Raw genomic sequence first — 60765 nt, forward strand, 5'->3', positions numbered from 1 at the left:
GGATCCTGGGTTTTGTCCACAGCCCCAAAGACAGACCAGTCTGGGGGTCATCATTTGGGAGCAAATGAGCCAACTCTGAGTGCAGAATCAGCCGTCAATGACCTGAAGCCACAGAGGGAGGGAAACAATGACACTGGACTCCAAGTAGCAGTGTACAATCGTACGGATTTTATGGTAGCCTTTCCAAGCAGCGTGGAGCGTACCGACCGTTGTTCTCACACATTATCTCATGTAAAACTCACGAGACCTCCTGAGAACAACGGCATTCCCATTGCCACTTTGGAACCAGGTTAGGGTGAAGGCCAGACTGTCACCTGGGCCATCTGAGCTCCCACATCACTCCCTTGGGTCCCCACACTTGCTGCTCTCCTCCTCCACTGGGTCAGGACCCTAGTTCTCAGTGCGGTGACTGTCCAACCTGTCCTTCCTGTGCATCCGTCCCCCGATGCTGCTCCGCCCAGCAGTCCAGCTCATTGAAACTGCACTGGCATCCTTGTCTGCTACGTGTCAAGGACCGAGTGGGAAGGTGAGTGGAAGCCACAGAGGGGCGCTGAGGTGTCCACTTCCTCAAGGAGTCAGTGGTCCCCACAGAGAAGTGGGAAACTGGTTCCAGGAGACGGACAGGGATGTGTCTGGGAAGAAACCATCCATGGATCTGTCCTTGACCCTTGATGAACAGGCAGAGTTTGAACAGAGGTGGAGGAGGGATGGAGTGAGAGGCGAGCATCCGGAGGAAGGAACAGTGAGTGACGCAGGGGGGTGGCACTGGCTCTGCGTGTTCCTGACCTATCTGTTCCTTTTCTGTTGATTGGTGGTGGGAGTGGTTGGGGCTTATGCTCTGCCCCCTCATGAACACAAACTGCAAAATGCATGAGCAACATCACGGGGCCGACAGGTTCCTTGAATTACAGATATTTGGAGACCTTCTTTCCTCATGCTCTCGGCCCCTCCTCACCAGCCTAGCGTCTTCTGATCTTGGTTATAGAGCCCAGATGCGCTGCAACATCCCGCCCCCTCCACCTCCAGGTTTGGCTAGCTGTGGTTCTCCTGTGCTTCCTTCCAACCGGACTCATCCCTCCTCCTATGATTGTCAGCTAGATAGTCAGGGCGCAGTGGGGTCCGACAGGTTAACCGAGCAAACTTGTTTGGATGGAGATGGATAGTCCACCATGAGTTATTGTTTTGGTGTCTTAATAGTGCTGTGTGCTGAGGTGGATTTGAAGGGAGCAGTAGGGCACAAAGCAGTGACCGTGAGTAAACACAGCAAAGCCAGACACGCCTGGCATTGGCCTCATACGGAACAGAGTGTCCAGCCTGGTTCTTTCACTTATTAAAGCCGGGACTGTGGGGAACTATTTCCTGCTTCAGGGAATCTTTGGGCACAAAGTGCGCCCCCACAGCTCCATGAACAAGTCCCTTCCACATGGATCAGCTGTCGTCCAACTGTGTCAGCAGAGTCATGACGTCTTATTTCTGGATGTTTCCACTCTGTGACCTAAACCAGCATGTGAAGTGGGCTTGAATCTTCAGGAACATCTCAGGGTCTCCATGTCTGCGAGGCGGCTGTTGGCCCAGGATGACAGGTTAAATATAACCTCGGATGATGTCCTAAGAGCCTGGTGAAGAGGTAGCGTCTGCCAGCATGGCAGCCGTCGGCACCTCATCCGCCCGCCGTCCTGTCTGCCTTGCAGCCCTACAGTTGTGGCCAGAGGCCCAGTTGGCCTGAGCTCCTGCTGCTGTGGAGTGAGAAGGATGGGGGGCCTCTGAGTGGCCTTCTGGCTCTGGAACAGGGGGATTCTCCTGCACACAAGCCGGAGGGCAGACATCTGATCCCCGCAGCTCACATCTTCCATCATTCGGGCCCACAGGCCTGCTCCTCGTGGATGCGTTGTTGAAGTGCCACCCAGTTCCAAGCAGCTGTGTGGCCCGACCTGCCCTGAGGGTTGGCGACACCAACCAGCTCCAGGGGCAGCTCCAGGGCTTGGACATAAAGTGAGTGGCAGAGCAGGAACCTAACCAGGTCCCCAGGCTCCTGGCCAGTGCTTGGCCAGGGGCTCGGTGGGGGCACTGCATTGCTGGCCAGTGTCTCAGGGTATCTCTGGGCTGAGGCTGCACACCTGGGGGCCCTGACTTCAGGTCTGGATTTCTAGTCACTGCCAGGCCTTCTGTGATGAGAGGGCACAAGACAGGCACAGGGGCAGCTTAACCTCCCCTGGAAGATAGTCTTGAACAAGCTCAGCTGATCGGAAAGAGACCCCTGTATGGCATTCAGGGCCAATATCAGTAAAATAACACCCACCATCAACCCTGGGAAAAACAAGTGAAATACGCTTTTTTTCCTGAATCCTGAATGCTTTCTTTCTGAAAGTGATGCTTCTGGCTATTGTCTTTCATGGAGCCACCTGCTCACCACTCGGACCCACTGGACCCCTCCATCCTTCCCGCATTTGCTCACGTCTTGCAAAGCCAGGGGGTCCACGGCCCTGTGTTGGATGATCAAGTTGATGAAACGAACTCTACACGCTTTCTTCTGGTCATGGCCATTCACTGTGTCCTCTTGGTGTTCCTTCCGCTTTGCCACCTGACTTCATTCCACTCAGTAGACTGGCATTTACTGAAGGGCCCATGGGCAGGCACTTACCCAGCACGTGGCTTTGGAGATCAGGTCTTTTTGTGTTGTCTTAGTCCTGGTTCTACAGGCAGAGTCTAATTTCCCCGCAGGCACACCTTTCCATTTCTCTCCATCCCCCAAAGTACACAGCCATTAGGGGTCTTGTTAAAAATTCGTGTTAGAGAGTTCCTGTTGTGGCTCAGAGGAAACGAATCTGACTAGCATCCATAAGGACACAGGTTTGATCCCTGGCCTTTCTCAGTGGGTTAAGGATCCAGTGTTGCCGTGACCTGTGCTATATTAGGTTGCAGATGTGCTCGGATCTGGCATTGCTGTGGCTGTGGTGTAGACCAGCAGCTCTAGCTTCAATACGACCCCTAGCCTGGGAACTTCCATATGCCATGATTGCAGCCCTAAAAAAATAAAAAATTAAATAAAAATTTAAAAAAATTTCATGTTAGTATTTTCAAGATAATAACAAAAACAATTGCTGAACTAAAATAAAACCCCAGCAGTGATGCAGAAGTTATGAGAAGTTTGACCTAAAGACAATAAGCTTGATTTCTAGGGGGCCAGGGGCATAGCAGTCCCAGCTGCCACTGCGCACCACAGAGTCACTACCCTTGAGGATTTCAACAGTCTCTCTAGATACATAGTATTATTATCCCTGTTTAAAGATGAGGAACCTGAGTCCTGCTCAGTGTAACAAATGTACCAAGCTGCGGTGTGAGTTAGTGTGAGTTACAGTTATGGCGTAAGTTCTAGGTTCTGGAGCTGTGATCTTTCTTTTTTAAGCCATGTTGCTCATTCAGCTCATTCACCGTGGTCCTTTCCATGTCAGATTTAATGTAAATGATCAATGTACAGCTGTTTCTGGAACCTGCATTGTGATAGGACATGAACAAGCACAGGAAGGGTTAGATACATCTTGTTCTCGTGGGTAGGATATGCACTCATGGAACATGATTAAGTGCCAAATAAGAGGTCCAGAGGATGGTCTGTGTTGTCTGGAGTAGTTTTGTTGAACATTTGAGTTTCTTTCTAAAGCTAGTGGCACAGCTACAAACTGGTGCCAGAAACATGTTTGAGACCTGGATTTTCGTTCCCTCTGTCTTGCTGGCCATGTCGACCTCCTGATCCTACAGTGATTTATCTCAGAAATATGAACATTATAACTTGTCCACCCCAGCTTGGCCTGATTATTTTAATTTTAGCTAATAGAAGCATTTGTTCTTGAGGGAGCTCATCCAAATGGCTTCAGCTTCGGAAATGAGGGGTGTTCCGTCTAGACTGATCTGGGGTAATGAGAACACAGCATCCCAGGAGATTTGCAGCTTTCCCCTTAACTCGAACAGAAAGGCAGGAGAGTTTTCACGATTAGGGCACCCTCTTTTAGTGAATGAAATATCCCCTCCAAGACCTCTACACATCAAAACCTTGGGAGCCGGAGATCACACACACCTGCATGTACTAATGAGATTCATTCTTTCCAGGAGACCAGGGAGGTTTGCAAAGGGACATTATTGTGGCTATTCTCTCCTGTGACAAAGGAGTCTCCATTGTCACCATGCTTTCCTTCTCCCTGTGTCTTATCATTAAAACAGAGTGGCAGGGGGTAGGGGGCCTGGGGAGAGGAACACTTCCACTGACTGCTTCCTGGAACTCTAGGAGGCTCAGCTGTTCTCTGGATGAAATGAATTCTGCATGTGGCACTAGCTGGATGAATATTCTTCGCCACTGGGAGAAACTGCCAATCCAGGTGGATTTTGAATCCTGCATCCAGCTCGGTGGTGGCTGTTTTGGTAGCATGTCTTTCTTTAGTCTAAAGAAAATGTGGTTCTTGGAAAATCACAGAGCACGTTCCCTGTCATTGGTGGGAGGAGGTGGATCTGAAATACATTCCATCAGGGATGTTCCCAAAACTCCCGTGTTCTCCCCCTTTAGGATAAAAGTAGTGGATGGGAGCATGGGACTTGGATGGCACGTCTGCCGGCTTAGTATGAGAATTGAGAATTCAACCTTTCTAATGAGTTACTGGTACAACATAAGCCACGGAAAACAAGCTGAGCTTCTCAAGGCAGGAGAAGATGGCTTCTGCCTGCTGTGAGGCTGAGACATGGACCGTCCATCTACCTAGCGCTGTTAGAGGGTGTCTCGCCAAAGCCAGCTATCCCATTTTTATATTTCTGATAGCATGTACCAAGTTAATATAGAAAGTTTCTTACGCTTTTGTGTATGGAATGCCTATCATTTTCAAAGATTTTCTTTTTGGGGAGATAGGATTGTCAAGGAGAAAATGGACAAATGCTGTTACTCAAACTTCATGTCAAATGCATTCAGGGGGAGTTCCTGTCGTGGCGAAGCGGGAAACGAATCTGACTAGGAACCATGAGGTTGCAGGTTCGATCCTGGGCCTCGATCAGTGGGTTGGGGATCCAGCGTGGCCATGAGCTGTGGTGTGGGTCACAGATGTGGCTTGGATCTGGCGTTGCTGTGGCTCTGGCGTAGGTCGGCAGCAACTGCTCTGAATGGACCCCTAGCCAGGGAGCCTCCATATGATGTGGTGTGGCCATAGAAAGACAAAAAAAAAAAAAAAAATGCATTCAGGGAACGATTAGTCTTGGGGTCCTTGTTATTTTTTCCTATTTGTTTATTTTTTGTAATATACATATTTTAAAAGTAATACATGCTTATGCCAAAAAGTGTGGAATGTCCTAAAATGTATAAAGAATATAAGAAAAAAATTATCCTATCAAAGGGCAACCATAATGAGTGTTTTGGCTCATTCATCTTTCCTCTTTTGGAGAGATATTACTAAGGTGTGTATGTGTCTGTGTGCGTGTGTGTGGTGTATAATCATTTTTGCTAAAATTGCATTAGCTGTTTGATTTCAATCCTGCCTTTTTAACTCAGTATGGTAGAATAAACCCTCCCTACCTTATTAAAAATTTTTTTGCCAACATATTTGGTTTTTTTTTCTGGTTTAAAAATATTGCTTTCCCTACCACATTTTTTTTTTTTTGAGAGAGAGATTAAAAAACAAATCTACCTTGATGAGGCTTTTGTTTGAATATAAAGTCCCGTTTTTTTAAGCCTTTTTTTTTTTTTTTTTTTTTTTTTTTTACTGGAGGGAGAGACATTTCATTTGTTTGTTGACAAGTTACGAAATGTTTCATCCCATTGTGACTTTCATTGGGGGGTGGGTGCAAGGTTAGGAAACTGACACTGGTTGTTTCATTTGATGGCGCTTGTGCGTAAGATCAGGTTGTCCACATTCTTTCCAACAAATGCACGACTCTTCCCCAAATCTAACCTCTACTTGGACTTCTCAGTGAAATCCTCGTCAGCTTATTTGTTATTCTTCATCACACTGTTTTTTTTTTTTTTAATGATTTTTCTCTTTATCACATCCACATGACAGGCTCCACCCAGAGCCCCTGGTGGGAGGGACGCCTGCTTCTCTCTCTCTCATGTGAGGCTCGACTGTTCTTTTCCCTCTCCTCTCCCTTAAACACCTTGGCTGGAACAAAATGTTTCCAAGCAGGTGTGTCCTAACCCAGAAGCCTGGGTTTAAGGATGCTTTCATAAGAACAAATGAGCAATGAACATATTCAATCCCATGCAATTAGATCTCAAAATAGCAACTCTGGATTTTTAAAAAGGAAAGATACCATTCTCAGTGGAAAGGACATGATTCCAAAAACACATGTAGGATAACATTTCCACATCAGTTAAAAATAAATAAAGTTACGATTAAAGAAGTATCGGCAAAGAGAAAAAGAAAGGGGGCAATTTGAGCCGGAGTTAATTCACATGGAAAATATAAATGAGGAAGTTCCCATTGTAGCTCAAAACTAACGAGCCCAGCTAGTATCCATGAGGATGCAGGTTGGATCCCTGGCCTTGCTCAGAGTGTTAAGGATCTGGTGTTGCCATGAGCTGTGGCGTAGGTCACAGACGCAGCTTGGATCCTGCGTTACTGTGGCTCTGGTATAGGCTGGCAGCTACAGTTCTGATTGGACCCCTGGTCTGGGCGCCTCCATACGCCTCGGGCTCAACAACCCCGCCACCCCCTAAAAAAGAAAAAAATAAATGACCAAAGAGAAAAAAACAGTGGAAATGACCAGAGAAGAATTTTCTCCTTTCTAGAAACACCTTCACAGTAAATGTCAAGGAATGGGAAAGAAAACAAAATAAGCCACAGAATTAATAAGATTTATCTCTTTATTGTAAAATAATGCATGCATTGAAATAGAGATTTAGCAGTCACTGTGAACACAGCCTGGTTTTCTCAGGACAGCCTGTTTTTTTTTTTTTTTTTTTTTTTTTTTGCTTTTTAGGGCCACACCCGCAGCACTTGGAAGTTCCTAGGCAAGGGGTCAAATTGGAGCTGGAGCTGCTGGCCTACACCACACCACAGCAATGTGGGATCCACGCCGCATCTGCAACCTACAACACAGCTCACTGCCACACCAGGCCCTTAACCCACGGAGAGAGGCCAGGGATCAAACCTGCATCCTCATGGTTCCTAGTCGGGTTTGTTAACCACCGAACCACGAAGGGAACTCCCAGGACAGTCTGCTCTTGCCTTGAATCTTTCAAACTTATCTATAGAGTTACCTTTCATTCTCAAACGTGTAGCAGTTCGGACCTTAAGTTATACGATCTCTCTGTAATGGCAAAACTCAAATATTTGTGATGTGGAAAGTAATTGGCAAAGACACTGGAGTCCTTCAAGGTTTTTGGAATACGAGGTGAAAATGACAAAACAAATTTCAATACATTTCCATCAACAACTCAGATCTACTGTGACATTGGCGAGCCGACTGAAGGAGGATTTCAGAAGAATGTGTAGCATGAAGTGTGGAAGAGGGAGGTTATCTTCCTGGCTACAGTAATGATGTAATGATTACGTTTGTAGGGTGGAAAGTGAGACCTCCCACATCCCTAGACTCCGAGTCTTCTGGAAGGAGGAGGTAATGACTGCGACGGAGGAGATGGCAGCCCACCTTGTTCTGGGGTTTCAGTGACCCCGTAATGAGGGGGACACCATCCCCTACTGGTTCTGGAGGGAAAGAGTGAACACAGACTGGCCCACATTCAAAGAATAGAAGCAAGACTATCCTGGGAAAATCTTGGGAAATGAAACCTGCATATCAACATAGAATTGTGGCCAATGGGGACCAGCAGCCTCAGCTTTGGAAAAACAGCTGGGGTGGGGGGCCTACTTTTAGTGGAGATGAGTAGCTCATTGTGTTTAATAGAAAAAGGCCGAAATGAGGAGACGTAGTTCCTTAGGGGACTATTTTGAGGTGATGGAATTGATCATCTGGGCAAATGGGTTTTTGCTTAGAGTTTGGCACCTGAACTCTTTAAATCTGACACTGAGAAGTTAAATAGACTCTACAGAGGTTTTCCCCTTCCTATTATCCACTATTAATAGGATAATATTACTCATGATTATCCTATTATTTGAAAAAAAAGTAGCACCCCTATCCTCCAGAGAAGTCATTGAAACAAAGTGAATATTCAAGGACAAAGGGCTGACATTCAAAGGGCTACATTCAAAGGGCTACATTCAAAAGTATCAATTGCCAGCTATTGCCTAAGTGATGGGCGAATCAGTTACCACCGGCGGAGGAAGAGTTACCTTCCCATTGGCAGAAAGGTAGGTTCTAGGATTCAAATCTAATCCAACTGGGAAAGACTTAATGGCAAGTGACCCAGTGATGTTTGCATTCATTCCAAGGAGAGAGTGTGTCCTGGAGGAGAAATCAGGACACCCCAAAACTGCAACTTGTAGGGGATCCTATTCCTCCTTATGAGTCATCCAGGAAGTAAGCGGGATTTAACCGGAAAAGTCTGACCTAGGTTTGATGTCCAGTTTCTGTTTACTAAGGCGAGGTCTTCGGTCTGTTGGCCTGTTTCTTAATCTGCATGGGAAGGTGGTGGGGGGTGAAGGGCAGCCAGGGGAGGATTTGCAAAATCTGAGGAGTTCCGATGAGCTGTTGTATTCAAAGTACTTCAAGTTCCTTGCTTAGGTTCTTTGGACCCACTGCAGGTGGTACTCTGCTCTCACTACTGAGCCTCTAGCCTCCTCACTTCCCTGGGGGGGCAAGATGGCTGCAGACTGGAGAGAACTCTGAGAGAGCGGTTGGCCCAATTTTCCTGGTTGGTAACATCTTCCAAAACTATAGTTCAGTATTACAATCAGGACACCAACATTGACCCAGGCAAGATATAGGACAACTCCACCACCACAAGAATCCCTTATGTGGCACCTTTACAACCAGACTTGCTTCCCTCCCAGCCTCACCCTCTCTCTCCCGTCCCTGACAACTACTAATCTATTCTCTACCCATGACTTTTGCCATGTCAAGAATATTATACAAGTGGGAAGCGTAAAATACATAACCTTTTGGGAATGGCTTTCTTTTCACCCAGCACGACTCCCTGGAGATTTATCCAGGTCGTGGCACATATCAATAGTGTCTTCCTTTTTATTGCCGGTAGTACCATCCCCTGCTGTGGGTGTGCTGCATTGTGTTTAAACGTTTACCCATTGAAGGACATCTGGGTTAGTTCCAGATTTTTGCTATTATGAATAAAGCTTCTATGAACACTGGTGTGCAGGTTTTGAAGGAACATAATTTTTGTTTCTCTGGGATAAATGCCCAGCAGTGGAAGTGCAAATGCTGAATGTATGGTAGTTATATGTTTAGTTTTTTTAGGAAACTGCCAGATCATTTCCAAAGTGGTTGGAGAATTTCATATTGCCATAAGCAATACATGATGGTTTAAACTTCTCCACATCCTTGCCATGATTTGGTCCTGGCCACTATTTCTTTTAACTATTCTGATGAGTGTGCAGTGATATTTCATTGTGGTTTTATTTTGTATTCTCCTAATGGATATGGATGCTAACCATCTTTTCATGTGCTATTTGCCATCTGTATATCCTCACCAGTGAAATGTCTGTTCACGTCTTTTGTATATTGTGTAATTGAATTGTTTGTTTCTTTTTTCACTGTTGAGTTTTGAGAACTGTTTATATATTCTGAGATTAGTCCTTTGTTAGACATGTGGTTTGCAAATATTTTCTTTCAGTTCGTATGTTAATAGGGTGATTTATAGAGCTAAAGTTTTAATTTTGATGATATTTTATCACTTCTTCCTTTTATGGCTTGTGCTTTTGGTCTCAAGTCAAAGAAATCTTTACTCAGTTTAAGATCCCAAAGACTTCTCTTTTGTTTTACTTCTATAAATTTTATTACGTTTAAGCCTGCAATCTACTTTGAATTTGCTATATAAGTTATGAGGGTTAGGTAGAAAAATTTGTAAGGACAAAATTTATTTTTTGTATATTTATCTTGTATCCTATGATCTTGCTGAACTCTATTATTAGAGATTGAAGATTTTTGGAGATAATTTGCTCCCCATTTTCTGTTTTTATTTTTGGCCTATGAGTATCCAATTACTTCATTATCATTTCTCACAAAGGCTACTCTTCCTCCATTAAATTACTCTTGTTCCTTTAGCAAAGGTCAGTTGGACATATTTGTGTGGCTCTGTTTCTGGGTTCTCTGTTTTGGTCCATTGACCTATGTGTCTATCTTCTGTCAACACCACACAGCCTTAATTGATGTAGCTATATAATGTCTTCAAACTGTGTTGACTCATTCTTCCCACAGTATATTTTATTTTCCAAATTGTTTTAGCTGCTGTTCTTCTTTTGCCTTTTCATATACACTTTAGAATGGTCTTTTCTCTCTCTACAAAACTCTTGTAGGGATTTTGATAATGGTTGCATTATCTTTACTATGTTGAATCTTAAAATCCATGAACATGGTATATATATCCATTTATTTGCATTTGCTTTGTTTTTTTTTTTATTAGTGTTTTGTAGTTTTTAGCCTGTACTCTCTATATTTTATTTGTGCACAGGTAGCTCTTATTTTTTGAGCAATTGCAAATAGCATTGTATTTTTAATTTCAGTGTCTACATGTTCATTAAGAGTTTATAGAAATACAGTTGATTATTGAGTATTTATCTTACCTCTTGTACTAAACTAACTTATGCTAGGAATTTTGGCAATATTCCTTGGAAGTTTCTAAATAGATAATCACAGTATCCACAAATAGGACTAGTTTTATTTCTTCCTCTCTGATCCCTGTGCCTTTTATTTCTTCTTCTTGTCTTACTGCACTTGCTAGATCTTCCAGTACTATGTTGAATAAGAGTGGTGAGAGTGGACTCCTGCCTTGTTTCCAATCTTAGGGGAAAAGCACTCAGTATTTTAACATCAAGTGTAATACTGGCTGCAGTATTTTTTGCAGGTGTTCTTTATCAAGCTGAAGAAGTTCTCTTTCCTCCTATTTTGTGAGAGGTTTATTCATTCATTTATTTTAACTGTGAATGGTGTTAAATTTTGTCAAATGATTTGTCTCCATCAGGTGGTATGACATTGGACTTTTTTCTTCAGATTGTTATTATGGAAAATTGTATTGATTGATTTATTCAAATGTTGAACCAGTCTTTCCTACTTGGAATAAACCACATGTGGCTATAATGTATAATTCTCTTTATGTTTTTTTTTTTTTTTGATTGTGCCCACAGCATGCAGAAGTTCCTGGGCCAGGGATCAAAACCATGCCACAGTAGTGACCCACAGTGACCCAAGCCTGGACAGAATGGAAAGGAAAGAGGAAAGAAAGAGCAAACTTGAAGACAAAATACAATAAATTACCCCATCTAAACAGCAGAGAGAACATAAACTAAACAAACAAACAATGAATAGAGCCTCAGGGACCTATGGCCTATAATGGAATAGCTAACATTCATGTCATAAGAGGCTCAGAAAGTGAAGATAGAGAGGGTAGGGTTGACAAGGTGTTTGAAGAAATAATAACTTTAATATATAATAAGATGCCCATATTAGGCAAAAGACATAAACATACAGATTCAAAAACTGAGCAGATCTCAAACAGAATAAACCCCTCAACTCCATATCAAGACACATCAGAGTCAAGTTTTCAAAACTAAAGACAAAGAAAAGACTCAAAATCAGTGAGAGAGAGACCACACTTTATCTTAAGGGCAAACAATGTGAATGACAGTGGAATTCTGATCACAAACTATGGAGACATAGTAGTCTTTAAAACAGAAAGGAACTGTCAGACCAGAATTCTTTATCTGGCAAAAATTTCTTTCAGAAAATAAGAACAAATCAAGATATTCTCGAGGTAAGGAAACTAAGAGGATTCACAACCAGCAAACCTACCCTGAAACCAAAGTTTCTCTGAACGGAAAGATAATGATAAAAGAAGGAATCTGGGGAGTTCTCATTGTGGGCCAGTGGTAACGAACCTGACTAGCATCCATGAGGACATGGGTTCAATCCCTGGCCTCGCTCAGTGGAATGGGGATCTGGCATAGCCATGAGCTGTGGTGTGGGTTGCAGACATGGCTTGGATCTTGTGTGGCTGTGGTGTAAGCTGGCAGCTATAGCTCCAATTCTACCCCTAGCCTGAAAAATTCCATGTGCTGCAGGTGTGGCCCTAAAAAGATGAAGAAGAGGAAGAAGAAGAAATAAAGAATGAATCTTGGAACATCAGAAAGGAAGAAAAAACAATACACATAAAGAATAAAAATATAGGTAAATATAATGATTTTCTACTCTGCTTAATTTCCTAATTTATAACTGAGAGTTGAAACAACTGTAACACTGTCTGATACACTTGTTATAAATATACATAGAAGAAATATTTAAGACAATTATATTGTTAATGGGGAAAGGTAAAGGGAGGTAAGATTTCTACACTTCACTTGAACTGGTTAAATGTTGATCCCAAGAGCCTGTGATAAGTTTTAGAGAGATAGGTAGATAGATAGATAGATAGAGAGATAGATAGATAGATAGATAGAATGAATACCTAGACCTAGAACAATAATTAACACAGCCATACAGAGAGATACATGCAATTAAAAAAATCAAACTAAATAAAAATTAAAATGCAACATACCAATATTCATGGGACATAAGAAGTGCTGAAACAAAAATTCACAGCACTAAATGCTTATATTATGAAAAAGGAAAAGTCTCAAATCAATAGTCTATTTTATCACTTCAAGAACCTAAAAAGGGAAGAGAAAAACAAATTTAAAACGAGAAAAGGAAAAGCAATACGTAAGTTGAGAGCAGAAATCAATGGCATTGAAAATAGAAAATAGATGAAATCAGTAAAATCAAGAACTGGTACTTTGGAAACATCAATAGAATTAACAAACCTCCAGCTGGTCAGAAGGTACAAATGACTGATATCAGGAATGAAACAGAAAATATCACTGTAGACCCCCAAACATTAAAAGCATAATAAAGGAATACTATGAACACTTCTACAGACATAATTTTAACCACTTAGATAAAATATACTAATTACTCAAAAAATACAAACTACTACAATTTGCCAGATATTGAATATATTATTTGAATACCACTATAACTAATAAGGAAATTAAATGTGTGATTTGAAAACTCCCAAAATGGAAATTTGCAGGCCTAGATAGTTTCACCAGAAAATTCTACCAAATGTTTAAGAAAAACTAAAACCAATTCTATAGAATCTTTTCCGGAAAATAGAAGAGGAAGGAATACTTTCCAGTTCATTTCATGGAGCTATTTTCATTATCCTCATAGGACAGCATGGCAAAGACAGTAAGGGAGAAAAGGAAACTAGACAATACTCCTTGAGAATACAGATATAAACATTTTTAACGAAATATTGGCAAATAGAATTCGTCAAAACATGAAGATAGTTCCCTGTGGCCCAGCAGGTTAAGGATCTGGCCCAATTCCCCCCTCTCCAGCAGGAGTGGCTCTTCCTCACTTCCCAGTGGCAGAGTCCCAGTTTTCTTTCCTCTTACTCCTGGTGTGGTATTCCTGAGCCACCAAAGCCACTAAGTACCAAGCTTAGTTTACATCTTCCTCCTCCTCAATATCTGCCCTTGAGACAAAGCAAAGGTGGCGTTTCATTACGTGGCATGGAAAGAAATGTCTTATATACCAAATTTTATTTTATTTTATTATTTTATTTTATTTTTTTCTTTATTTTTTAATTTTTTTCTTCTTTTTTTTTTTTAGGGCCTCACCTGTGTCATGTGGAGGTTTCCAGGCTAGGGGTGGAATTGGAGCTGTAGCTGCCGGCCTGCGCCACAGCCACTGCAACACAGGATCTGAGCTGAGTCTGCAACCCACACCACAGCTCACTGCAACGCCAGATCCTTAACCTACTGAGCAAGACCAGGTATCAAACCTGCATCCTTATGGATGCTGGTCAGATTCATTTCTGCTGAGCAACGGGAGATGGGAACTCCTTTTTTTTTTTCCCTTTAATCTCCTTTCCCTGGCTTTTCTGTTTTATTTATTTATTTATTTATTTATTTTCTTTTTAAGACTGCACCTGCAGTGTAAGGAAATTCCCAGGCCAGGGGTTGAATTGGAGCCACAGCTGCCAGCCTATACCACAGCCACAGCAACACCATATCTGAGCCACATCTGTGACCTATACTACAGCTTATGGCAATGCCGGATCCATAACCCACTGAGCGAGGCCAGGAATCGAACCCAAATCCTCGTGGCTACTGTGTCAGGTTCTTAGCTCACTGAGCCACAACAGGAACACCCCAAATTTTAAATAGGTGTTGAAGAGTATACTTCCTGGAAAAACCAGGGTGGCAATTTGAAGAAAGGGCTCTGAAGAGAAAAGTGGCTTTGAACCAGTTTCTACGTCTTTCTGCTCCCCTGTGGTGTGATGATAAAATATGCCTCCCTGATTTTACATGAGGATTAAATGAGACAGTGTAGGGTCTGGTATTCAATGCATGACGATCGATCACTGTGACATTCTGAAGGCCATTATCACCTGTGACACCTCACGCATTGTGTGGCATAGGCTGGCACTTAATTAGCCTGGTTGAATGAGTCTAGACCCTCATCTGACGGATCCAGGGGCCTCCTAACAAGGGGGCTTTCAGGATGTTCCTTGACTTTTCCTGGCCACACTCTTCTTTTTACAAATATGAGCCTATAATTATTATCTTAAAACACTTTAAATAAAATAGGCACAAAGTTTTTTTTCAGTAATGGTGGCCTATTCCTTTATTTTTCAAGCAGTAAATCCATAAATTAATCTAATGTAAATAATGTACATTTTAAAGCATAAATTCTGAAAGTTAGAAAGTTTTAAACATAGGGTTTAAACCTTAGGGTTTTTTTTTTTTTCTTTTTCTTTTCCTTTTATGGCTGCACCTGTGGCATATAGAGGTTCCCAGGCTAGGGAAAAAATTGGCGCTGCCACGGCCGACCTACGCCAGAGCCATGGTAACACGGGATCCGAAGTGCATCTGTGACCTATACCGCAGTTTGTGGCAACGTTGAATCCTTAACCCACTGACTGAGGCCAGGGATCGAACCTGCATCCTCATGGACACTATGTAGGGTCCTTAACCTGCTGAGCTGCAACAGGAACTCCCTTCCTTAGTCATTTTACTTAAGCCATTTCTCACTTGAGTCAGAAATGAAATCTATGGTATTTCAGGCCCAACTCATATATACCATTCATTTGTTCAAGAAATATTTACTGTGTATATACTAGAAGTGTAGGCACTGGGTAAAATGATCCTTAATAAATTTAAAATCCAGTGGAAGAAACACACAAAGCAGTCAGTTGAATGTGGGTTAAATATCCGGTATTTATTGTGTGTTTATTATATGCCAGGAACTTTTCTAAGTGCTTTCCACGTGTGAACTCATTTGATCCTACAACAAATTGTGAGGCTGAGCACTTGGCATCCTAGACTCTCAGCATCCCTGCCTCACAGCAGGGAAACACACAACACTACTGATCGAGAAAAGCAGAGGGGGGATCCCACCCTGGAAAGCCGGAATCCAGAATCTGGGCTTTTCATGACTATGCTATAGAAGATGCTGGTGCACAGTGAAGAAGCACCTAATTCAGCCTGGAGGCTGGGCTGATTAGGGCTGGCTGCCTAGAAAGTGGTACCCAGGGACGAAGCGTGGGGGATTCACTACTTACAGAGGCATGTCATCAGCTTTGGGTAGGTCATGAAGATCTTCCTGAAAAATGAGGAAACACAAAACGAAACGGTATTAAACGTTAGAAAAGGTGGGAGGGAGCAGCCTGGGGAACGGAGACTGTGGGGAGATAAGGGAGCAGTCGGGGAGAAGTGGTTGGTTCTTTTTCTCTTTTCATGACTGTATCCCTGAGACATATGCTCCAGCACTCTCTCGTTCCTTCATCTCGCCAAGATCCACCCCCGCCACCCGCCAGCCTCTGCCTGAGACGCTTACCCCACAGTGGCTGTGGCCATGGCCGTGCCGCTCTCTCCCTGGCACCACTTCCTGGGGGCTCTGCTTCATCCCCAGGTTGTTTTCATCCCTCTTTGTCCTGTTTTCACATAACCCTCCGCAGACATCATGACAACTGTAATTAGGTAACTATTTGGGTAGTTATTTAAGGACTTGCTTGACATCTGTCTTTTTGCCCTAGTTCTAAGCTCCATGACGACAAGAAGGGTGCCTCTTTTGTTCACCATTTTCTACTTGGTATCCAGGATAGAGCCAAGGTCAAAGTAAGGACCTGTTAGGGGTTGAATTGTGTCTCCCTTTGCCTTCGAATGGGACCTTTCTTGGAAATGAGGTTCTTACAGTGGGGATCCAGTTAAGATGAGGTTATTAGGGTGGGCTGTAACCTGGTATGACTGGTGTCCTTATAAAAAGGGGAAATTTAGATATAGCCACCCCCCCAGCACCGCTCCACAGGACACTATGTAAAGATGAAGGCAGAGCTCTCTAAGCCAAGGAACCCCTCCTCTCCCCAAATTGCCAGAAAACCACCAGAAGCTATGGGAAAGGCTTGAAAAAACTCCCCAACACTTTCAGAAAGAATCAACCCCAATGACATGCTCTCAGGACTTGATCTCGTGTAGATTCTAGCCTCCAGAAAAATAAATTACTGTAGTTCAGGTCTCCTGGTACTTTGTTACTGTCCTTATAAAGACGGGAAATTTGGACACACACACACACACACACACTCACACACACAAGCACACACACTATATGAAAATGCATGCAGAATCCATAAGCCTAGCGGTGAGGATTGCACAGACCTTTCCCTCACTTGGAATAGAGGCTCAGTCAATGTTTGTTGCTAATATGATGCTTAATGTGCCACATTTCTGTTTGTTTGTTTGTTTTGGTTTTATTTCTCATTGTTAATTTCAAAGCCAAGAGTTTAACTCTCTGTGTTACTTTCAAAAACTCCTACGGGTGTTTTAACTTCCTTTATTTTTTATTATTTTTCGTGCCCTGGATCTTTGACCGGAGAGGAAGGAACAGCACAAGAGTTGCTGGTGTCACCTGAGACCGTGTGTGACACGGCCTCTATGCATAAAATCTTAAAAATCACGTATTTCAGGAGCAGCATTACATTGCGGGGAATGTGAGTCATCCAAGCATTTGTGATGATCTTGTCGTGCACGGATTGGTACCTGGCAGGCTTCATTTTCTCTAGGATTTCTGCCACCAACTGTCACTACATACTTTTCAATTTGCACAATCTCATCACTGCCAAGAATGAAATACCTCCGTGTGACTTGTAATTACAGAACTGCTCTTGTCGCCTCCCCCGGCCCCAGCATCCCCAAATCCCTGGAGATTAAATTTGCACATTCTGACAAAGTAATTTCTTGATTTTGTTTTCTGTACAAATCATTGACGCTTTCCTGAATGAGCTCCATTGTCAACAGGGAGTCGGTGTCAACCCCAAAAGAACTTCCTCCTCTGACAGTGTAATTGTTCGCCTAGTTTCCAGGCTTTTCACCTTTTACGAAACCCGAGGCTTTCTCTACCTCTTGTCTAAACACAAGTATGAAAACACTGGACACGTTTATAAGCTAAAGAGCTAAAGTCTAATGAGAAGGCAAATGGGATTTTTGCATATATGTACAAAGCATCTTGCGAGGCTGCTCAGGTTTCTCAGGAGCCCTTGAGGGCTTGAGGTTGCTGTGCCAGGAAACAGAACCGAAGGAGTGGCAGGGGCTGTCTAGAATGCCCTTCAGGTACCTGGGCACTAACTGCCACTTTCAGCACCGGTTCATTGGTGGCCAGACGTGAGTACCTGGGGTCCTCTGGGCACCATCTCTCCAGCCTGTTACTTGCTTTATGCTTCATAAGCAACCTTGCTGCCTGGAATCCAGGCAGCCGCAGTGTAGCCTTTGCTCAAGGCTAGCCCCTGCTGTTCTCTGCAGCCTACCCCTCCCTCCTCCTCTAAGTTCCTCTTCTGTCACTGACACTTCCTCTACCTCTTTTTTTTTTTTTCTGGGGGGGGGGTGCACCTTCGGCATATAGAGGTTCACAGTCTAGGGGTCTAATTGGAGCTGTAGCTGCTGGCCTACACCACAGCCACAGCAACGCCAGATCCAAGCTGCATCTGAGACCTACACCACAGCTCATCGCAACGCCAGATCCTTAACCCACTGAGCAAGGCCAGGGATCGAACCCGCAACCTCATGGTTCCTAGTCGGATTCGTTTTCCCTGCGCCATGACGGGAATGCCCCTGCTCCATCTCTTCTGATACTCACCTCCCGCTTTCCTGTGACTCCTTTCTCTCAGCCTGTACACCTTAAGTACACACCATCCTTCAACAAAATGAAACAAGATGGAACTCCATTTAACAAGCCTCCTCCTCCAGGGAGAGCACTCCTCTCTCATTTCCTTGTTTGCCAAAACCTGGAGAATCTTTCTAAACTGAATGTCTTCTCCTTTTCACCTTCCGCTCCCTCCAGCTCGCTGTGCTGCCCCCTCACTGTACCCGCTCTTATTAAGGTACCTAAATATTCCCTACATCGAGAGAGGCTTCCGGTCTTTATCTACCTTGACCTTGGAAGAGTTAGCAGCGGGGACAGAGCAGCCATGGTTGAGCCAACCCCAGGGGGCGTGAGAAATAGAGACTCTGCCCCACCAGTAACAGGCTCCTTGAGCGAGTCGGCCTCTTCTTTTCTCCCTTTCATTTTCCCGTTGACTGGCAGCTGTCCGGGAATTTGTGCTCATATCCTTCTTTTCTCTTATTTTCAGTGTTCTCTCGTCATATCCCCTCTACTCTCATGTCCTTTCGAGGCAACACCATCACCTTCCCCGGCTTCAGGGACATCCCTATACCTTGATTTTGAATCTTTACTTTGTCCAAGGACTTGTTTGCTGAGCTCTGAACCTATACTTCCAGAGTTCCTGCTGTGGCCCGGGGGGTTAAGGACTTCACATTGTCTCTGTGAGGATGTGGGTTTGATCCCTGGCCTGGTCCAGTGGGTTAAGGGTTTGGCGTTGCTGCCAAGTGGCTCAGATGTGGTGTTGCTGTGGCTGTGGCATAGGGCTGCAGCTGCAGCTGCAGCTTCAATGCAGCCCCTAGCCTGGGAACTTTCAGAGGTGTGGCTTTAAAAATACAAAATCCTGAAGAAAAAAAAAAAAACACCTGTATTTTCAAGTGTGCATTGGACAGGTCCCCACCAAAGTTGTGTCACACTTTGAGTTGATATCACCAGGGGAATTTGAAAATGTCTTCAAAATTGTTCCTCTCCTTGTATTCCCTGTATTAGCAAAGGGCAGGACAACCTGCCCCTATTCTAAGCCAGAATCATGTATATTTCCTTGACCTTTCCTCTGTTCCATTCTCACATCCAATGTTATCCAGTTGGGTCAATCTTGCCTTGTATATAACTCTCAAATTTATTTATTTACTTATTTTCTCATTCGCACCGTCATAATTTCGGTTTTGCCATTAGCATCACTATAGTCTGTTACCTAAAAAGGAACCTGGGGCTTTTTTCCCTCTACATGCTGTCTTGTTAGAGTGTGGATCCTGATTTGGGAAGTCTGAGATGGGGTTTGAGGTTCTGCACTTCTAACGAGCTCCTGGTGCTGCTACTGGTTCATGGGTCATACCCACAGGATCAATGGTCCTGAAAAGCAATGCCCTTCTCTCATGTCCTCCACCCTCTGGTCTCCTTCCTAACCTCCAGCCCGCAGAACAACTCCACCTGCCCTCCACAGGTCTTTCTCCATAATGTTGACAACCTTCTAATCTCTCACAGCAAAAATATGAGAATGCCACTGTCCTGTTTGAAAAGATTTCACTAGAATCTCATTGCCTTTAGGATAAAGCATAAGCTGCTTGGTAGAGTATACAACATGATTTTAGCAATCTGAGACTCACCTGCCTCTTATGCCCGGTCTCTCAATCTATAGGATATTTATGTACTTTTTTTTTAAGGGAAAACAATTGAAGAATCTATTGGGGTCTCAAAGTGGTCTTTAACCTTAGGAAGGGAAATGACTGCTGTCCTTTCTCCGATGAGTAAATACTAGAGATGCAGAAACAATGACCCATGTAGACTGGATGATTTCCCTGAGCTTGCAAAGCCCAGGAAGTTGCAGACTCTGCACTAGACCTTCCATCCTTAGAGTTCTAGTCCAGTGCCAATGGCTTGGAGCCATAAAACCCACCCTTGGTTAGTAAGTGAGATTGTGGTCAAAATGAGATGTGGCCACACGGAGGTGTGAGGACATAAGGTCACAACAGCAAAGTAACTTGCTTTAGGATCTTGAGTTGCTCCCCTCAAGTATGTCCACATGGAGGGCAGGCTTGACTCTACTTACAGGCTAAGGGAAAATAAAAGGAGGAAAGAGAGAAGCTCTGGCAAAGCAGGAATGGAAACTGGACCATGGCTGGAAGAGATGAGTGGGAATGTGCCATGTCAAGATTCCTGACCAATGAGCCACTGAGGAAAGAACTTGGTTATTCAGCCTGGAGGAGAGAGGTGCTGGGGCTCAGAGGCTTTTCCATGGAGTCATGATGCCCTCCTTCCAGTATCTGCAAAATTACTCTAAGGGTGGAAGTGTCAGGGAAGCGGGTTCCTGCCCACTAACAGGTAGAAACATCCAGGGATGGGATGGGTGCGTTGTGACACGGCAGGTGATACTCTTGCGGAGTTTCCATCCTGCATCACGTGGCTTCTGTGGCCACGGCTCCTTTACAGAAAAATAATGCACATTCATCAGCAAAGTAATACACACTCGTTCTACCAAGTATGAACGAGAGAAAGAAAAACCATCTAAAAGCCTGTCATCCCTGTCCAAAACTTTTGTAATTATCTTTCACATGCATGGGTACAGGCTTGGTTTCTCTTATGACTTGAATCCTCCAAAATTGCTGCTATCAAACCATGTGATGTTCAGAATGGCCATGCAGTATGGCTCAAGCCAATACTGTAGGCAGATTTAAAAAAATGGGACCAGGGCTTTCTTGCTCTTTATATTTGGATTTATAAAAGTTGTGTGTCATTGTCTCCCATTCCCCCCCTGACATTAAGCATTTTAATAGCTAAAACTGCACACGATTAAAGCAGGTGACTTCTGGTTGCTGCCTTTCCCACAGCTCCAAGATTGTACACACTTCGGGGGAGGAAGCCCTAGTGATGGGCGCTCACCAGATGAACAATTCAGTGGTCACAGATGTAGGTGAGTAGATCGCATGGAGGGCAGCCACAAGCAGAAAAGGTATTTTTAATCGGGCCACCCCTCCCAAATCTATTCTGAACAGATGACTATTTGCTCTCTCCTTGTGAGTTTCTAGGGTGCTCTACAGCTAACTTATTTCATAAAGTATGACAAGGAACATCAAAATATTTCTGTAAAGGACCAGATAGTAAATTGTCAGCTTTGTGGGTTGTAGGGTCTCTGTCTTGACTGCTTAGGTGTGCTGTTGTCGCCTGAAGGCCGTCCACAGACAATCTATCAATGAGTATATGTGGCTGGGCGCCAATAAAATTTTGTTTACAAAAACAGAGAGCAACTCCGATTTGTCCAAACAGATTCAACCGTCCTATAAAGCAAACTGACTTTGTGTTTAGTTTGAAACATTGCTTGAAAAACAGAAAATGGATTCAGCATACACTGATTTTCTTTGAGGTACCTGTGGCCATGCGTATTTGTTTGTATGATCACCTAGAAATAAACAGGGTTTCCAGGAGACTGCTAGTTTAACTTTTGGTTACTATGTTAAAACATCATCTCTGGGTGTTCTTACTGTGGCACAGTGGGTTGAGAATCTGACTGCAGCAGCTCAGGTTGCAGCTGTGGCTCAGATTCAATCCCAGGCCTGGGAAATTTCCATATGCCTTGGGTGCAGCCATAAAAAAACCAAACCAAACCAAACCAAACCAAGACAAACCAAACCAAACCAAACCAAACCAAACCAAACCAAACAAAAAAAACAAAATCATCATCTCTGAAAACCATTGCTACTTCTTGTTTCTGCAGAAAATATCCAAACCCACCAGCAGAACAGAAGGAGAAATTTATGTCGACTTTCAAGCTGTAAATTTACTATCAGAGTTGTTCATCTTTAAAGATACTGTTTTGACTCTCAGAAGACATTTTTTTTAAATGTCAAAATAAATAGCATTTGACATTTTAAAATACAATTAGTGCTGAGCATTCAGCGGTGAGCGGGTGGGAGAAGCAGCTGGGCTTGTGGTGGAGGGGTGGTTTCTGGTCTCCCCCGTTTATTACGCTTTGGGAATAATGGCAAAAGGTGGTGACTGTTACGTCTTTGGGTCTGTTTAATCTCCAGCTGTGAACATGTGATCCATCATCTCGTGGACAACAAAAGACTTTTTCCAGGACCAGCAATGATTTCCATGTGCTCACAAGGCTTTATGAATGTGCTGTCCCGCCCGTAGGTCAGCCCGGCGATGCATTCTCTGCGCTTCGCGACTTAGGGGAGCTCAAAAAAGAGGACTGAGACTTATGGTGTCAAAGATTGCCTTTACTGCTAACTTACTAGCTTGGGAGGCTGTGCCCTAGTTTTCTTCCGAACAAAAATAAGAGAAATAACACTTGTAAGTCTGTGATTTCAAATGCAAATATTATCAGTGTGCAAATTATTGTACTTGTCTCCCAATTGCTGCCTTTTATTTACAAAGGGCTGAGTGTCTTGCTTCTCCTTTTGGACGGGACATTGAAAGGACACCAAAACCCTTCTCAGAGGTTCTAAAGGAAATGTATGTTGTCCGGATGTGGAAAATCAGGAGTGCTACTTTCAGAGGGTAAGAAAACATGAGCTCTGTCTGCTATGGAAATGTCAGATTATTTGGTTAAAATCCCTCAATGTCTAGAGATGTATAGGATGCATCTCATTGGCAAATAAATACTTTTCAATTCAGTTTTGAACCTGGGGAGCTATCTGAGGCAAGGCCATTTTCAGACTCTTTATTCTCTATAGATTCCTGAAACTGAAATTGCTTAAAAGAATTTCATGTTTTAGTTGTAACCGTTTAAGGACATATCATGGGAAGGCTGTGAAATCGACCCCAGGGTTTCCCACTTCCACCATTTTCAAAATGGATAGAGCTGGTTGAAAGCTGGCGTGACGCTTGTGGGGGGTTTCTAAGTTGCTTTCCATCACGTACTTGGTGAAATATGGCCAAGCAGATGGAAAGCTGGTGATTCATCTCCACGTAAGATTTCCTGGGGAGGTTGTGATGCGTTCCGTGTGCAGAATTTCCCCCACTGTACCCCGCCTAAGCTTTTGCCTTAATGAAACAGATACCTTTGCTCTAGTTCAGATTTTCAAATTAGTGACCCCAGAAATGTTTTCTAGATGAATGTTTTCCTCTCTTTATTTTTCGGTCTTTGTGTGTCCCCACCCCCCTTTTCCAGCCTTATTTACAAGGGTTTCACTCTTTCCAGGGACCTGAGGAGTGAGGATTTAAACTTACCTGTTTATTGGTGCTGGCAGGGGTCAGAGAGCAGAGACCTGTGGGGTCTATAGCAGTGTAAGTGTTCTCAAGAGGAGGACATTAAATCAGGAAGATTTTCAACAAATAATGGCAACGTGTGTCTTGGTGATGGTAGAAGGTAAATATTTAGGCAGGATAAGCTGTTGATGGCAAAAATGAATTTTGAGGGAGATCAGGGTCAAGTGTAAGTATTAACAGTATTTGATTTATCAGCATTATTCAAAAAATGTGGCACCCTCTACAAAGTGCCAAGTGCCTTGTTTGTTATTTCGTGGGAGAGTACATCTTTCATGGTTGATTTCAAAGTCTCAGTGACATGACAGGAAGAAATGAGATATGGATGCTTTTCATAACAATATGAAAATCCAGAAAATCAGAAAAATTTTTAATGGTCTGCGATGATTGACCATTTATCTTATATCCATACAGTGGAACATAGGGAGTCACTGGAAATTTTTTAGTTTGTTTACTTTTAAACTATTAAAATGTTTAATGTCAGAAACAGGACGTTATGCTACAGAATTAAATTTTTTAAATCGGGGTACAAAGAGCATGATCACTCTGATTCTATTTCCTTAAATCTACCTGCAGTATTAGGTTGAGCCATATCACATTGCCATTCTGTATGTCACATGGTTTGATAGCGGCAATTTTGGATGGTTCAAGGTATAAGAGAAAACAAACACATACACGTGCACATGAAAGATAATTACCAGAAGTTCTGGATGGTGATTTTAAGCATTTAGTTATTTTTTTTCCTTTTCTTATTTATACTTTCCAGAATGAATGTACCTTACTTCTCTAATGAAAGAGAGAGAGAGAAGATTTTTCTAGATGCTTCAGAGGCAGAACCTTTCATTGCGACCTGGTATTGGGTTGGGAATTTATCTACACTGTTTGTCAGTAGAAGATTTGAGAATTTTTGCTCTGGCTTCCAGAGTTCTTAAGAAATTGCCAGATTTTGTGCAAACACCTACCCTTCTCTTCCCTTCCTCAAGTAAGTTTCCCCTAACTAAATGTGCGATTGTTGGTGTGTTGGCATCTGGCATTTAGTAGATGATCAGTAAATATTTGTGAATGACTGAATGAGTGTAATCACATGAGGGAATGATTAAATAATTATTGTATAATATATTCTGAAGTTTTGCTTTTTCCCTCCCATTTAAACCACTTGATTTGTTTGAAGAAGGAACGTGGCTCAGTTGTCAGTCGTACATGCATAGCACGAAGCGGAAAATCCAGTCTCTCAAAAAAAAAAAAAAAGACAAAAATGAAAATATCGAATGGACTCTTGTCGAATTCATCTAGAAATATCTGCAATTCTCATGAAAAGAATGTAAAATGTCTGAGTAAAAATCTCGTGAATTTCTAAAACACGTTAGAATGTCTGGCCCTTTACCATACAGAGATTTTTAAAGCAGCTTCACCTATAAGGCCAATGAGCGGTGCCCAATCTGGCCCTGGCCTCTAGTTCTAGGTCACAGGATGCATTTAACTCTGCTCAGAAGGGATCCTTTCGATGGCTGTGCATTTCTGCTTTGGAATAAAAGGAGAATGGGGCACACAAGAGAGGAAGGAAGCAAGGAAGACAGGAAGGGAGGGAGGGAGGGAGGGAAGGAGGAAGGAAAAAGAAAGGCAGGGGTGGAAAGAGCGGGGAGGGGGACAGAGAGATTTTGAGCCACTCTCGTCCTGTTTTCAGAAAGTGGTTACAGAGAAGGCTCCAAAGGGCAGATATTGATCATTTACCAGCTGACACAGTCAGTGGACCATTAATTATCCCCATCCTGTGATTACCTCTAAGTGACTCGCACCAGCTTCGATGGGTTCGAAGCCCCTGGGTCGAACTCCTCCTGAAATTAACATGAATAACCTAATTTCTACCTTCCCGTAATCTCTTCTTACACACTGTGCAAAGGGCAAAACAGAAGTGGAACACGAAAGATGAACAAGGTCTGTGCCAGCTGTTAGAGGAGAAGGCATTGTTTGTCTGCATTTAAGGAGAAAAGGACACTATTTGGCCGCGTGGGGTGCCTCGGCGGCGCGGCTGCTAATGATCACCGTGAGGATTGAGCTGTGAGGCGCGTTGCCTGTGGACCGGCCCTGACGGCTCTTGCTGACAGGTGCTAATGGGAGGGGGCAGGACACAGCTGCCTGAGCAGGAATCCCATTATCCTTTGCTGGGTATTGATTCGCCCTGTGGGACGTTTTCTTGCTGGCTGTGCTAATGCTCAGAGTGCACACTTTCCTAGTTCAGGGCACAGAGATAGTCAGAAGTGCCCGGGGCCAACGGAACGGGTTCTGCCTTGCAGTGTGCAGAGGTTCTGTCTGTGGGGATGGAGGCTTCCTTCGTCATAGTGCCTGCTCGGGACAAGGTCTCAAACAATAGCTTTGCCGTGAATAGAATAGCCTGAGGTGCATAGCAAATTAATCTCAGGACATGAGGTGCCTATTGAAAGCTTTTTTTTTTTTTTTTTCCCCTACCCATAAACAGTAGTTCTCATTCTAAAACTTGATGTTTTGCACAGAAAATCCAGGAAATGATCCAACTGTTGGGATCTTGGCCATGAACCATCCGCTAAATATTTTCAGACTCTTCTTTGTTTCCAGCAAGGCCTTCTGAAAAATCTTTAGAGATGATGTAGAGATAATCTTTGCCTTTGGCCAGGCTCTGTGATTCAGGGGCTGTGTTGCAAGGCGGATGTGTGATTGGATTGCGTTGATGAGAGTTCAGATTGTGGAATATACAGTATCACACAGGTGGGTCAAGGCAGAATTTGCTGTGAAGAATTGCATAGCATAACTCTGAGCAGCAAAGAGGCATCTATGGCATCTCATCTGACTCTTCTCAGCATCAAGCCAGTCCCTGTCATTTTACAGACTCTCTACATGTTAAAGTCTTCCTGGAGTTCCCATCGTGGTGCGGCAGGAACAAACCCAACCAGGAACTATGAGGTTGTGGGTTCAATCCCTGGCCGCACTCAGTGGGTTAAGAATCTGGCATTGCTGTCAGTTGTGGTTGCAGATGCAGCTCTGATTCTGCATTGTTGTGGCTGTGGTGTAGGCCAGCAGCTGTAGCTCTGATGGGACCCCTAGCCTGGGAACCTCCATATGCCACAGGTATGGCCTTAAGAAGTGATAAAGAAAAAAAAAAGGCTTCCTTATATTAAGCAGAAACTCCTGTTTCTGTAAATTGTGTGCAAATACATGTGTGTGTTGTGTATCAGGACAGTGACATTTTAGGGATATTTAAATACTTCAACATTCAATTCAGTTCACAATTGCCCAATTTCTGTCACTCGTTACACTGATGTTTTTTCTTTTTTTTCATTTTTGAAAATTGTGTTGAAGTGGAGTTGATTTACGAGCTTGTGTGAATGTCTTCTGTACAACAGGGATGCAGTGGTACATATGCACACATCCATTCTTTTCTAATGATACGGAAACCATATGAAGCCGTATTTTTGAACAGAGACTAGTCCTAAGTGCCTGCTTATTTCTCGACCTCCCTCTCTGGCCATCTGGCCATCAGCCATCTCACTCTTCGCATCCTGATGTTTCTGAACTCTGCCCTCCCCTCCCCTGGGAAAGTTGAGGAGGCAAGGAGGGAGCTGGGCTCAAAGCCTTGCAAAGAGACTGTGCTGGCGCCACTAGCTCTGAGGTCTGGAACTGGATTTCTAGGTCCATTTGCGGCGCTTCTGTTTAACAAAGAAAATCCATTTCAGAGATTTAACGAAACAAAAGGCGAAGGATAAGCTAGGCATGAACAGTTTAACTAAGATGATTGGAAATGGTTCTGATAATGAAGATACCATCTTTCCCCCTTGGCAAATTCAAGACAGCTTATATTCCCTCTCTCCTGACTTGTAGGAGAGCTCGCTGCGAATCTGGTTTCAGCCTCACACCCATTTGATAGATCAGGGACCGAGGAAGTAGAACAAGGCTGCTTGAGAGCTGGAGAGGAAACTCAGGCTGGATCTGGTAAAAATATACATGTGGATTTGGTAAAAATATGTAGAACTTGCTTGAGCCAAGAGGCTGCACTCCTTTTTAAATGCATTATATTTTTCTGGTTATGCAAGTAATTATGCAGCTTTTGTGAGGAGTTTAAAAAAGTAAAAAAATGACAATCATTCATAATTCTGCTATTCAGAAATAATAATCATCATTACTATTTTGATCAATTTTGTCCATTTCTAATTATATGATTTTTTTGCCTCCTTTTTTTATCATCGGCTGTTTTGCCAAAAAACATTCCCCCACAGCATGAGAAACTCTTTAAGGATGTAAGTACCCGTGACTGAGTCAGATTCAGGACCAGGAGGGACCCTGGGGGGAGGAGATCTATGTCTATGAGCCTGGGGCACAGTGGACGGAGAGATGACTTCTCCAAAGCAGGTAGAACATGCCGATAGACGAGATGGACACGTCTGGGTGGCCTTGGGGCAGTTGATGAAAGGGGAGGGGGGAAGGATTGAATGAATGACTTTATAGTGATCTCAGTTCGGAAGGAAGCAGGTGACCGGTGCAGAAATGCAGATGGGAAATGCTACCTTCAGGTCTTGGAGGGCCCAGGAAGATAATGCCAAAGTCCCCCACAGTTCATACCTCCAGCTACTTATGCTAATCCTCCGCCCCCTCCAACACTAGCCTGCAAATAGGTGATGCATTGAAAAACTGTCACCAAATACCTCAGTACAACCTTGGCAGACATACTCTAAATAGGAATGAGCACACAAAAGTAAAAGGCACAGAGAACATACACACCAGAAAAAAATGATGCCACTCAGCTAAAAAAAAATGTACAAGATAACTAGTTCTCCATGGAGTCAAAGATGTTAATGAAAATGTGACCTTTCTGAGAGTAACGGCCCCTCTAGGGCCTCAAAGTGGAGATCAGGAAAATGAGAAAATCAAAATCATTACAGAAATGAGGCTCTTATTACAAGAAACAAAAAACTATACATGCTAAAGACACATTCTGGGACATAAAAAGTAAGTCTGAGAGAATGTGCAAGAGGAAACAGAAAAGAAGCAAAGGACAAAGGGTTCCAGGAGGAATCACCGGAGTGAAGACAGGTCTTAGAGTCAAACTGTGTCCGGAAAAGAGAAGGGAGAGCAAGTAAGACGAACACGTTAAGTGGCTTTTAAAATTTCTGAAAATTAAAGGAAAAAAAAAAAAAAAGAATGGGACTCCACCGATTGAGAGATACACCTTATCCCAGGAAAACCCTGAATTTGTCCTGGAAAAGTTGAGGATAAAACTATTGTAATGTGATTGACTTAAGTGACTTGAGGTGATTCTGTTGCACACAGAGAAAAATCCCGTTATCTCTAAGGGAAAAATACAGGGTGGCTCTGGACCTTTAAGTATAGGGTTGAAATGGGAAAGTGAGCGGAATAACCTGCACAGAGTTCTCTGAGATGTAAGTGTGACTCAGGATGTTTATGTGCAGCCTCCCTGCTACTCAGGTATAAAGCCAACAGACAGATCTTCTCAAGCTTTCGAGAACTCAAGGTATATTTTCTCCAGTCGTCCTGAAAAACAAAACAAAACAAAAAACAAAGCTACGAGGGAATAAGCTCGAGGCAAACAGGAGATGACTAGTTTTAAAACGGAGAAGGATTGCAGGGTCATATGGTAGTTCTATGTATAGATTTCTACTACCATATGACCTTGCAATCCCACTCTTGGGCATATATCCGGACAAAAGTTTCCTTGAAAAAGACACATGCACCCGCATGTTCATTGCAGCACTATTCACAATAGCCGAGACATGGAAACAACCCAAATGTCCATCAACAGATGATTGGATTAGGAAGATGTGGTATATATACACAATGGAATACTACTCAGCCATAAAAAAGAATGACATAATGCCATTTACAGCAACATGGATGGAACTAGAGACCCTCAAACTGAGTGAAATAGGTCAGAAAGGCAAAGACAAATACCATATGATATCACTTATAACTGGAATCTAATGTGCAGCACAAGTGAACATTTCCACAGAAAAGAAAATCACAGACTTGGAGAATAGACTTGTGGCTGCCCTGGGGGGAGAGGGAGGGAGTGGGAGGTATGGGGAGCTTGGGGTTATCAGATGCAAACTATTGCTCTTGGAACAGATTTACAATGAGATCCTACTAAGTAGCATTGAGAACTATGTCTAGATACTTATATTGCAACAGAACAAAGTGTGGAAAAAAATGTATACATGTAAGTGTAACTTGGTCCCCATGCTGTACAGCAGAAAAAAAAAAACGAAGAAGGAGGAGGAGGAAGGGGAGGAGGAAGGGGAGGAGGAAGAGGGGAGCAGGAGGAAGAGGGGAGCAGGAGGAAGAGGAGGATGGAAAGGAGGGTGGGGAGGGGGAGGGAGGGTGGGGAGGGGAAGGAAGGAGGATGAAAGGAAGAGACTGAATTGACTGAAGGTCAACATTGAATTGACTGAGACACAAATTTGAATAGCTGTAGGGTGTAGGATTAGAAAACAGAATGTGCAGTGTATAAACTATTTTAAGACAAAACTAGTAAAATATTGAGATCATGTGGGGAGAAGAGATGGAGGCGTTAAGGAATATATCCAAACAGCCATAGAAAGGATAATTTTAATATTATTATTGCTTTAAACAGTTGCGTTTTTAGATATCCACCTGTTTACCATTCTCAGCACCATTCATTCCATCTAAATTTTCATTTGATGTCATTTCCCTTCTTGTTGAAGAAACACCTTTTAAATTTCTTATAGAGCAGGTATGATGGCAGTGGATTATTTTGTGTCTCAAAATAAACTTTATTTTGCTTTTGAAACATTATTATTTTTTTTTTTTGCTGGATAAAGGATTCTAGGGGGATAAGTTTTCAATATTTGTTTATTTATTTATTTTTGACCGTGCTTGCAGGCCAGGGAGCGAACCCCAGCCACAGCAGTGACAACGCTGGATCCTGAACTCACTGAGTCACCGAGAAACTCCTGTTTCCTTATTTTAATTGTGTCTCTTCATGGTCTTCTGGCTCACATAGTCTCTGGTGAGATATCTGTTATATTTCGTTTCTTTGCCCAGAGGTGACATCCGGTCCAAGCTGCATCTGTGACCTTCACTGCAGCTTGTAACAACCCCAGATCCTTAGCCTGCTGAGCAAGGCCCAGGGGCTGAATCTGCATCCTCACAGAGACAATGTTGGGTCCTTAGCCTGCTGAGCCACAACCAGAACTCCTGTCTTCCCCACCTCTTCAGATGAACATTCTTCATGACGTGGTTGTTGAAAAGTTAAATTATCTGCACCCCCACTGCAAATTAAGACTTCATTTTGTCTCCCTTATTCTAAAGGCATTGTTGTGGGGTGCAGGGTCCTAGACTACCAGAATTACATAGGATCTGAGAGTCATCTAGGCTCGGCCTCATCATGTCATGGATTGAGAAAACTGAGGCCATGAAACCTTAGCAACTTGGCTATTGATTTGTGGAGCATCATTAGCAGGGCCAGGATTTAAGGCAAGTTTATGTGCCTTTAAAATGCATTTTGCCTCTACCATTCTTCGTTTCTACTGCATCACTCATGAGTGTCCTTGTAATTGACCTCTGCTTGTGCTGGTCCCCTTCTCCCCCACCCCAGGGTATGCTACCCAGACCTTCTAGCCTTATCTTGGTGAGAGCCGGGAAAAGAAGCAGGGACTGCCTGCTGCTTGTGGAGAAAATTCTAGTGTGTTATACACTAGGAGCCTTTCCTGAGCTGCTTGGCAAGTAAGAACATGGTGAAGTCAGGGCCGCCTATTCTGGAGGCTCTCTGACCAAGTGTCCCTTGAGATGGCAGTTCTTCCCCTCCTGGTGCAGGACCCCCTGGGATGCCAGCTGGCTCAGAGCCCGTTGGCAAGGTCAATGGGGACAGCCCCAAGGCCCAGGTGCCCAATGATGAGGGCGGCGGAAGTGGAGCAGAGATCAACACACCTGCAGGGGTGGTTCCTGAAGACAAGACATAATTGGCTGCTCTGCATGTTGAAAGCCAGGACAGGGCGTGAGGGCAGGGTGGGTGTGCATGTTTTGGGATGTGCTGCAGAGGGAAGAAATGTGAACAGTGCGACAAGAAGCAGGTAACTGAAGGCTAGGGGAACAGCATTTGGAGAAGAAGAAACTGGATGGAAACGGTGGGCTCTTTCCTGGCCGTAGGGGGATGGTGCCTGCTTCACCTGGGAGAAATTGGGTCCTGACCCTGTATGTGAGGGTCTTCTGAGACTGCCCCCTTCTGAGTATTTCCTGTGATACCTGATGCCTGGGCTGAGAGAACCCAAAACCTGGTGCCCTCAGAGGCCATGACAGGCTACTTCATCTGGTTTCCTGGACAGGCTTCAACAGCTTTATCGTATTTATTTATTTATTTTTTCTTTTTAGGGCTGCCCATGCAGCACATGGACTCTCCCAGGCTAGGGGTCGAATTAGAGCTGTAGCTCTGCCCTATACCACAGCCAGGAACACCAGATCTGCGCCGCGTCTGCAACCTACACCACAGCTCATGGCAATGCTGGATCCTTCACCCACTGAGTGAGGCCAAGGATCGAACCTGCATCCTCATGGACATGAGTTGGATTCATTACCGCTGAGCCACCATGGGAACTCCTTCACAAGCTGTATCTTAAATGCTGCTTGGCACAGAAGGGGAAGACAATGATGACCAATAGTTGTGGCCAACGGGACTTATTTAAAAGCTCATAGAGGAATTTCTGAGTTCTTCGAGAAATAAAAGAGGAGTTCCCACTGTGGTGCAGTGGGTTAAGAACCTGGCATTGGCTCAGCTCTGGCTTGGATTTGATCCCTAGCCTTGGCCATAGGCTGCACATACCAAAAAGAGAAAGAAAGAAAAAAAAGGAAAGAAGAAAGGAAGAGGAAGAAGAGAATATTTTTCAGAGGATCTAATTCCTGCTTTGCAGAGGAGAGGCGACACAAATTTTACAGCCTGAGCGCCAGAAATGTTACGGATAACATCTCCCGCGTTTTCTTTTGCCCTTCTTTTAAATGCTGAGGGAGGTTGCCTGAGAACCCCTAGGTTATGTGTATTTTCCCACGTTGCCTCGGACACGCAGGATGTGAGTCGAGTTGCCACCATTTCAGGATTAGCACTCTTCAAAATATGCTGCTTTTGCCCCCAAGTATGCGGCCTGCATTCTTTCAAGGCGGAGGCCTGTCGGGCAGGGAAGGGAGGAGGAGCGGGTTGTGGGAACGCCTGAGCCTCCTTGGGAAAGCAGAGTGTATTCCTTCTAAATACGACTCTGAAGCAGATGCTCATGGAAATCAGGCTAAGTTTGTAACAAAACCAAGGAGCAGGTATTTAGAAGGCTCATACTTCTAAAGCGAATTACAAAACACAAAATTTCAGGAGCTCTGTTTCCAGAGTACCTCACTCTGTAAATATTAGCAGATGGGGATATTGACTAAAATTAGTTACTTCTCATAGTAAGCGGCCCCTTATAGAAACCTTCAAACTCTCCCTTTGGAAGGGAAGAAGCAGAAGCCCCTCCCCTATCCAGGTGGTTGGAAGGGAAAAGTACCTGGCTGCCTTGGGCTGGTTTATCAGTCTTCTTTGTGGACTACCACCACTTAGGTCATGAATCAGGGATGTTGGCAAGGACACACCAGTGAGGGTGGGTTCCTGGAGCGTTTTGGGAAACACGAGCTGTTTTGTCTACACTGGGTGTGGGGAACGACCCAAGAGTAGCAGGTTGTTATGGAAAGAATGTTTCTTTTTAACCGTCAAATTCATAGTTTGAAGCCCCGCTCCCTAATGTAAGGGTACAGGAGGTGCGGCCTTTGGGAGGTGATCTTGTTTCAATGAGGTCATCCGGGGAGAGCACCAAGATGGGCCAGTGCCCTTGTCAGAGCTTCCTCTCTCTACGCTGGGAGGATGCAGCAAGAAGGCGGGTGTCAGCGTGCCAGGAAGAGGGCCTTGACCAGACCCCGAATCTTCCAGCACCTTGGTCCTAGACTCCTCAGCCTCCAGAACTACGAGAAAAACGTCTGTTATGGAAGCCCCCCTGTTTGTGGCATGTGGCTCGGTCAGCCAGAGTGGACTGAGGCGGAACACGGAGTCCCAGGGCCAGAGAGTGGAGCTCCAGGCTCCCTCCACCCCGATACTTAAGGGGGTGATCTTGTACTTCCCTGAACTCCAGTTTTCCTCCTCTCTCAAACAGAGATACTCACGCCCTTCTTGCAGGACCTTTGTTCCACTTAGACACACACAGCCCTTTATTCCCTCTTCCCTTTCCATGTGTGCAGAATGCATCTAGCCCTGTACAACTGGTATGGGGCTGGGCCTCAATAGATAATTCTTATTGTTTATTGGTTTATAAAAATAGAAGCTCCTTGGGAGCTGCCATCTATGTGGCGATGTGCTAAAGCAGACATTTAGAAATTGGACTTCAAATTGGAGGCACTAGCTGGATTCGGGAGGCACTAAATTTGGAGGGACTCGAATTTGACTTATTTTTAGGAGGCTTGAATATGGAAGCTAAAAAGGTAGCATCCATGAACTCCAGAGGTAGGCACCCAATAATACCCGCCTATGAATAGTAAAGAAAAAAATGCTGCATACAGCTTCCCCATTTTTTGATTAATAGGATCCGAGGCCGCAGTAACGGTATTTAGTAAATTGTAATGCTCCCATTAAATTATAGTCCTGTGGCAAGTCATTGTGAATTCAATTATGCTGCCTAGCTTCTAGCTCTCCTGCATATTTCATCAAAAGCTGATTTGCCAATGGTGGCAACAGCTCCACGTTTCTCTGAGGAAAAGGGCATATTATGTAAAACTCGAGTTGAAAGTCAACCTGAGAGAGGCTCATCAAAGTCCTCCACAAGCCAGGCCATTGCGGATGTCTTCCACTCTCATGGGGCTGCCTTGAGTCCTTCCGTCCTATGTCTTTTGTTTGTTTCTTCTGTCTAGTCCCACTAACCAGCTGCCTTCAGCTCTCAGGTGGAACACGCTTCCAAAGGTGGAACCTACCTGGGAAAAAGAGACAGCAGTGCCATGGGCTCAGGTGTAAGTCTGCCAGGAAACCCCAAGGGCAAATTACCTGTCCCAGGACATAGATTCCATTTAGCGACCAGAAACCCAGGAGTCAGTTTTCAGGGATTCAAGTTTTTTTAGAGAGAGGATCTGAATTAAATAGCTCCCCCAAGGAGCACTAAAACTCCAGCATAGACCAAGAAGCTTTCAAGGCAAGGCCAAGGGCAGTAAGCAATCTTATCACGACCCAATGAAGTGATGATCTGGCGGTTGCACGCTCTTTCTACAAGGGTTGGAGAGTGCAATGAAGTGAAAGGGGGGGAAAGAAACAAATGTTCTTACTGGTAAAAATACGGCTGGAGAAAAAGACGTTATTCTGTGAGTCTTAGGACAGTAAAGCAAGCAGCAGTTTGACAGAGTGAAAACAACCTTGGCTGTGGGGTTGTCTTCAATGCCAGGTCCAAACTCCTGCTTTGCTGCTCACAAGGGGTGACCTTGAACTAGGTCTTCATTCACAAGTACCAATAATGACCGTGCTTGTCTTGAGAGCTCTCAAAAACCAATCTAAATCATCCAGATGCAATGCCAGTGTCCAGTGAAAGAGACCAGTGAAAGAGTGTCCAGTGAAAGAGACCAGGGGTCTCTGGAGCCAAACTGCCCTGGTTTGGATATCTGTCTTTGCTACTGACGAGTGGTGCGATTTGGGCCAAGCTCTTTTCCTTCCCTATGCCTCAGTCTCCCCATCTGGAATGGGCAAACAGTGTTACTTGCTTCAAAGTGTCAATATGAAAAGGAAGTGAATACTGCATGTAATATACTTGGAACACTGCCTGGCATTTAAGAATGGTACTGTATCAGGGTTTGTGATTGTTGACATGAAACCTATTATTTTATTAGTATCATTCCTTGAACGACTATATGGTCCAAAGAGAATATAGTGCAAGGGAATCACAGGGAAGAGAAGGATGCTTGAGAGGGAATCAATAGTGGTCTTGGTTTTCCAGTGTGAGATGACCTTGACCCCATTTCTACCTGATGGAAGGACACACTTTCCAACACCATCCACATCATTGTGATGCAGAGCTGGACTATGAATTCCATTACTGGAGGACCTCCTCCTAAACATCCATTGGTATGCAAACAAAAGAAAACTTGGCTGATTAACTGGCTCCTTGTCTCGAAGTCTTGATTTATTAATTTATTAATCAAGGTTGATACTACAATACTTGAAAGCCTGACTTGGGCCACCACTGGGGGTATCGGAATAGCTATATTGTGCCAGGATGGAGGAGCTGTACATTGAGAGGGAAAAGGAAATCTCAGAATCTCTAGATTTCGAGAGGTGATGTTGATTGCTGCAAGGCTCTAGGACATCCCTGTTAGGCATGGGACATTTTCACTGCTCCCTGGTTCTTCCAGCAACTGGTCAAAAGATTGAGCTCTGCTTCCTGGAAGTTTAGCATGGGTGTGCAGAGAGGGGTGATAGATAGTAGTTCTTACTGGGGCTCAACTCCGAGCCTACACCCCTCTGATACCAGGGCAGATGTTCGTGTTGGCATGGAAGTGCTTTGAGACAAAATGTTTGGACATTCTGAGCTGTCCCAGAAAGGGCTAACCTCCTCTTTGTTGGGCCATTATTATTTTGGTATTTTGTTCTTTTCTTTCTTCTTTTTATGGTAACCCCTGCAGCATATGGAAGTTCCCAGGCTAGAGGTCAAATAGGAGCTGCAGATGCAGGCCTATATCATAGTCACAGCAACACAGGATCCAAGCCAAGTCTGGGACCTACACCAGCCACAGCAATGCTGGATCTGAGCTGCATCCATGATCTATGCTGCCGCTTGCAGCAACGCTGGATCCTTAACCCACTGAATGAGGCCAGGGATTGAACTTGTATCCTCATGGACAGTATGTCTGGTTCTTAACCTGCTGAGCCACAATGGCAACTCCCTGTTCCTTTCTTTTGTGTTTGTTTCTTTTTTAAACAGAAACAAAGGTAGTCTGTCTTGATAGGTATTATATGGTTTGTAAAGAAATAGGTATAAATAAAAAGGGATCATTAGGAATTCATATACACTTCCTATACGTTGTTTTTTATTATGCTACTAGACTAGTAAGCCAGGACTCTTCATGTCACCACCCAGCTTTCATTACACATTTTGAGAAAATATTTTTAAAGTCTCTTATGTAAGAAGGAAAAGTATGATTTTGGTGTTACAAGAGTTAGGTGGGTTTATAACACAGTGATTCATGTATTAAAATGAATCTGAGCCAAACCCCTGGTGAATTATCATATGGCATATTCTTTAGTCTGTACCTTATATAAAAAAAAATGAATGAATAGAACTAGGATTTATAGTACCTCTTATTAAATGTCTAAAATCAGCTAGATTAAATTCAAATTCAATTGTGTCCAGTTGTATGCTGTGCTTTTAATTTAATAGTGTTATGTAAAGTTTCTGTTGTCATTTACTACAATATTATTTATTTTCTTGAAAGATTGAGAAACACCCAGCTGTCCAAGAGAAGGAAAATAATTAAATACATTGTAATTTATGTCATCAGAGAACATTGAAAGTCATGGGCCTTGCTAAAGATGGCGTGTTAAATTAAAAGATAAACTGATTACAAAATCATATACAGTGTGATCCCAAAGCGGTTTTCAAAGGACGGGGGCAAAGGAGCAAAGGTGCTTTTTCTTTTTTCTTTATTTTTGTATATTTTCAATAATTTTTGTCATCAGAGGCTATAATGTTTGTAGTGAGGGTAACATACTTTTAAAAAGAGGAAATTTTATGTGATGATTTCACAGTTAGGGCAAACTCTCCTTTTCCCATATGTGGTTGGGATCTGCGTTAACTTTAAGGCTTCAGTTGAGTTGATCCTGACTATGACAATGCAGAAAATGTGGGGTCTTCAAACTGGTGCTGGTTCAGGACTTAGACTACCTCTGACTTGTAGGTTTATGTTTTAATGTAGTCTACGGTATTTTCGGGAAAACTGTGTTGTAAAATATAACTGCCAGGCAGGTTTGATGTGGAAATAGTTGGAGAAGACTTAGCATCGAAGTTCGTTTTTAATTGAAACAAAGCCAGATTTCCATAACTTGGGGTGTCCTTGACTATGCTTTTATTTTTTAAGGAAACACACTTAAGTACTTATCTTGTTTTAGATAAAATTAACAAGTACTTGAATTACAAGTGCTTTTTAAAAGCACTTTTTAGTTTATGAGAAAGAGCTTTTCCAGTAGTTTGTTGTTTTTCTATTTGATTCTCATGCTGCATCTAAATTTAAATAACCTGATGCTGGGAGTTAATAGTTCAATACCTTAAGTGATACTTAAAAAATGTGCTCAGAACTTGTTTGAATATCACCTGCTTTTATAGCTTCCTGGCTATAAGGTTTATTTTAGTGCTTGCTCTTTAATTTTCACTACTTTAAAAAGGAAGAATTTAGGAGTCCCCATGGTGGCTCAGTGGGTTAAGTGTCTGTGAGGATGCAGGTTTGATCCCTGGCCTTGCTCAGTGGGTTAAGGATCCACCCTTGCTGCAAGCTGGGGCACAAATTGCATATGTGGCTCAGATCTGGTGGTGCCATGGTAGTGTGTCAGCCTTATCAATTTGACCCCTAGCTCAGGAACTTCCATATGCCACAGGTGAGGCCATAAAAAGAAAAATAAAAGAAAAAAGGAAGATTTTAAAGTACAACACTTTCCTCATTTATTCTATATTTTAAATATACTGTAATGATTTTCATTACAAATACTATTAAACTGGGCTGTAGTGCATTGGAAAATATATATGTGAAAGATGGGTGAGATGGCAATATACTTTCGTTTCTCAGAAACTTGCTTGCATTTATATTTGGAAACTTCTGGAGTTCCCTTGTGGCACAGCTGGTCAAGGATCTGGCATTGTCACTGCAGTGGCTCGGGTTGATGCTGTGGTGTGGGTTTGATCTCTGGCCCAGGAACGTCCATGTTCTGCAGGCACAGCCAAAAAAAAAAAAAGAATTAATTTTTTTTTTAAAGTTTGGAAACTTTCTGGGAGCCTTAAAAGTGCTTTATTTAATCAAATACATTTGGGGGGAAATGTACTTTAATTTTTAAGGGGTTTCTCCTGATGTAAAACCCTATTGTTCTGTGGTTTCCAGTGGTCCTTTATGGCTCATAGTTTGGAGTAAAAGATACTTGATTAGAAATAAAACAAAATCTTCACTACAGGTATATAAAAAGCTTGGTTGAAAAAATGTATCTGAAAAAAAAAATCCCCTGGATTTTCTCAAAAGCTGTCTGCTTTCACTCATTCGTCATGTGTCTCTTCACCCAACACACCACTACCGAGGCTCTAAGGTGCCCCAGGCCAGTGCTGCCCTTGTTAGCTCTTCAAGCATAGATCTTGCTCTCCACTGTACTTAAGTGTTTGGAGCCGCTGAATTACCCTGTTGAGCTGTTTGTCACAATATTACTGTTGGTGTTTTGTAAAAAATTACAGTGTGCTCCTTGTTGCCTCTCCCTGTACTAATTTCCTCCCTTCCAGCTGATGGTGCATTAAAACAGATGTAGAGAGAAGAGGGCAGGATGGCAACTGTAGCCTTCACAGCCAGGGACCAAGGCGGCTGTGGTTCCGCCTCTGCTGGGCCCTGTTGAGGTCCTTTCTGTCATGCACTTTGCACTGAGGATGTGTTCCCAAGAGTAAAAAGCAAAACACAAGAACACACAGGTCAAGGACTTGAGGCTGGTCTGATGTGGGTTGTTAGCGGGGAGCCAGGGAAAGCAAGAGAGAGGAGCTTGGCTTTTGAAGCCAGGATGTGCACGTCTGTGTAACTCAATGTGTTCAGATCCTTAGGGAACAACGTCTACCTTCTTAAGTAATGATAATGATTAAAAAATCATACGTAAAATGGTGTCATGCAGCCAACTGGCCCTTAGATGCCTGGTGGTCCCCACTCCTGCATCTTTGCATCTTCTCTGTACCAGCTGCAGGGCTCCTGAGCGGACCCATCAATACTTGTTATATGTTGAACTGGCTGAACCTTTCCCTTTTCAATATCAATTCCTCTACAGTGGTTGCTTTTAATATGTTAGAATATAGTGGATGTAGAAGAGGAAAACTTTCACAAACACGGAAGCTTCCATTATCCATCTCACATGGTATTTTGTAGCGTAATTTTATTTTAAATTTTTTTTTATTTTTTGTCTTTTTTTTTGTCTTTTGTCTTTTTTAGGGCTGCACCCGTAGCATATGGGGGTTCCCAGGCTAGGGGGTCTAATCGGAGCTACAACTGCCAGCCTACGCCACAGCCACAGCAATGCCAGATCTGAGCTGCATCTGCGACCTACACCACAGCTTATGGCAACGCGGGATTCTTAACCTACTGAGCGAGGCCAAGAATCGAATCCGCAACCTCATGGTTCCTAGTCAGATTCACTTCCACTGTGCCACAACGGGAACTCGTGTAGTGTAATTTTAAAAGTCATTAAGTCTTGGGGAAGAAAGCATTTTGTAAGCCTCTTGGGAAATCTCTCTTCCTCTATTCCCTGTGAATTGTTATTTGGAAAAACTGAAAGGCCAAAATAACTTCAGAATTAGAGAGGCAGGCAATTTCACTTTGTTTCTTTATTGGTAATGGAACAATTAATTGTTGCATTTTGATACATTAGATATTGATAATGGAATAATTAATCAGTGCATTTCATTTGAGACGTGACATGTTGCTCAAAAAATATGATGTCCTTATAAAAATTCAGGAGCTATAAGAACACGTTTGTATACATATAAATTTATCGCTGAACATATTTAAAAGTCAGTCACCCTGATCTTCCCACTAGATTTCATCACTGTCTATGCAGTTAGCTACACAGAAATACATGCAAATATATCATTTCCTGTAAAATTATACCATTCTTTATATATCATACAATCTCAACTGTGTATATTTATAGAATATTTTGTATTTTTCCTGCTGTTATACCTAATTTTTCTTATTTAAAACATACACTTACATCCTCTTTTTATAAACCTCATTTTAGTGGATGCCTAATAGTCCATTCTACATTCATGGCGGTGATTTTTTTTTTTTTTTCGTGTAAAAATTCCCTTTGGGGATAAAATCATAGGCTCTGACTCTTTCTATCTGCAGGAACATCGTGCAACTCTAAGAAGATATTTCTTAGATCAATTGCTTAAAAAAATCCACAGACTCTGGCCAGCAATAAGCATCAGGTTCACCTACTCTCGGCTAAAACTGGAAAGAGTTAACATATGTCCTGTCACCATGAGCACAAGAGTGGGAAGGAAAGCCATTCTCGTCCTTAACCGTTTTTAAATCGTACTCGTGATGCAGCTGGAAGTGATGTCAGGCCAAGACAGAAACATTTCTAAATTCTAATGAGCCCGGCAGCAGGGTCTCACACAGGGGAGCTCGCAACAAAACCGAAAGGAGGCCACGTCTCTCTGTCTACTAGTCAACAACAAGGTGTCCTCATTTGCTAACTAAACATGGAGCCTCTCTTCTCACTTTGGAAAAACCTATTTCATCCGTATACCTTCGATAAAACCCTGTAACTTAAGAGGAGAAATTTGATGACTATTTCTGGCTTGGATTTTTCACTCCGATTTGATAGGATGACTAAGCCGTCTTGAATTCATAAATATATCTCTCTTACTCAGTTGTGTCCACAATAGGTGGATCTGCCCTCACCCTCATTTGCTGGCTTTGCCGATCGCCTGCACTTCCACAATTAGAAGGTCCTCTGTCTAGACCGCCTGACGTGTGCCCAGCCTGGGCTGTGATCCTCCCGGCCTGCAGGGATGCCGCTGCCGAGAAGCACCGTCCCCACGCGGGCTCCGGAGACGCATTTAATCTGGGTGCTGTTTGCAGACAGACTTTAAAAAGCTGTCTCGAGAATACATCTCTGCCAGTAGTTTAGTATGTCAACCCGAGGACGAGAATGTTGTTCTATTCTTAAGACGAAACTATTTGTGTGCTGGGAGTTCTGGCCAACGGGAAAGAAAGCTGGAGGTCAGCAGAACGACTCTGTGGGATCCCACACCCCACGGGGGTCTGGAAGGGCCTCTCCTGGGGAGGGAAAGATCTGGAAGCATAAGCACACCCCAGGGTGGGTGGGGGTGGTTGTGGCTCCGTGAGATATTAACTCCTTACATTCCGAGAACAGATGAGAAATGTCCAAGCTAGAAGAATTCTGTTGACTTAAGATTTGTTTACAATCTTCTTTTTTTTTTTCTGGAAAAATAATAAAATCAACAGGATTGCATGGGCATTTGAGAGGAAAAGGCATGAGGGATAAAGATTAATAGTCCTTTGCGGAGAAACTAGACCTGGGGAGACTGGAGGGTAATAAAAAATTGTTACCCCAGAAACTCTAAACGTGCTTTCATCTTAAAAAAGGTACTTAGTAGCCATGTGCTGTTCATGTGGAGCTGGAGGGCAAGCCCCTCGATGGGCACGGTGACTGCCCTGACACCTGCCTGTCAGGCCAGAGCCGCCACAGTCCAGGTGGAGGCTCGGCTCAGGGCTCCTCGGGTACGTTGAGAAACCTATGAAGAGAGGCGTTCCCACTGTGGCTCCATGGGTTACCGACCCAACTAGGATCCATGAGGATGAGGGATAGTGTAGGTGGCTTCAGTTTGATCCCTAGCCTGGGAACATCCATATGCCCGGATGCAGCCCCCAAAAGACTAAATAAAAAATAAAAAAGAAGGAAAACAATTAGCATTTTGTAGACAACTACTCTTTTTTAGATTTTTGTGCTCAGCCACTTTAAATATGTGACCATTTGTGTTGGAGGGAGGCGCGTGCTTTCAGGGACCCAGTGTGCTCTCAGACCCCTTCCCAGATTCCCACTTTCAACCTGGATTGGGTGTCTGTGAAATTCAAGGGCAAAAGGGCAAGCGGTTGTGATGTGTGAGGGATTCTTAGGAGGGGAGACCCTTAGCCTGAGTGTATAGAGGGGGCACCAGCCAAGAACAACAGGTCCAAGAGACTGGAGGGACATGGGAGAGGCAACAGTCAGTGAGGGTGAGGGAGTCTGAGGGAAAGATGCTCAGGAGAGGTGGCCACTGGGGAGGGCTCTATAACAAGGTCAAGGTCATTCTGGCAAAGAGAGCATGGGAGAAAAGGGGGAGGAGAGGCTGGGCTGAGGGCAGGCTTAGGGCATGGCATGTTTGTGGGGAAGGAGGCAGCCCACTGGGGTAAGAGCCTGGGTTTGGGTGTGGGCCAAGCTTGGAAGAGTTCTGTACCCTCCTGTAACTTTATTCTGATGTGATGCAACAGATGCAGCTGACTGGAAGGGCCTGGAGAATCAATTACCCATTTCCCAACACTTGCTCAGAATGTGCCCCGGGGAAGAGTCCATGAGCTCCCCTGGACGTTGCAATTGTACGTGACTGAATTCTTGAGTCCCAGGAAGCTAAGAAGAGTGGCTTCATTTCATGGTGGGAAGCACATTTTAGAGCAGATTATTTCATGTCTATTGTCTTCATTAGACAGATGAATCATTTTGAAGCATTTACCAGGCACATGCAGGCTAGTGCTATATAGTACATTGCAGGAGAACGGATGCAGCTTGGCAATGAGAAGATTCCAGTTGAGTTAGATTGATTCAGCCCATAGCAGGTAGCTGGGTGAGGAGCTGTGTGGTGTGGACTTGGGACAAATTACTGTGGACAGGAAGACAGAGAGAAGCAGGAGTAACAAGCATGTGTGCTTCAGTTCCCTCAGGGCCGGCCAGCTAGCATAGCTGGAGAAGTGGTCAAGTGTAGGGCAATAGAGGGTGATGAAGCCTGTAGTGAAAATTCAGGGAAGGCTTATCAGACGCTAGTTTTTAACATTGTATTGGGCAAACAAAATTTCGACAAATTTTAGGTGTGTCAACTTTTTTGGGGGGGAAGGGAGATAATTTTAGTATTGCAAACACTGTAAGGAAATGAACAAAAGGTAGTTTAGGAAGTTAGCCTGATTCTAAGTCAACAGGGGGAGCAGAGGCTGCTAGTTAGAGATGGAGTGATTACTGAGCTCTAGGTGTGAACCATCAGGCCTGGATATGGGGAGGGTGTGTCTGAAGGAAGGCTGGGAAACAGGTAGCTGAGAGATCCTGGGAGGAGAGAAATGTCAGGGTTAAATCAAGGAAGCTTATGAAGAGAGAATTCTGGAGAGCCCAAATGTTATTCACATGCTCCAAGAGAAGGGCTAGTTTCGAGGAGAAGGAGAGTGGAAGTGAGGCTGGCCCATCCAGTGCAGCAGGTGAAGTCAGGGATGTTTGCGGTCAAGTTCTGAAGCTTTATAATTTCCCATCTCCTAAGCCAGAAACGATCAAACCAAATTTTGCAAATAAATGCTGGAATGTGAAAAAAATCAAAACAAAGCCGCTTGACCCAACTTTTCTTACTTATCAACGTTTTCTTTGTTATTAGTACGAATCTTACACAGAATCACCCAGTCTGATATTATTACATCTCTGGGAACTGTGATGAAGTAAGTGAGAAAAAGAGAGAAAGTAGAAGTGGAATTCAAATGAGGAAAAGTGATGCCTCTTTGGCTTAAAAACAAACAAGACACTGCCTTGATTATTAAAAATAGAAACCTGAGATAAACGTCCACAGATCTTATGAATTCATGCCCTTTCCATGAATTCCTTAAAGAAAAGCTCCCACCAGCTCTTAAAAGCTTTCCGAAGTCCTGGGGATGGGGGGCAGAGATGTGAGGGAGACATGAATTCAAGGATGGTTCTAAGCATGCTGGCAGCATGGTCAACAGGGGAGCAGTTGCCTTTGGGGCTGAAACACTGGAACTTGGTGAGTTTTGATCTCTAGCTCTGATTCTCTGTGACCATGCCACCAAAATGAAGATTTCTTATGTTACATCTCACCCTTCTCAACGCGGCCAGAGCTGGTACAACATTGCATTCTGTCTAGGACGATGTCGCCCTCCAAGCAAAACTATAACCTCTCATATGGCAACACTGTGTGGTATTCATGACTGCCTTGTCTCTCTTCCTTTCTTTTCCTTTTTCCTTTTTTCTTTTGTAAGTAGAAAAATAATGTGGTTTGATGCAATGGCCCAACACAATAGGAGCTAATGAATAGAGCATGTAGCACTCGAGAGACTGCAGTTCAATTACTGGTGGTGCCAATCAAGTCAGAAATATTAACCATGGTAACCGCAGAGTTCCAGCTCTATAGATGCATGGGGGAGGCAGTGGCTTTTTGGGAATCGTCGGGGTCCTGGGAGGGAGAAGGGCTTCGAGTGACAAAGCACCACTGAGCTGGTGAATGCCGCCTTCACAAAGATGGGCATTGATGGGCTTCTGCTCCAAGAAGTCCTGCTGAGGACGCCCAGGGCTTTATTCCTGGCGAACTTGCAGGAGTCCAGGAGGGAAGGTACAATGGCATAGAAATATGTATTTAGAAAGAGATGAATAGAGAGAGAAGAAAGAAAGTTATGTGCCGTGGGTCATTCTGGATTCATGAGGATTTGGAGGCTGTGAGTTATGTACAGTGTAAGGTAGGTGTTTGGAGTTCAATCATGTTCCCCTAAAACTCCTGTGTGGGGGACCTAAATCCCAAGACCCCCGGATGTGACCTTATTTGGAAATAGGGTGATGGCAGACATAATTAGTTAAGATGAGATCATCCTGCAATAGGGTGAATCCAGTACGGCTGGTGTCCTTACAAAGAGGGGAAATTTAGACACAGAAATGCGCATGGGGTGAATGCCGTGTGAACATGAAGACAGAGATGGGGTTGCTGCATCTGTAAGACAAAGAAGCTAGAGGCTGCCAGTGACCACCAGCAGCTGGGAGAGAGGAACCCAACCGATTCTCCCTCGCAGCCTCAGGAGGTAGCAACTCTTCAAAACCTTGATGTTGGACTTCTGGCTTCCAGAACTGTGTGAGGGTGAATTTCTGTTGTTAGGACCATTCCATTTGTGGTGTTAGGTGAAGCAGCCCTAGCAAGCTAGTAACACCCAGAGCTACTGAATCAGGAACTTTGGGGGTTGGGCCCAGTTACCAGGAGATTTTGAGGTACTCTCAAGTTTCAAGAACTACCCCTACAAATAATTTGTTCCCATTAGACAAATCTGGGCATGTTTAGTTATTATCATAATCCCTCCTCTCCTTGCATGCACGTCCCAATTTATCAAATTAGAATCTCGCAGTTATTTCTGGGAATAAGTTCTGAATCCCTAGGGCCCAGGTTTTCCTGGGCTGGGTCTGATGATTTTTTCCACTCAGAAGATAATTGCTTTTCCAATAAGGAATCTTCACTTTTGCATAGTGTTTCCCAGTTCATAGCACACCTTCACATTAATTGTCTCATTTGCTTAATTTTAGGTCTTGACCCACCCACGAGGAAGAGGAAAAAGGAGACACTTTCACTTATTTGGCAGCCCCTTGGGGAGCCGGACATGGAGCCCAGGCCTGTGCGTGGCTCTGTCCTGCAGCTCCCAGGGGACAGCAAGGACCTAGGTGTGCTTGGGACAGTCACAAACACTGGATTTGCAGCTGGAGACCTACGGCCCTTGCTTGTTTAATGCTTGGTCATTAGTTTGGTGGCTCTATTTGGAAGAGAACCTATAATGTGATCTTGAGCGTGTCCCCAGCCCAGCCCTCCAGGGATGCCTCTGTCCCTCTGTGACCTTCGGGATGGTCCCTGGTATTCCCAGCCCTTCTCGATTTGTCCCATTCCCTCCCCCAGGCTCCTTTCCTACCCGTCCCTGGCTCCCCCCCACCTCACCTGTGCTCTATGAGAACAAAGACATCAGCTAACAAAGCCCTTACCACGTTTCACTCTGAACATTTCTCCGTATGAGACACCTTTTCCGGAATCAGCTTCCTGTTCAGGGTTTAGGGGTCCAAGGCCCTGCATTTCTGATGAGCTCCCAGGTCCTGCTGGTGGTGGGTGGACAACCCTTGGAGGAGCAGACACTCAGCACATATTAACTTGTTTCATCCTCACAACCACCTTTGAGGTTGGTGCTACTGTTGTCCCTGATATTCTTTTGAGAAAATGGAGGCCCAGGATGGTGAAGTGACTTGCCTGCGGTCACACAGCAAGTTAAGTGTCAGAGCTGGGATTTGAACTCAGGAAGTCTGGCTCTGGGGTCCATTTTCTTGTCCACTACCCTGTACTGCTTTTCAAAGGCTCAGCTAACTATTTCTGGTTTCCAAAGGCCCCATCTTCTCTCTCTCTTCCATGACTAATGCACATTAATCAGCCTCTCCTCCCTCTCAGTGTTCTCATCTGTGGAATGGGGTTGAGACAATACCTACTTCACAGGGCTGTATGGGGATCCAACAAGATAATCTATAAGTTTACTCCTGCTTCTCCTCCTTTTTCCTGCCATTGTCATTGCTGTATGGTTAATACTGTGGACTTCAATCCCACTGACCGTGCTGGGGCCACATCCTTGGGACCCCTTAGCTATGTCACATGGTGTGTTATTGAAACTGTTAGTTTCCTCTTCTCAAAAGGGCACGATAATAGTAATTCCTTCCTTTAAAGTTACTTTATGAAGTATGAACTAGATACATGTTAGCAGGGTACAGAAGGTGCTGGTGAGTGCTCATTGTTAGTATTTTCATTCAATAGTTCCATAAACACACCTCTCTCAGCCACAACTACACACTCGAATTCGATTAGGAGTCTCAGCACTTGCACATGTGTCCTCTTGTTTAGTCCTTACGCAAGTCGGGAAATGCTCATTCCCACCGTGTGGATGAGAAAACGGTGTCATGGCACGGGTGAGACTTAGTGCCAGCTGGCTCCTTATTGGGGACCAGCGTTGAAGCCCCCAGCCCTGTCCACTGGTTCCTCTTTCCGACATGGTCAGTGTGGGCTTCACAATGAGTGGCTGCCACGTGCAGAACCAGGTCACCCGCGTGTGTGAGCATCAGGGAGCTTCTCCGCCACCCAAGTACTTTTCTACTCTCTTACCTCAGAGTGTGTGGTTTCCTTAAATCCCTTTCTTTTAGTTATGTCTTTATATATTTGTATATTTTTTTCCCTCTCTCTTTCTCTCTGACTGAGGCCCCTTTTGTGACGTCCAGTAACATGGACAGAGTGGGCGTGGCCAGCTCTGGGGACCAACCTGTCCTTGGCCCTTCAGTCGCATCACTTTTGAGAGATGGCCCCTGAGAGCCAGGACTGTGGAGACAAGCTCTTGGGGCCCAAGGGGTAGATGGTTTGGTAAACCCACTCCTGGTAGCACTCAGTTTCCCCTTCATCTTCGATTAAACACAGGCAGGAGCGATTGATAGAAAATTTGAAAACTGAGTCCATGTTGCCTGCCGTGCTGTGTGCAACCCTGTCCATGTGATGCTCTGAGATGAACTGCGCGTTGTTTAGTGTGGGGGTCAATATTTTCCTTCAGTAAAATGACACCTTTTCTGAGGTTGGTGGCAAGCTTACAGATGCTCATTCATTTTGGACTCAAGTTTTTATAGTTGTCTCTCTCTGCAGTTTCGTGACCTATACTAGTGTTATTGGTAAAATGTTAAGTGAATTCCTGTTAATTTTATTTTCATATCCACAAGCATTTGTCATTGGCCTGCAATGTGCATATCTTTGGGGGATTAAGGGGATCATAATAGGCACACACACACACACTCACACACTCACACGTGCACACACTCACGCGCACATACAATCACACAATCTCTTGTAATGAATTCAAGGAGATTTGCTTCTAGCCTGGAGACCTTACAAAGGAAACAATTGAGAAATATTTCTAATATCTTCCAATTAAGAACCCAAAGGAATGTGAGGTCAAATGCTGGACGCCGTGGAGTCAGGCAAAAGCACTGCTTTTTGTGAAGAGTGGATCACTTCAGCTCTGTGTGGAGGGAGACAGCCTTTTTGCCTTCTCAGGGTGCAGATTGGAAGCAAGACACGGGGATCTGTTTTTCTAGGGTGCAAGTGGTGATATTGAGGAAAGAATATTGGACTTGCTGGCCAAAGACTTGCATTCCAATTTTTGATCTGATATTTGTTCATCATGGGATTTTAAACAAGTTAATTAACCTCTCTGAACCCAATTTGCTGATCTGTAAGACGGAGTTAACGATATCCACTCCAAGGATTGCTGAGTGGAGAAAATATCCGGTAATAGATGGGAACAGAGTCTGTGAACATGTCCTTAAGAGGTCACGATGATAACTATGCCCTGCACGTAACTAACGTGATGTCTGCACATGGACATGACAGTGAGTGAGGAAGGGAGTGAGCAGATCCATCCGGAGCCCCCATTTCTGTCCCTAATGAGTGGCCAGGCCTGAGCAGGAGGACTGAGGGGAAGCATAGACGGTGCAGCCTCAGGGAAGGGTGGACCCGAAGCTGGAGAAGCATAGAGGGCAGTGGTATTGAGTATATTCATGGGATTGTACGTCCATCTCCACTTCTGGTTCTGGGACTTCCTATCATCATACTTGTAAAATATGGAAACCCTCTACTGTTACGGAGTTACCCAGCATTCCCCTGCCTCCGCTCCCTGTGATAACTGTCTCTATGGAATTGCCTATTCTGGACATTTCATGTAAGTGGAGTCGTTACAGTATGTGGCCTTTTGTGTCCGGCCTCTTTCACCAAGCATAGTGATTTCGAGGTTCATCGACCTTGTAGCATGTATCTGTACATCGTTTCTTTTTTTGGCTGAGTAATATTCCATTGTAGAATTAGGTCACATTAGGTTTCTCTGTTCATTCGTGGGTAGACAGTTGCATTCTTTCCACCTTCTGGCTATTGTGAATAGTGCTGTCATGGACACTGGGGTGAGAGGTTTTGTTTGAATCTTATCTCTTGTCTCCAAATATTTCATCCTCTGATCTTCTCCCCTTCTTTCACTAAACCTTCAGTGGTTTCCCTGCCTTGTGGGATAAAATTAAAAGTCACATAACATGGTCTCCAGGCCCCAAGTGCTTTGGCTTTTGCCCACCACCATGCACGCCAGCCATGCCAGCCACTCCAACCATGCCAGCCACTCAGCACTTCTCTTGGTTCCTGGAATCCAACAAGCTTCTACCACCTCTGCTCAGTCCCCTGGCTTGCCAGCTTAGCCTATAAAGCTCCTCTGGATTCTTCTTTACCAAGCTCTCTCTCAATCACACTTCCCAGTTCAGCCAGACTGAGTCCAGCACCCCCAAAACAGCCCCTTGTTTTGTAGCCTCTCATACCCTCCCTTCTCCTTTGCAGTGTGCGTTACCATTGCATCACAGTGACGGATGGTCTCTCCCTGAGAAAATGCAAGACCCCCGAGGGATGGTAGGAGGTGTCTCCTGCACAGCTGTAAATCCGGCACGTAGCACATTTCCTGCCACAACGTAGGTGTGCAACTTTAATTTGTCAAATGTTGAGGGTGCCTGACCCCCAGCCACTCCGACACATTTAATAGTCTCTGCCCTCCCTCTCTGCCGCTCCACACTTCCTGTGTTTGCACAGTGTGGGGCAGAAACAGGGAAGCCCCTTTGTCCTGTGAAGAATTTGGGGAATGTGCATCATTTCCTGTGAGGTCCATGTAGATGGCCAGGGTCCCTGGGTTCCTCCACAGCTGCGAGGTGAGAGGTGCGGTCTTTCACCCAGAGACTGGCAGAGAAAAGGGTGGTGGCATCCAGGAAGATTGCTTTCATCTGATCCATGACTGTTTTCTGTTAAGCAGAGGAGCTGCCGACCTAGCAAAGCTGGGAATGTACGATGGCTGAAATACATTAAGCCCTGGGCCAACGTTCATACATTTGAGATGACATCAGAGCCATGAAGACCCCATCACTTAACCTCCCACAGAGACAGAGCAAAGTCAGTGCCCCGTGGAAGAGCACTCACAGGGTTTTCCTCCTGGAACAAAGGCTGGGGAGGGAGTGGGGTGCAGTTGTCTTTAACAGGGCAATGCCACAGTCACCAGGCTTCCTGGGTCCTGGGGAGCAACAGGCGGTGGCATCAGCAGGAGGCCCCATTCCTACTGCAAAAGTGAGTCACTGCAGGTGGATGACCGTGCGTGGGGAGGGGATAGGAAGGACTTCATCCCGACCAGTGGCCTGGGGTGGGGTCAGACCCCAAAAGCTGACCATGGGGAGAGCCAGGGAGGACCAGCTGGACAGGTCCTTGGCTGCAGCAAATGTTTGGATCATTCCATTTTGCAGCCCATGAGGCCTATGGAAAATCTTATTGGAGAGATTGCTTTGGTTTGTTTGTTTTGTTTTTTTTTTTTCCTACTAAAAAGATTTTTAATGGGGAGGTAATGACATTAAAGCATTAATTACCCTTCAAAATAATGGCTAATAGCCGTTAAACATGCCCCCATGCCAGATTCTGGCCTGTGTTCTTTACTTGTATCATGGCTTCTGAGTCTCCACAATGAGCTCCCAAGCAGGTGTCCTGATTGGCCCATTGTACCAAAGGAACAGGATCTTGGGGGAATTCAATGATTTGTTCAAGGGTATTTAGCGAGTAAAGGCAGAGATGGGATTCCGGCCCAGTTTCCTTTGAATTCACTTTTAACTTTTACCACAAATTGACCCATTTTGTAGGTTTGGGACACGTGGGGGACACACTTAGGATTCAGTTCTAAGCAACAGGGAGTTGTTATAGGGGATGGAATAGAGAAATCCATCATCCATCATCCCCAAGGATCCCATAGCCGATTTCTCCGGAATCATGCACAGGTGTGCGCGCACGCACACACACACACACACACACACAACACCCCCCCCCCCCAAAACAACACCACACCCACACACAAACAAATGAGCCAGGAGCCTCCAGGGGCAGCCTCTTTCCATCAGCCAGCCACATGGCCCCAGCGAACTGGTTCAGACTGATGTTGGGCTTGAAATCACATGACCAAACACTCAGCCATCCTCTTGGGTTCTGCATCTCTGGGCCAAGGGCTACATTTGACTTATGACGTTACCCCTTCGACGGTTATCAGAGAGAGGCTGCACCTCTTCAACTCCTCCCCTTGTACAAACTCATGGCAAAGGAGTGACCTCCATGCAGTGATTCACAAGGAGGTGGCTTGTCTCAGGGCTTAAGAACACAAGCTCTTGGGACGACGGTCCAGGTCAAATCCCCAGCGTGCTACATGTCACCGTGGGACTTGGGCTAGTTACTTAAACCATCTGTACCTTCCTTTCCTCGTTGGCAAAATGAGGGTAACGAGGGTACTTTCCTGTGATGGTTAATTGCATATGTTAACTTGGTTAGATTATGGTACCTCGATATTTGGTCAAACGTCAGTCTGGACGTTGCCGTTAAGGTATTTGTCTAGGTGAGATTAACATTTACATGAGTAGACTTGAGTGAAACAGTGTGTGCTTCATAGTGTGGATGGGCCTTATCTAAGCAGATGAAGGCCTAGATGGAGAAGACTGATCTCCTTCAGCGAGAGGGAATTCTGCCAGAAGACAGCCATCAGATTCAATCTGCTGCACTGAATCTTCCTTGGTAGCCTGCTGGCCCATCCCGCAGAAATTGGACCTGTCAGGCCCCGCCATTGCCTGAGCCAATTTCTTAAAACCTCTCTCAGGAGGACATATAACATCCTATTGATTCTGTTGTTCTGGAGGAGCCTGACCACCACACTACTACACTCCCTCGTTGGGTTGTTCGGAGGATTAAATGAGGTATTACACGTGAGGTTCATGTAGTATAGTTCACTGCTAAATTCAAGAGCAGAGCCTTGCATAAAGTAGGGGTCAAAGGGTGAACAAGAATGCTGAGTCCATTCTCTGCAACGTGTAGGCATTGGGTAACATGTCCTGCTGCTCAAGGTCAATGCCTTTATCTAGGTCCTTCCAGTGTCATAAGAAATGGTGAGTCTCAGGTGATGTCAGCTTCCCAACACTGCAACTGGCTTTTGCACAGGGAAGTTGATTCTTATTCAGGAATGAGGTTACAAAAGGCAAAGCTACCAATGAATCTGCAGTCCTTGGCCCTGGGATGGGTAAAGAACCAATGCCTTCGTAGAGGTCTGGATGCCCCTGGATAGTGAGGTGGGTGCAAGTACAGCTGCTTCAGAAAAGGCAGCTCCTGTTCTCCTTGGGAAACCCAGAGCCTAGGAGGTAAATCCTCACCTGAAAACCAAGTCCAGGGCCATGACCTTGCTGAGGGGAGGTCATGGCCAGGGTAATGGGCGCACAGAGGGGGGAGGCAGAGAAGGCGGTGGAGAGTCTGCGGGTAAAAAGTGTCCTGGAAAAAGCAGAGGACGAAAGTGCCGCAGAAAGTGATGCAGCCCGAGGGGAGGCCAAAGCAGTGGGAAGTTTGCTGGGCTGTAGAAGGCCTCTTTGTCCTGGGGTGAGGAGGGGGCTTCCATCAGAGGGGGGAGGGAGAGCTGACCACCTGAGGGACAAACCCATTTGCAGTCGTGCATCGTTTGTGCTGATTGTGAGAAAGCAGTGGCATGACTGCTAAAGAATTGTTTTTACTCTAGCCTACTTATTTTACTTAATTTTAAGGTAGTTTTATGATACCATTGAGGGAGGGAGAACCAGTTCCTTGGAGACAAAAGCATTACCATACCCTGTCTGAAATGTCCCTTAGCATCCAGCGTGGTGCCTCCTTGCATAAAATACATTTTTTTCATCCATTTTTTTCAGAAATGGATTAAATGATAAAACCTTTGCTTTCTAGCTCATTTAATCCATTTAATCAATGTTTAATGACCGACAGAAATCTAATCAAAGAATTTCAGATGCAAAAGGACCCTTAGGTATCAGCTCTTCACCTAGTTTATCATAGAGATGAAGATACTGAGGGCTTGAGATGTCAAGTAATTTGCCCTGAGGTACCAAGTAGCCTGGCTGGTCACGTGAGAGCCCTCTAAATCTTTGTAGTCTGAGAACCAGAGTGTAATGCATATCCTCTGAGACTGCACAGGTCTTCAGATATGGTCCTGGTAGGACCACAAGGTGTGTTATGACTAAGCTTCCATAACAAACTCTGCAGAATTTTTAGACACAGAACCAACTCAGATCATCAAAAAATAATCACAGGTGTTCTTGTTGTGGCTCCGTGGGTTAAGGACCTGGTGTCTCTCTGAGGGTGCAGGTTTGATCCCTGGCCTTCCTCCATGGGTTAAGGATCCGGGGTGGCATGTGACTCAGATCCTGTGTGGCCGTGGCTGTGGCGTAGGCCTTAGCTGCAGCTCCAATTCGACCCCTAGCCTGGGAACTTCCATGTGCCACGGGCATGCCCTTATAAAGGAAAAAAAAACACAATCATAATAATCATAAGCACCTTCTCCAAATTAATCCCTTTAAGAAAGTACCTGCGCAAAGGAACCTCGGTGTCACTTGCAATAGTTTGCCTGGGTTCTTGCATAGTAGGTGCATATTAATTACCTGAGGAATGACTGAAAAAATGCATGACAATGGTAAGAAAAGGGACTTGGGAACACATGATATTAATATCTTCATGTACAAGCACGCATACATCATTATGCAGCTGGTTAGATAGACAGATTTAGGAAATAACCACTCAGGATAGTATTTCTTCACGATGTACTGGAATTCGATTTATAGGTGGCTTTGTTATCTAATTGGGTCCTCACAGCAGAGTAGATCCTTCTCTCCCCACTTTATGGAAAGTGGTGCTCGGATACATGAGGGGATACATGAAGGGATACATGGATTGTCACAAATGTGCCACTCTAGTGGGGGACCCTGACAATGGGGGAGGCTGTGCAGGTGTAGGGGAAGGAGGCATACAAAAAAATCTCTGTACCTTCCTCTCAGTTTTCCTGGGAAACTAAAACTGCTCTAAAAAGAAGAAAGCGTTTCCTAAAAAATATGTGAAATGAACGAATGGATAGAACAGACAAAACTTGCTTCTCCCAATCCGATTTAGTGCCCCAAAGTCACCCCTGATTTCAGACTAAGCAGGAATGCGTTTCTGACGAAGAAGCTGCCTTTCTGGGTTTTGGTTCTGGAACCAGTCGTCGAAGGCGGCCAGACAGCGTATACACACTTATTCACCTTCGTTCTGTGGGTCATGTCTCCACAAGGGCATGTCACTGTCATCCCTGCAACGTGGGAGTTTCTGGAAGATAAGGCTGAGCACCCTCTCCTTCCTCTCTCTTCAGTGTGGCTTCATGCTTGTCTCTCTTATCACTGGATCCTGAGCGGGCGATTATCTGTGTCTGGCATCGCCCTGTGCTGCTCCCCGTGATGGAGGCCGTGTGGTAACCGGCTTCCTACGTCCTCTCTCTACAGCACTTGGTGTATAACAGGAGCTCAAAACCCGCTTCCTGCGGAAGAACCGTGACCACTGAACTGCCTTTATCCATCCCGTAGAACAGACACCGATCCAGCGCTTTAGGCTGATGGTCATGACAGCAGAAAATCATGTCAAAACTCTGTGCATTGCCACGCTTCCCAGCAAAAGATTACATAATGGTAGGAAAGAAGCCGTTCCTCTGGAAACTACAAAGAAGTGGTTCGCTTGTATCATAACATATTTCAGACCCTCCTATGACTCAATCACTCAGAATAGAATCCTGACAGTCCGCGGATGGAAGACGTGAGCTTAGCAATTTACATCCCAGTTGGCCGGTGTTCCTCTCCTGATTCAGGGAACATTCTCTTTTGCTCACCGTTTTGGACCACACACCTCCGAAAGGCCGGAGCCCACTTCTTGAGTTGGTGTTTACTGAGTCATAGCTGGTGAGCAGAAGATCATGAGCACATCTGAAGTTGGTGGATAAGCTACTGCCTCACAGGGGGGTGGGGGGGGGACGATGATAGGAAAAATAAGGCCTGGTTCCTACTCATTAGAAGGCATAGAGTGTAGGCCAAACATGCGTGATTTTCTCAAGGTAGAGTTTCTAACAAAGAACAGAACGTGAATCAGAATGATCAACCAACCAGAAATCAACAAATAAATGTGTTTCCTAGTGGTGTAGATAAACCAAGTCAAATAAGGGGAAATTCAGGCCCATGTTTGTAGGTGAAGTTTTGGAGGCCAAAGCAGTATTGGACATATCTGGTGGAACATGTGCTCCAAAAATAGACATTAATTTGTTCAGTAAGTCCAAAGTTGTCATTACATGATAAAATTGAATGATGGTCACTAAAAGTGTGTTTCACCCTAGGGAGCTCAATTTTTGGAAACAATTTTAGAATTGTTTTGGATTAAAAAGTAACATCACTAAACTGCCTGGTCAGTCCTTTATTCCTCTTTTTTTTGAGAAAAAAAATATCCAAGTTTCCTTTGAATCAGGCTTGAACGTTCCTGGAGGGGTTTGTCTGAGGCCCTATAAATTGCTAACGCTCCATCTTACCCTGTCTTATACACACAGAAAGCACCATAGTTGCACGTTTTGGTTTTTAATAATTTTTCCACTCCTTTCCCTCAGGAGTCCTGCAGAGTCATCCTCTGTTGGAAAAGCACACGTGAAGATTAGGGCTCTTTATGAGAACAAAGAGGTAGTCTTTCTCGGAGAGAGTAATTCTACGCTGGCAGAGAGCTGTGCTGGATCACCTAATAGGCCCTTTTCTATCTCTCGTTTCTGTGATTCTATGAAAATCATCACTCGCTATAAGAAACAGATGTTGGCTGGTGACAGTGGCCGCCAAGATCCATCTTCCTCCATCAGCCCCTTTCAGAGGCGGGGGTTACCACCTCTTCCCCCCATTTCTCTACTCTGTGGCAGCTGAGGAGCTATTTTTAGCCCTTTTCCTCAGGCTGCCAATTATAATTATCAATATCTCCACTGATAAAAAAAAAAGAGGCCTCATCTGAGTTGCACGCGGTATGTGATAAGCCAAGTTCGAGTTGAAAACAAGAATAGTTTCTTCCAATTATGGACAAAAGAGAGGTGCCTCTGGCACAGGGCTGCCATCGAGGCTGTGTGATCGTGGCCACAAGAGGAAAGCATCTTTGTGGACCATAGCGAGGTGGAGATGCTCTTAGGAGCCGCCATGGCTTGAGTAGACAATACTGTCTATACTGTACAGAGCTAGAGAGTTGCTTTAAATATAATAAATAAAAAGTGAAATCTTACACAAGGCAGCACAGCTTAGTAATTGCTGTTTTGGAGCTCACGTCTCTGCAGTTACTTAGCTCAGCATTTCATCTCCAGCTGCAGCACAATTTTTGCCAAATATAGATAAATGAAGTTAAAGTTATTGGCAACCACTAGTTCTGTGTCCCTGTTTTGAGTTTATAGATTTCATAGGAATGGCATTACTTGATTTCTGCCGCGGACTATTGTTCTTCCGAAGAGAGAACTTTTTCCACGGTATGGTCGGCATGGCATTTGACAGAGGCTGGAAATGTTATCAGAGAGATAAATGGGCAGCTGGAGTGAGATTTCTGTTCAAACTATGGATCAGTTGAAATCTAGAGGTGACGGAAGGCAGGCTCCCGACCCAACCGGCATCTGTTAAGTGTTTCCAAACCTTAGCGGGATTTTCATAAAGTATCTGAAGACACTCCCTTTCATCACGGACCCCTTACAACAGTGATGGCTCCATTCCATCTGCAGCTTCCTGACACTCACCTGCAGAAAGAAGCAGCCCCATGAAAACTGTTTAGTTGTAGCCTCTAGTTCTGGTGAAATTTGAGGCTGTACAACTTCTGGTTAGAAGACTCCAAGATAGAGACAGAAACCAAGTATTATAGCATTATGTATTAAAAGGGGTCTCTGGGGTTAGTAGGTGCAAACTATGCCATTTAGAACGGATAAGCAGTGAGGACCTACTGTGCGGCACAGGGAACTCGATCCAGTCACTTGGGATACAATAAGATAGATGATACTATGAGAAAAAGAATGTGTGTATATACATGTATAACTTGGTCAGTCTGCTGTACAGCAGAAATTGACAGAACATGGTCAATCAACTGTAGTAAAAATAAATGTGTCTGTATGTGGATAAAAGGAAGAGAATTAAAAGTGATCTTAAGCGTTGGCGTTCCACGTTCCACTGTGTGCAGCTCCCTTCTGAGGAAGATGAACACTGACCTCCTTCTGATCACCTTCGAATGGACACAAAGCTTAGCCTTCCAACATCTGTTCTCCTTGGGGGGTCAGTGTTTATTCGGCACTTTTTTGGGTAAGTTGTTCTCTTCTCCAGCCTAAACTCATCGACTCCCTCAATTCTCTTGTTAAAGCTCTGTGTTCAGACTCTTGAACACTCGGGTGGCTTTGCCGCTTTGGAAAAATAATTTCTAGAAACTTACCCAGCTGCAAAAATAAGATGAGAAGACACATGTTGGAAAGAGATCATCAGAAGAGTCAAAGTCAATTCTATTTACACACACACACAATCTCAGTGGTCTTGGACATTAATTAACCTGGAACTATTTGGTTTTTCTACCTTTGTTTATTTTATTAAACTTACCGCGATGCCACTCCCACTTTTCCTTGCTCGCTGACCTCTGTATGTGACATTAGAACTGAGTAACAACTTATTCTCATTTCCTCCTCGTCGCTCACACCTTCTTTGTTTCCCACTTGCCTTAATTTCCTCTTCCACGAGTTATTTAAGCCCATTTAAAAGAGGAATATAATTCAGCAATGAGATAATACTTTAAATATCCTAAAGCACATCATTTTCAAGTCTCAGAATGATGGTGACCGCCTCTATTGGCAATCGCTTTAGGAAATAACCCTCCTGTCTGCTGCCTTCCTACCAAATCTCAGGATTCAGAGCAGCCCCCCTTGCCCAGAGTTGGGAGGACTCCTTCTCCAGCCCATGGCAGCTCTGTTGTGACAGCTGTCTTGCTGCATTATAAATACATATTTTACAGAACTCCTCCCTCCAAACGGGTTAGTGACCACCTTTATTTTCACGTTCCAAGTCCAGCATGCTAGTGACTGAGGCAGAGCCAGTCCTCAGCAAATATTTATGGAACGAAGGAATGTGTGAGCCACAAAAATAATTGGGGGAAATAGCACCAAAATAAAGGGATAGCCTCTGAACAAATCTGTAAAAGAAGCAAGGATGCTTTAGTGATGTGACCGTGTTTGGGTTTGAAGACCTCTGCTTGCTTGCATGCAGCTTGGCCCAGCCCACCCCCCACCCCCGGCGGCCTCCCCCAAGCCCAGCATGGATTCAGGGCCCAGAGCAGAGCAGGCTCTGTGCCTTGAGGGTGAGATTCTGGAAGTCAGCTGAAGGCACTGCTGTTGGAGAGCTGTTGCAAAGGGCTCAGGTGTGGGCTCAGTGCTGAAAAGTGTATTTGCAAGGTGTTTACTGGCTGCCTGTTCCTCCAGATGCACGAGGATCTGCTGCTGCTCCATCTCCTTCTGAGAAAAAAATGATGGGGCGGGGTTGGGGGCAGGTCAGGGGGCAGGGGCTCTACCACTTCTCTGAGCCCGAGTTGGTGACAGCAGTCTTGTCTTATAATAACAGAACAAGAAGTGCTTTTCCACCTACTCGAGTTATTTCATTTGAATCAGCCCTTCCCTATAGGAAAGAACCTGTCGGAATTCCGTTCTTCCACCTCTGAAGGAGGTTCCCAAATTCCCGTATATCCTGGGTCCTAAGTCTTACACTGAGGCAGAGAGACCAGGTCTGTGAGCATCTTTTCTCCTGGGTGAATATTTTATGATTCTGAGGGGGCCAAAGTGACCTGCCCCAAAGAAGCACTGAGACTGCGTGCCAGCTCTCAACTGAGAAAGGGCCGTGGAAATCCACTAGTATGCAGGCCACTGGCTTTGACCCTGAGGTCAGTTTGGGGTCATTCTTGAATGCTGGGGTTTCTTGGAGAAATCTTGCTTTTCTTGGTCAATTTAAGCTCACAGCTACCATTAACTTTGTTCTTTCTTTCTTTCTTTTTTTTAAATTAAGGTGAAATTCCCATCACATAAAATTAGCCATTAACCATGTCAAAGTGTGGAATTCAGAGGCATTTAGTCCATTCACAATGTTGTGCAACCACCATCTCTCTCTAATTCTGGAACATTCTCATCACCCCAAAAGGAAGCCCTGTACCCATTAATCAGTCACTTCCCCAGCCCCTTGCCCCCCTGAAGACCACTATTACATGACTCTTAGCTTTTGCATCTTAATACAGTGAGTGTTAGAAACAATTTCTTGCAGTCCTTTTGTTTAACTTGAAAAAAATGTATCAAATACATTCTGTGCCAGGCACTGCGCTGAAGCCATAATATACTTCACTCATTTAATCCTGGAAGCAACACGATAAAAGTTACTCTCTTTCTTCCTACTTTACAGGGGAAGAGAAAGAGGCAGAGGGAAGTCTAGTGGCATGGTGACAGTCACACAGCTTGAGGGGGCAGAGGCAGGGCAGAAGCGGGCTTGCTCTTACAGGCTTGAATCTCTGTGTTCTGTCCTGATGCTGTGCCAACCCCTACTCCGGGGGGCCCTGCCTCTTCCTGCGGCCACAGAACTACCTTCCTTTCCACTGACCACAGGAGCCGTTCAATTCTTGGCCTCCTTCTGATATCGTTCTGAGGCTTTGCGAGCTCTGGGCAACGGAAGAAAGATCCAGTGTTAACATCTGTGTGGTAATTTTCCATGACTATCTCAGATGGCCGAAGACATGACTGCTATTTTCTGGATCACGACATCTTTCAGGCTTCAGACTGACCCCTCTGGACAAACAGGGCTTAGGTAAGAGTCCAAACGCTTCACAACATTCTTTTGGAAGTTGAGCAAAGCTGGAAATTTTGTCAGTGAGAAACAACCCAAGTTCATGGCCAAACAGTAATGTGTTTGTTTAACCTTGGGGGGGGGGTAATTTTTTTAGTTATAAAGCTTGATGTCATTGTAACCCTTCCCCTGGCTGAAAAGGCCACACAAAACCTGGTGGGACCCCGGGCTGAAAATGTGAAAACATTCTGTGTGGGTGTGTGTCAATACACATCTCTTTAGTGTATTTTAATTTTACTGTAAATGTAGACACATGGGTCATGTGAATACATAGGCCTCATTCCTTTCAAATTTCATTGTGACAGGAGCTACTGTTTGTAGCTATTTCTTCGACATTAACAGTTTTCTTCTGGTAAAACAAAGGCAGCTTTGAAGACAATGTATAGAATCAGAGAAGCATCACCGTTGTGGGAGGGTTCGGATTGTGTCTGGTGGTTGTTTAGGAAGGATTCGGGGAGGGAGCATTTGGGCTGCATCCTGTCGTGTGGGGAGCTGGGGTCCCTGCGCGCTCGTGGACCCCACCCCTACCGGAGGCCCCCGGGGTGATAAAGGTGTCAGATGCGTTGGGCTCACGGGATGTGAATAATCCCGGAGCCCCTTGCATGTCGTACCTCCTGTGATCCTCACCACACGCCCATGGAGGGGGTGCTGTTATCACC

The 60765-nt window shown here is 44.4% G+C and overlaps 1 long non-coding RNA gene across 2 annotated transcripts; it reads left to right on the forward strand.

Moving 5' to 3' along the window:
* Window positions 1–1052: 1052 nt before the first annotated feature.
* Window positions 1053–48059, forward strand: LOC102161862 (uncharacterized). Of its 2 annotated transcripts, XR_002342879.2 has the most exons (8): window positions 1053–1992; window positions 11229–12267; window positions 21123–21205; window positions 22320–22587; window positions 22672–22794; window positions 23438–23523; window positions 24269–24484; window positions 45836–48059. It is a non-coding gene; the product is annotated as an uncharacterized LOC102161862 (long non-coding RNA). The 2 variants fall into 2 exon arrangements; XR_002342880.2 differs by lacking the exons at window positions 23438–23523; window positions 45836–48059 and having other exon boundaries at window positions 24269–24649.
* The last annotated feature ends 12706 nt before the right edge of the window (window positions 48060–60765 follow it).

Source organism: Sus scrofa, chromosome 3 (genome assembly GCF_054392235.1).
Source record: "Sus scrofa isolate SSC_HxYL_T2T_F1_AM1 chromosome 3, Sscrofa_HxYL_maternal_Yorkshire_Landrace_v2.0, whole genome shotgun sequence".
NCBI classification, from domain to species: Eukaryota; Metazoa; Chordata; class Mammalia; order Artiodactyla; family Suidae; genus Sus; species Sus scrofa.